The sequence below is a fragment of the Myodes glareolus genome, chromosome 9 (assembly GCF_982192425.1).
Source record: "Myodes glareolus chromosome 9, mMyoGla1.1, whole genome shotgun sequence".
Classification (NCBI taxonomy): domain Eukaryota; kingdom Metazoa; phylum Chordata; class Mammalia; order Rodentia; family Cricetidae; genus Myodes; species Myodes glareolus.
In genome coordinates, this window is record NC_142034.1 from 34,600,149 (window position 1) to 34,671,807 (window position 71,659).

Genomic DNA, 71,659 nt, shown 5'->3' on the forward strand with positions numbered 1-71,659 from the left:
ATCACTAAACAAATACTCCACTGCATAAAGGAATGTAACATGTAACACACCTTGAGCTAATATTCCACAATGCAGGGAATTAGGACTCCCTTCCTGAAGGATTCCGGCCTCGCATTGCCTTTTCAAACCCTGGGAGAGGAAGGGAAGGGAATGTTCACAGAGGAGTGGAGAGAGGCACACAAGGCTGTGTGTGCCTTTAACAGTCTCCTCTGCTGCTGCAGAGACGTGATTGCAGCCTTCCAGGTGGGGAAGTTCAGGCGCTACTGATTGCTCTGTGTGATTTGACAGGGCTGTGGAGGCAGGGCTAATGAAACCTGAGTCATCCAGGGCCTGGAGCGGGAGCAAGGGCCTCCAGGGTGCATCCCACCCACTTTGAGGCCTAGAGGTGTGGGTCAGTGGTAAAAGGCAGGGTTGGCATATTTGGGGTTCTGGTTCCATCTACACCAAACACCCACCTCTAGCTGTGCACGTGGGAATCTTTCATCATCTATTTTGTTGTCGTTTCGAGGCAAGGTTACACTGCGCATCCCTGGCTGGCCTGGAATTCAGAGACCCCATCTGCTTCCACCTCCTGAGTGCCCAGAACAAAGGCATTCACCACCATGCCCTGGAACAGGACCAGACCTGGTAGTACAGTTTCTGGTTCTGCCTCTGTGTAAATCCATCTTTGTTGACGGAATGTGGGCTCCCTTACTGCAACATATGTATATGTTCATCTGCTGCTAACCGAAACAACCTTCTAAAAATGTGATGGTCAATCTTGATTGGATTAAGAGACACATAGAAGATTAATAAAGCATGTCTTTGGTGTGCCCATGAGGCTATTTCTGGAGAACATTAAATGGTGGAGATTTTTGCCTAATGAATAGTTTGATCTGTTGATGGACTCACATTTCCAGTCTACTGGAAGGAGGTGGGAATTGCGGGAGGGAAGGGGCTTGCTGGAGCAAATGAATTAGAGGCATGCCTTGAGTCTCTGATGTGTCTCCCTTAGTCTTCCTGGCCCTTTCCATGACTCCTCTCTGCTTTTTTTTGTCCCTTGAGGTGACAAACCTCCCAGTGCCAAGGTGAACTTTGCCACAGGCCCAAAGTAATGGAACCAAACTGTAGGACCCAGCCACCCTGAGCTCAACAGAGGCCTGAGTCTCTATTACCCCAAGGCAATTCCTGGTTCTGAGAAAGACCACAAACTCAAGACTCCCCAGGCACCACTCAGGAACAGACCATCCAAAGGAAATTCCTAGCATTCCAACCATTGTAGATAGAATCGCTGGCCAGCACACAACCATCACTTTTCACCAGGACACCCCTAGACAAATGTCAGCCAACCAGGGGTCCTATACCCTAGAAATCCCTCACTCCCACCTTTGCTACCCCGAAAACCCAACCCCAACTGAGCTCGGGGCTCTCTGACCATTCTAATATGACACGGAGAGTCCAAGTTTGCAAACTTGTGTGAGGATAAAGGCTCTTTGCTTTTACATACAGGACTCGGTCTCCTCGTTGGTTTTGGGGGGACTCCATGATCTGGGCATAACACAAACCTTGGGTCCAAACCTCTGAAATCACGAACATAGTGAAGCTCTTGTTTCCCTTAGGTTATTTCTTTTGGTATCAGTCACACTGATGTCGAACAAGCTCACCTACATCCACTGTCTCCATCTATTCTCACAGCAATCTCTCTGGGACACAGAGAGGTATTTTTTTTGTTGGCGATGGCGTATTCGGTAAGTGTGCTAAAATAACCAGACCAGCTCAAGACAACTTAACAATTGAAAACGGGGAACTCACGCTACCAGAGAAAGTCCAAAGTCCAAACGCGCCAGGTGATCACCTTGGGTGCGGGGAGAGAGGGAGAGAGAGAGAGAGAGAGAGAGAGAGAGAGCCTGCAAACTCTCTACCCCCATTTATCTATCTACCTGGCTCGAGGTGGCCACACCCAAGCCAGATGTGATTGGCTGAGCTTCCCCATCATTTTTTTGTTTAATATCAGGGAACAACCAAGGCCCAGAGAGGCTGTGAGTCTTGTCACGTGGCAAGGTCAGTTATGGAGCCCCCCCCCCCAGTCATACTCTCGCTCCTTTACTCTTTTTTAAAGGCTTATTTATTTTTATGTGTGTTGGTGTCCCGCGCTACTGTCTCGCCAGCAAGAACAACGCAGGGCACGTAGGATCCTTCTGCAGAACAGCTTTTTAATGCATCTTGAGAGCGAGAGCATAAGCCGACATGGCAGAGACCCAGAGCGAGGCGAACCCAGCCCTTATATAGGAAACAGTCCCCGCCTCGGATGTGTCACTCTCAGATTGGTCAGCTGCCCATCATCCCAGATGACGCCTCGGGAGAGGCAGGGACTACAGCGTTGGAAATTTGCCAACACATGCGCGTTATCCTGTTTACCGGGCGGTGGAACCGGATGTCAGCGCCATCTTGGAATGGCGAATGTGGTTACGGTCCTCTACATCTCCCCCCCTTTTTTTTTTACTTCTTTGCAGAAAGGCAATTCCCTCAGAAGGCAAAGATAGAGGTCGCACTTCCCAAAGTGGAAACATTATAATGGGCTTGCACGGAATCTGCCCCTAGGTTCATGACACCTGGAACTTATCCGGCCTGCCCTCTGCCATTTTTCTGGGAAAGGGAATATACGGCAGGAAACCCTTATGCAGGGCGACATATCTCTCAGAGAGGGCCATTCTCTGTGCGATGCTCTTTAGCTCGACAACCTTCAGGGCTAGCTAAGCCAAGCACTCCACCCTGTGCAATGGACAGAGGTGTCCTAGGGGTGCAGGAGCTGGTTGGCATAAACCTTACTGCTTCAGCATAGATAACCACATCAGTAGAGGTTCCCTGTTCCAGGGCAGCCAGCGCTTGTGCAATAACCACACTTTGTCCCTATGACTTTGGGATTTGAGTCAGCAGACCATCCAGAGGAGAAACACTGATCCACAGCATAGGGCTGTTCCAAACATTCCCACCCCCACCCAATAAGCTTATAAATAGAAGGTAGGGGAGCCCCAGAGTCTTATTGGTTGTAAAATAAAAAAAAATACAAGGAAACACTGCCACTCTATGGCTGACTGTTGTCGGCTTCAGGAAGGCTGAGAGTATCCCCCATTGCTGCTCCTTCATAACCTGCTCCTTCGTAACCGTTGTCATCCATCCGCAAAATGGTAGGAGGAACAGAAGCCAAATCTTCAGGCGAGTCCACGTGTTGTGGGTCACCCCTCACCGTTCGGGTCAGTCTTTCTGGCACCCAGAATGGATTTTCCTGGTCCTGTGGGAACACACAAACAGCTCCCCTGGATCTCAATAGGATGGGATCCGGGCCTTTCCATTCATTAGAAAACACATCTTTCCATATAACCAAATCCTTGGGCCGCTGCGAATCCGAACTATGTCGTGTTGCAGCATTCTGGCCATTATCGTCCAGATTTAAAAAATTTATAGTGAACAGAGCCATGGCAATGGCTACTCTTGGTGTCGGGGGTAATTCCTTCAATATTCCCCCTTTTTGTTTAAGTAGATAAGATTTGAGTGTGCGATGTGCTCGCTCTACATTACCTTGCCCCTGGGGGTTATAAGGCAGGCCTGTAATGTGTGTGACTTGCATCTGTGCACAAAATTGTTTAAACTTTTGAGAAGTATAGGCAGGCCCATTATCCGTCTTTAAAGATGTGGGCTTGCCCCAAGCACTCCATGCCTCAAGACAATGTTGAATGACATAAGAGGTTTTTTTCTCCTGTAAGTGGTGTGGCATGAATAACGCCAGAGCATGTGTCAATTGACACATGCACATACTGAAGTTTTCCAAAGGCAGTGATATGAGTCACATCCATCTGCCATATTTGCAAAGGCGCAATCCCTCTGGGGTTTACGCCAGTGCGTCTGACAGGGAGAAACTGGCAACAATTGTGACATTGGGTTACAATATCACGAGCCTCCTTTCTGGTAAGAGAAAAACGTTTACGCAGGGTTTCAGCTGTAACATGAAAATTATCATGAAAGGTTTTAGCGGTCTGTAACGGGGAGGCAAGAGCTACCGCAGCAAGCTGCGTAGCACGATCAGCCAGATCATTACCTAAACTCATGGGGCCCGGGAGCCCCGAATGTGCTCTTATGTGTGTGATAAAAAATGGAGCTCTCCTATTTAGTAAACAGTCCTGTATCCTCTGGAAAAGAGCTGCCACTGTACTAGTAGGTTTTATAATTCCAGCGGTCTCTAATAATTTAACAGCATTAACCACATAGGCAGAATCAGAAACAATATTAAGAGGACAATGAAATTTTTGAAGAACCTCTAAAACCACCATACATTCCACCACCTGGGGTGAGGTGGCAGAAAAGTTCTTTGTATATATTTTAGAATCCACAACATAGGCTCCCACACCATTTTTGGAGCCATCTGTATACACCATCACCCCGTCTTTTAGTGGGGCAGAAGACGTAACTCGGGGAAACACAATGGGATGACATGCAGCAAACTGCAGCAGAGGGTGTTTGGGATAATGATTATGAATTTTTCCTGAAAAGGTGGTAACCAAAATTGCCCAATCGTCAGAGGTGGCGGCCAAAGTTTGTATCTGAAAGGAGGTATAGGGAACTATCATGACCGCTGGATGCTTACCAAAATGACTAACAGACATTTTAAGGCCTTTAAGGGCAATTTGAGCTATAGCAGCTGGATACCAATAAATACTTTTGTTAGGAGAAGCATGCGGATGGATCCACAGTAACGGTCCATCCTGCCATAACACAGCAGTGGGTAGCTTTCTTGTTTTAAACACACATAGAACAAATGGTTGAGTTTCATCAATACGGCACAGCTGTGCCTCCTTAATGGATTCCTCCACTAGTAATAAGGCTGCTTCTGCTGCCGGCGTCAAGGCCCGAGGGGAGGTAATATGAGTATCCCCTTCCAAGATATCAAACAATGGCTTCAAATCAGCAGAGGGGATTTTTAAAAACGGTCGCAGCCAATTAATATCTCCTAACAACTTTTGGAAATCATTTAATGTTCGCAAATCGTCCCTATAAATTTTTATTTTTTGTGGTAGAATCTTTTCAGGAAGAATAACAGAACCTAAGAATTGGCCAGTGTCTGTAATCTGGACCTTCTCAGCAGCTATTTGAAGACCCCATAGCTGTAAACTCTTAATGAGCAATGGGTAGGCTTCCCTTAGGACCTGTAAGTCCTCATGACACATGAGTACATCATACTCCACAGGTGCATACACTCGTCCATTTTCCCTTTCGTAAACGGGGAAGGCCAGGTGCAGCTTTCTCTTGACCTTGTCAGGGATAAATGAAAAAGTCTTTGGCCCAAGGTGTTCCTCATAAGGAGGCGCCGAAGGGGCAGTAGGGCGAGGGCGCAGCTCGTAAGGAGGCGGATGGGCCCTTTGGGATGACCTCATGGCCCTACCACTGGTTAATTCTGCCTCCTCCTCTATATCTAGTTCTTCTACCTCTTCTCCTGAGCCAGAACTTTCATGCTCACTTTCATGGTCACTTTCAATTTGCAGAGCTTCAAGCTCCTGCAGAGGATATAAACTACTGTCCTTTCCTTTTTTCTTATTGTTGGTTCCAGAAATCTTTCGACCTTGTAAATCAGTCTTCTCCCCCATTCTTATTTTCTTAAAACCATGGGGGGGGTCTTTTTTCCTTATTTGAGACTGTGCGCGCACCTAACCTCTCACTGTACTCAGTTTCTGAAATGCTATCCTGGACTTCCTCCGTTGCAGCAACCGCCTGGCAGGATTCGTCTTTTAAGCAGTCTTTGACGAAAAATAAGAGGACTACTAAAAGAGGTAGCAAGGCCCCTACGAAACCTTCCCAATGCGGAAACAAGTCAAGCCCAAAACCGAAAAATCCAGGAAAAGCCATATCTCTCTGAGTATACAGACCTGCAGTTCTGAATCCTCCTTGTGTCCAAGGGGTCTCCGGCGGTGCGAGCAGTTGTCAGGGTCCCTCAGCGTCCCGAGGGATTCGGCACCAGATGTCCCGCGCTACTGTCTCGCCAGCAAGAACAACGCAGGACACGTAGGATCCTTCTGCAGAACAGCTTTTTAATGCATCTTGAGAGCGAGAGCATAAGCCGACATGGCAGAGACCCAGAGCAAGGCGAACCCAGCCCTTATATAGGAAACAGTCCCCGCCTCGGACGTGTCACTCTCAGATTGGTCAGCTGCCCATCATCCCAGATGACGCCTCGGGAGAGGCAGGGACTACAGCGTTGGAAATTTGCCAACACATGCGCGTTATCCTGTTTACCGGGCGGTGGAACTGGATGTCAGCGCCATCTTGGAATGGCGAATGTGGTTACGGTCCTCTACATGTTGGTGTTTTGCTTGCATGTGTGTCTGTGTGAGATGCCAGGTCCACTGGAACTGGAGTTATAGACAGTTGTGAGCTGCCATGTGGGTGCTGGGAATTGAACCCAGGTCCTCTGGAAGAGCAGTCAGTGCTCTTAATCACTGAGCCATATCTCCAGCCCTGATTTTTTATTCTTAAGTCCCTACTCTCCTCTGGTTTGGGGTCTGGACCACCTGTCTCTCAAAGGCAAATCTCCAAATCAAGGCTCACACGGAGTTAGGAATAGGTCTTCATTCTCCATGTATTGAGCAAGCAGCAGTTCTAAGTCAGACTGTTCCTCATTTTCATCACCCTCAGTATAAGATGAAACGTGTCTCTAGAATCTTCCATGTAGCCACTTCTGAGAGCGTTGGGGTAAAGGCTAGGGGAAGCAGAAAGCTTTTCTGGAAGAACAGAGTTGTTGGTCCTTCCGGGGCAGTGTCAGGCTAGTGGTTACCTGGGATCTGGTCGATACAGAGTTGAAGACACACTGTCTTCCCTCTGCCTTTCCTCCCAGATTTGGTGGCCATCTCTCTGAGACTGAGAACTCTTGTTCTATCTTCTACCTGAAAATGTATCTGGCTTTGGGATATCAGTCCCCAATTTGTTCATTCATTTGGTAACAACTCCCGGAAGGTCAGTTATGAGTCAGTCTTTGCCAGAGGTGCTTTGCCAGAGGTGAAGACCACAGGCAGAATTGCGATCAGTCAAGGACTTGGATATCCTTCTGGGACAAAATGAGGTAGAGAGATGAGACTTGTAGATTTGTGTAGGAATTTCCCTTGTATAGAAACACTCCCTCCTGGAGAGAGGCTTGCAAGACGCTGACAGAACACACTAAGTTCTGGAATCTAAAGAAACTTAGAAGGCTCAGAAAGTTGCAAAATTCACAAGGCCTTTCCCCAAGGTTATATAAGCCGTGACTAACTGGTGAGAGGAGGTGCTTCAGAGTGCCCAGCTGCCTCCAAGCTGTGGAGAGCTCCAGGATGCAGCTTCCACGGGTCCTCATCTATGCTGGGGTGGGTACCTGCCTTTGAGTCATCTGTGCCCTGGAAATAGCCTTCCCTTGTACTCCTGTAAGTAATCCTGATACACTCATTGGTTCAAGCCACATTTGGGTGGGATTATTCCTTTTATTTTTATTTTTGGAGACAGAGTTTCTCTGTGTAGCCCTGGCTGTCCTGGGACTCGCTCTGTAGTTCAGGCTGTTCCCAAACTCGGAGATCAATCTGCCTCTGCCTCCTGAATGCTGGGTTTAAAGGTGTGCACCACCACTGCCTGACTGGTGTAATCATTTCTTCAGTCGGCCACCAGTGCCTTATCTGAGGTGAATAGGAAATGGTTCAAATCTCCCCAGGAAACCCACAGCTTGAGGGCATAGAAATAACGGAAGCTCAGAGAAGAAAGGCCCGTAGCTTCCTTGAGAAGAGACACACTGAAGTCAAGGCTGACAAACGGACAGAGCATTAAGCAGGCCAGGAGGGGAAAAAGTGTTCACACTATATGTGAAGGCCCCGGGACCAGAGATGCATGGAATTATGAAAGACTTGAAGGCAGCACACAGGGCTGGAGTATAGCGTGTAAGGTATACTGGGAGGAGAAGGAGGTGAGACATGAGGTGTGTAACATGTAAGGGATACTGGGAGGAGAAGGAGGCGAGACATGAGGTGTGTAGCTACTTTCTGTTGCTGTGATACCATGACCAAAAACAACTCACCGAAGAGTTTATTTTGGCTTTTTGTCCAAGAGGGTAAATAGTCTGTCTTGATAGAGAGACACAGTGGTAAGTTTAGGCAGACACCGTGGCTGGAGAAGAAAGCTGAGCAATCACATTTTTATCCACACAGGAAGCAAAAAGAGTGACCCAGAAGTGGGACTAGGCTATAAACTCTCTGGGCTCCAGGGGCATGCTTCCTTCAGCAAGGAACCACCTCCTCAAGGCTCCATTACCTCCCCAAGCAGTGCTTCCACACAGAGAAACCCTGTCTCAAACAAACAAACAAACAAGGAGAGAGAGAGAGAGAGAGAGAGAGAGAGAGAGAGAGAGAGAGAGAGAAAACGGACATGGTTCAGCTTTGTGTTTTAGAAAAGTACTTTTTGCTTTTATGTACAGTGGAGTTGTTTACTATAAATATGAGTACCACATTTGTAACTTAGAAGTCTGTTAGGAAAGGGGCTGGAGAGATGACTCATCAGCTAAGAGCACTGACTGTCCCTGTCCTTGTAGAGGACCTGAGTTTGAGTCCTAGCACTCACATGGCAGCCAAGAACCAGCCATAATTCCAGGTTCAGAGGCTTCTCACCTCCACAGGACCAGGCATGCACATAATAATCAGATATACATGTAGGCACAATATAGATACACATAAAACTAAAAGAATAAATCTGTCAGGAAAAAAATCTAATAGCTACATAAAATATACAAAGAAATAGTGAAATGAATTAAAATAACATTGGTACTGAAGAGATGGCTCATTGGTTAATAGCACCTGCTGCTCTCACAGAGGTCCTGGATTTGATTCCCAGGCCCCACATGGTGGCTCACCCTCTGTAACTCCAGTTCCAGCGTACCCAGTGCCCTCTTCTGGCCTCCATGGGCACCAGGCATGCATGTGGTGCACATACATATGCTCGGACAAAACATCCATTCACATAAAATAAATAAAATTTTATTAATCAACAACTAAGATATTCTTTTATTATTATTATTATTATTATTAATTTACTTAGTTTTTTGAGACAGGGTTTCTCTGTAGCTTTGGAGCCTATACTGGAACTAGCTCTTGTAGACCAGGCTGGCCTTGAACTCACAGAGATCCACCTGCCTCTGCCTCCTGAGTGCTGGAATTAAAGGTATGCTCCACCACCGCCTGACTGCTAAAATAATATTTTTAACATATAAACAATGTAATGTAAGATTTTTCATATTGATTTTTCAAAATCTGATATGTACGTTATGCCAACACACTTCTCTAAAATTACATTTATTTGTTGCATGCGTGTATTTGGGTTCTCATGCACCGCTACTCATGCATGGAGACCAAAAGACAAGAGGTGAGAGTTCTCTCCTATCACCTTGTGGGCCCTGGGGCTCAAACTCAGGTCATCAGACTTGGTGGCGAGTGCCCTTACCCACTAAGCAATCTCACAGTTCCAACAACACATTTCAGATTAGACTAGTTAACCTCTGAGCACTGACGAACCACGAGATGTACTGTTCCCATACTGGATAATGTGGATCTACAGAATTATATGAGAGGAGCAAGAAGAGACGGTGTCCCACGTGATTTTGAAGATGCTGGCAGCTTGAGGAGGGAGACAACGGGAAATATTTTAGAGACAGGGCTCTCAGGATTGTGCCTTAGGCAACCAGCTGGATATATTAAGATGGACAAAGTCAGGAAGAGGTTTGAGGTGAGTGGGTATGAAGAGGGTGGAAATGATGGGTTCTAGCTGAGATGCATGAATTCTTCCCCCAACAGTGTGTGTGTGTGCGTGCGCATGCGTGTGTGTGCATGTGGGTATGTGCACGTGTGGATGTGGGTGTACATGTATGTGGAGGCTAGTTGTGAGCCTTGGGTGTCATCCACCTTGTTTGTTGGGACATGGTCTCTCACTGGTACCTGGGACCTGACAATTAGGTCAGGCTAGCTAGCCTCTGAGCCTCAGGGATCTGTCTATCTCTACCTCCTCAGTGGTGGGATTACTACTGCATTCCACTAGGCCTGCTTGCCCCCATACCTTCTGGAGCTCGGACTCAGGCCCTGATGCTTGCATGGCAAGTACTTTACTGACTGTGCTCTCTCTCCAGCCCCTAGACAGATGGTTCTTATGGAGTATCTCTACTCATCCGTCTAATTGTGTGACTGGCCACACAGCCACTCAGAATAGGTAAAATATCAGTCAACCTACTTTATAGCCGTGTTGGCCTTCTTACTGAGTTATAGTTGGTGGAGTATAAGTACATGTGATATGACTTTGGAAAGTTGTCTCTAAGGCCAAAGCATTCTGGAGTCTGAGTAGCCATCTTGGATCAGGAGGTAAAGTTGAGAGTGCAGAGGTGGCAGAAAACCAGAAGGATCCTGAGACCAAGACTAGGGAGACATTGTACCAGACTCAGACTTAGTACCTTTGATCCCCTTTAATCTAAGATAGAAAAAAACTTCTAAGGGTCAGAGAGATGGCTCCCCTGTCAAGAATGGGTACTGCTTTGTTGAGAGCCCACGTTTGGTTCCCGACACTGAAATCAGGAAGCTCACAACTGTCTGTAACTCCAGTTCCAGGGAATCTAGTGTCCCCCTTTGGCCCCTTCAGGCATCTGCATGCATTCGTGCAGCATGTGTGTGTGTGTGTGTGTGTGTGTGTGTGTGTGTGTGTGTGCGCGCACACACACACACACACACACGAATACACCAATATACACATAATTTTAAAATGTACATAGATATTTTTCAAAAAGACACAAGGTTCACCAGGTGGTGGTGGTGCACACCTTTAATCCCAGTGTTCAGGAGGCAAAGGAAGGTGGATCTCTGAGTTTGAGGCCAGCCTGTTCAACAGAGTGAGTTCCAGGAAAGTTCCAGCGCTATCCAAGAAACTCTGTCTTGAAGCTCTCTCTCCCTCCTCCAAAAAGACACAAAGTTCTACTTTATTTAAACTGTTTGACATAGGATTTTCCTCTTCTCACAACTGGACAAAATTCTGGTAAATATAAAAACATCCAATGATCTGTTAAGGCTGATGAATCTAAAAGACAGGTTAGGGATGACAATCAGGAGACTTGAACTTACCAGCTGATGACTGGCCATGAAACCATGGCAACGTGAGCTCACTAAGGGAGAGAACAGGATCTAGAGAATTCTGAGGAGCACCACATTTGAAGGATGGGCAGAGGACAAGGAGGCTGCAGAGGAAGCTGGAGGGAGTACTAACCAGAGAGGTAGGGTAAAACCAGGGCAGCACCATGTCACAGAATCCCACAGAGGGGAGGCCCAGACGGGAACCTGACCAGCAGTGGAGAAGGCAGCCACTTTTGCTGACCTCAACCACTTCAGAGCCCCAGAAAACAAATTTAGGGTTCTATTGTCTCTTCTCCTACTGGGTTACTTCCTGAAACTGTGACAAAACCCTTGTCATCACCAACTTAAAAGAAGGAAAGGCTTGGGTTTTTGGCTCATGCTTTCAGAGATTTCTGTCCACAGCCACTTGATCCCGCTGCTTTGGGCCTGGGCCTGTGCTCTGCCAAGGCAGGAGCGTGTGGTACCTCATGCCGTCAGGAAGGGGAGAGAGATAGACAGACAGAAGTGATGAGCTAACCAGAATAACGATACTCTTTCCAAATATCCTCTCAAGAGTGCATTCCCTGTAGCATGAATAATAGAAACCCAGAGACAGATTTTGGGGTTCAAGTTGAATATCAGAAAAGCAAAATGGCCAGTCACTGGCTCTTACCTCTACCTCAGACCAAAATGGGCAATCCTGCCTCCACGAATCCTCAGATTGAGATTGTCTCAGGGTGAGACCTGTCTCCTCCCAGCTCATATCACTCTCTAGTTCTGTGATTTGTGTAAAGGTGTGCACCACAGCCACCCAGCCTCTATGGCTAACTAGTGTGGCTGCTGATTTAAAGGTTGTGTGCCACCTCTGCCTGGTCTGTGTGGCTGACCAGTGGCTGCTTTGCACTCTGATCTTCAGGCAAGCTTTAGTTATTAAAACACAAATAATATATACTACTACAATCCCCAATGACCTAACCTCTTTCTACTAGGTCCACCTCCTAGAGGCATCACGACCTCTTAACAGCCCCATGGGTTAGGCACCAAACCCTCCACGTGGTCCTTTGGAACAATGTTCAAGATCTATGGTGTGAGGAAGGTTCATCACACCATCTCCCTACTCAGAGCCCTGCAGTAGATTCCCTAGGGTTAGGGTCTAACTGCTTGTCTCATCCTTTGGACCCTGCTAAGGTCTGACTCTCGCCTCTCACCCACTGCGTTTCTCAGCACACGGTGTCCCTGATGTATCTGGCTTCCTACTATTTCCTGCCCAAGCCCATGTACTTCTATCCGAAGAACGCTCCTTTCCCCCTAAGTCCCACCCACTTTTTATATCAGTTATCAGCTCTTTCAACTCCCTGGTTCTTCAGGCAAATTGGTTGCCTCCAACTCTGTGTCTTCTGAGCACTTTACTTATTCCCGGTCATGAGTCTCCGTGGAGCCTGACCTGTATTAAAGTTGGTGGACTTGGAAAAATTAATATTGCCACGTTGACAGTACTTCCTAGATTCAATACAATCCCTATTAAAATATCAACTAGACTTTTTAATATAAATTAATAAATTATAAATTCAAAAAACCCAGAATGGATCAGTGGGGTGTGTGTGCGTGTGTGTGTGTGTGTGTGTGTGTGTGCGCACGCATGTGTTTGAAATAGTGTCTTTCCATGCAGCCCAACTCATCTAGAACTCTCTATGTAGCCAAAGCTGGCCTGCCTGGAAGTCACGAGCCTCCTGTCTCAGTCTCCCAAGTGCCAAGGTGTGCACAACTAAGCTTGCTCTGCTCCCTCCACCCAAACTCTGAGAAAGGCAAAGCTGTTAATTTGCTGTTTAGTAGCTGCAGGAATGGAAACAGTTCAGTGCTGGAAGAAGGGCCAAGAAGTAAATGAAGTCAAGCTGACAGTCCAGAAGTGAACGCTTACATTTACAGTAGGTTACAAGTCTTTTCAGCTAACAACACAGGATACCTGGATATCACATCCAAAACAAGGATGCAGACCCCACCTTCATGCATAAAGGACTTAGTCAGGCCATGTAGAGGGGCACACACTTTTAAACACAGCACTCAGGAGGCAGAGAGGTAGGCAGATCTCTGTGTGTTCTAGGCCAGTCATGACTACATACCCTGTCTACAAACAAACAAACAAATCAGATCACTGATTTAAAAATAGAAGCTCTTAAAGTTTTAGAATAAAATACAAGAGTAAATCTTCGTAATTTGGGTGTCACGTGACACTTTAGATATGATAGCAAAGCACAAGTGGAAAAAGAAAACAGAGACATGTAGTTGGGAGTTTATGTTTGCTTGGTTTTCTGGAGACAGGGTTTCTCTGTGTAACTTTGGAGCCTGTCCTGGCACTTGATCTGTAGACCAGGCTAGCCTTGAACTCTCAGAGATTTGCCTGCCTCTGCCGCCCAAGTGTGGGGTTAAAGGTGTGCACCAGCACCAGCACCAGCACCAGCACCAGCACCAGCACCAGCACCAGCACACGCAGCTTATTTTTGTTGTTGTTTAAGCTCTTTGACTCTTTGAGGTCCTGCCACCCAGCTCCCAAATAAACACATGGAGACTTATTCTTTCTTATGCTTTCTTATGAATGCCTGTCCTTAGCTTATTTCTTGTCAGCTTTTCTTAAATTATCCTGTCTACCTTTTTTTAAAAAATATTTATTTATTATGTACATAATAGTCAGTCTGTGCATATGCCTGAAGGCCAGAAGAGGGCACCAGACCTCATTACAGATGGTTGTGAGCCATCATGTGGTTGCTGGGAATTGAACTCAGGACTTTGGAAAAGCAGGCTCTTAAACCTCTGAGCCATCTCTCTAGCCCCTCCTGTCCACCTTTTGCCTTTGTGCTTTTACCTTCCTCTATTTCTGCACATCTTTTCTCTTCTTATTATTCCGTATCTGGCTGTGTGGTTTAGTGGCTGGTCCCTTCTTTTCTTAGTCCTCGAACCATCTTCTCAGATTTCTCTTCCTACTTATCCTCTCTGCCTGCCAGCCCTGCCTATCCTTTTTCCTGCCTTGCTATCAGCTGTTCAGCTCTTTATTAGACCAATCAGGTGTTTTAGGCAGGCAAAGTAACAGTTTCACAGAGTTAAACAAATGCAATATAAAGGAATGCAACACATCTTTGCATCATTAAACAAATGTTTCACAGCATAAACAAATATAACACACCTTATATTAATATTCCACAATATAGACAAATTGTATTTTGTCCAGATTTAATACTTTTGTGCTTCAAAGGACTTGTCAAGGAACTGAAAATAAAACCCACAGAAAAGGAGAAAATATTTATAAACCACACACAGAAGGTTTTGTTTTGGGGGTGATGAAAAGTTTTAAATTTTGACAGGGTGCTGGCTACAAAGATATGTGAACATAGATTTTTAAAAAACAACTAAGTTATGCACCTTAAAGATTTTTTTAAAGTTTGGGCTGACAAGATGGCTCAGTAGGTACCTGTTGCCAAGTCAGAGCCTGAATTTAATCTCTGGGCTCCATACAGTGAAAGGCGAGACTGACTCCAACAACTTGTTCATGTACTAGCTAGCTTTCTATAGCTGCGAAAAACACCATGCCCGAAAGCAACGTAGAGAGGAAAGGCTTATTTTATGTTTTTCCAGGCACCAATTCTGCACTGAAGGGGACACCAGGCAGGAACTAAAGTCAAGCAGGCCATAGAAGAACACTGCTTTCTGCCTTGCTCCAGGTGACTTCCTCAGGGCCACCTTCCAGGGGTGGCACTGCCAGCTTGGCCAGCCTGAATCAATCATTAATCAAGAAAATGACCCACAGGCATACCCACAGGCCAATCTGATGGAAGCAGTGCCTTAACTGAGCTTCCCAGGTAACTTAGTTTGTATCAGATTGACAAGAACTAGCTACCTACCTTCTGACCCCCACATGTAAGCACTGCAACATGTGCTCACCCATAATATGAATAAATGTGAAAAAAAGTAGGTTACTTTATGTTGAAATGTAAAACAGGCCTCCATTTTCCTAGTGAAAAGATTCTCCCCAAAGTTCTTTCTTAGCTTAACTACATTTTGGTATGCCTGACAAGTCAAAGTGCTTATTTTCTGGTTGGTTTATTTGGTTTTATATTTTTGAAAATTACTCTCAAAAGAAGGCTGGGGGTGTGGCTTAGTGATAGTTTTCTTGTTTGGCATGGGCAAGGCCTTGTGTTTGATGCCCAGAACAGAAAAAAAGTAATTTTTAAAAAGTATTAAAAATAAGGAGGCAGGGCAGGAGATACTGTTGAGTGGTAGTGAATTGTCTGGTATGTGTGAGGTCCTGGATTTAAGCTCCAGCACTGAAAGAGAGAGAGAGAGAGAGAGAGAGAGAGAGAGAGAGAGAGAGAGAGAGAGAGAGAGAAAGGGGGGGGGGGATTGTGCAGATCTTGTAGAAGCTCATCTCACTGTTCCTATCTCACCCGGATACTGAAGATAAGAAAGTGCGTACTTTTATGACAGGAAGAACAAGGTCTCCATAATATGATTCATATCCCCTTCCCCACCCTCACAGTCCTCTCCCTTTTTCCCTATCTCTCTCATTCTAAGACAGGTTTCATTTTGCTAGGAAAACTCTCCCCTGCTTCAGGGACTGTGTTAGGTCCTTCATTATCCACAGAAATCACATGTGACCCTATTAGCAAGAAACGACAGGCAAACCTAAGACTGATAGGTTTAATAGGAAGAGCTAGTGACCAGCCCTGGACATTATGGAGCCCGTGGCAGGTACACACCCTTTGTGAGATTTGGGGAAGGAAGGCATCCTAGATGTGAGAGAAAGCCTGGCAGGAAAGCGACTAGTCTCAAGGGGGAAAGAACCACTTGAGCAGAGGTATGGAATCTGCATGTGGGAAATGCAGGCAGCTGAGGTGTTAGAGGAGCAGCAGGCATGAGATGGGAAGTGTGGGGAAACCTGGCAAACAGAGAGGTGTGTGTAGAAGGGAGGGGAGCACGCTATGGAAAAGGGCAAAGTCCTTATTCTGAACAGGAGAGAAATGTCTGCATTGTTAATGGATTCTTACTGTAGAGCAGACCACTGGGGGTCGAACGACCCTTTCACAGGGGTGCAGATCAGATATCCTGCATATCAGATTCATTACGATTCATGCCAGTAGCAAAATTACAGTTTGGAAGTAGGAAAGAAATTATTTTATGGTTTTTTTTTGGGGGGGGTCACCACAACCTGAGGAACTGTATTAAAGGGGCCTAGCATTAGGAAGGTTGAGAGCCACTGGGCGAGAGTGGGCTGGATGTTCGGTACTGGCAAAAGAGCCAGGAGGTGAGCAGTGATGGATAGGTATGCTGTGGGTTTAAGAGGGAGATACAAGTCCAGGGAAGATCCCTGCTTTCTGGCTTATGCTGCGGGCTTTGAATGGAGATACTACAGTGTGTGTGTGTGTGTGTGTGTGTGTGTGTGTGTGTGCACGCAGTCTGAAGGGCCTGTGTGGAGAAATCTGGAGATGAACAGTGTGTCCAGGTTCCAGGCCATCATTAAAAACCAGGAATATGGGTGGAACTTGTAAGTTGAGGGGTGATCCTGAGGAGTCCTGAGATCAAAACGGACAGAGGGCAAGGGACCCACAAACAAGACAAAATCAAACCCTTCCGTTTTAAATCAGAAGAGATGACTGAAAGCAAAGAAAGAGGAAAACAGGCAATTTCAAATAGATCCGTCAAATAGACTTCCCCAAGTTAGGTGAATATGTTCACCTAATGCTGCCTAGTAATTATCTGAGGAGTGAGCATTTTGCATAAATAGCATTAATTAGTATAGGACAAGTTTCCTAAACTCTGTCCCTGGAGATATTCATGTTTGGATTAAAAAAAAAAAAAAAGAACTTTGGAGTCAGTCATGGTGATGTGGATCCTTAAACCCAGCACACAGGAGGCAGAGGGAGACAGGTCTTCATGAGTCTGAGGCCAGTCTGATCTACACAGTGAGCTCCAGGACAGTCAGAGCTATGTGTAGTGAGACCTGGTCTTTAAAACAAAAAAGACTTTGGAGGGGATCTGAGAGCTAAAAGAGCACTGGCTGCTCTTTCAGAGGACCTGGATTCAATTCCCAGTACCCACGTGGTATTTTATAACCATCTATAACTCCACTTCCAGGGATCTGAAACTCTCTTCTGACCTCCATAGGGATTAGGCACACATGTGGTACATAGACGAACATGCAGGCAAAAGACTCACACACATAATATCAGTAAAGAGACATCACAGGAAAAATGCTTTCGAAAAAGGATTTTGGAGTTAGATAAGTTTCACAAATGCTGGCAGGATTTAGGCAAAGAGCCAAGTCCCTCCTCACAATCTGAGTTCACTGTGAGATGGCACAGAAGACTACTGGCCAAGGTCGTAGGCACTTGGGGCAGGCTGGGATCGAAACTTGCAGAGGACAGACTACACTAACAGCCACTCACCTAAAGGGGGGCAGTAATAACTCACTTCAAAACCAGTCGAGTGCGGTAGCAGAGAATGCATTACCTTTGAAACACTTAGAACCTGACTGGCACAGAGCGGGGGTTCCATACAGGTTAGTTGTTATCTGTAAACTAGACTACTCTTTGGGGGGTCAGACTCATGCTGAGCAAGCACACAGTCTACCACTGGAGCTACATCCCAAACGTAAACCACACTGTTTTAACAAGTCTCACCCAACACACACATACACACACACACACACACACACACACGCACGCACACACACGTACTCATGCACGCACACACACGTACTCATGCACGCACACACACATGCACGCACGCATGCACACACACGCACACACCTACCCACACACCAATACCCAAATTTCTAAAGAGCCACAAATCTTAGAATGACTTTTGTTGAGTTTTAGCCTCTGTTTCCATTATAATCCACACTAGGAATAATTAATCTCTCTCCTCCCTTCTTCAGGCAAGAGGAGTAGGGAGAACACAGTAGGGCCATGAAAGTTCATAATTGCTTTTGTACACACTAGAAGAGGCCACTGGGTGGAATGCTGGCCGGCCTGTATCAAGACAAGGCAGGAAGTAAGTGTCAGGCAGGCTCCCACTGGGTGTCCTTGAGCAGCGAACACCCTGTACAACCACACCACACAGTTGTGACCTTCAGACCTCGGGGAAGGGCTGGGAGCTAATGGAGGATGGGGAGAGAGAAGCTCTCTTTTCCCCAGAAGTCCCTAAGAGTTACTCCACAAAAGCCCTAGGTGGAAGACTCATCCTCTGGCCCCTCCCCACATGTGCTCCACCCCTCATTCATTAACCCAGGCTGACATCAGAATGCCCCTGAATGTAGGGCTACCTCAGGCCTTTGCCTGGTTGAGTCCCCAACGACTGAACGTGGGAGAAGACAGAGCTGGGGAATGTCGAAGCCCGAGGGGACGATTTTCCAAGTTTTGTCTGACACATAATGAACACTCAATTATGATACTCTCAGGCAGGGCAGGCTAAGGCCAGAGCGACTGACTTCTCGCTCATCGTTTAGGTCAAGGGAGAGAAAAAGATGGGCACGGGAGCTGTGCCAGGCAATTTGCTGACATCCACTGAGTGGCCCGAGTGTCTGACCTCCCGCTGGAGACTCTATTATGCACACCCTTTCCATAGACCCTTTCGGAATCAGAGTTTGGGGGGGTGAAAGACATTTCTTGCAAGCCTGTCTTTTCGGGTTGGCATACCATGAACAAACCCCTTGAGAACATAGTCACACGTACACACATGCACACCCCACAGTGTCTGCTGCCTGAATTTTTCCAACTGTAGCCCAAGGGAACTGACCTTGCAAGGGGTCTGAATCTGTGTTCATTTTACATTTTTGTTATTGTTTCATTTTTCGTTTTCGAGACAGGCTTTTTTTCTGTGTAGTTCTGACGGTTCTGGAACTCTGTAGACCAGGCTGGCCTCGAACTTTCAGAGATCCATCTGCCTCTGTCTCCTGAGTGAGTGTTGGGATTAAAGGTTCACCACCACTGGATGAAGAGGTTTTTAAAGACACCTCAGCACTCATAAGTGTTCTGTTTGGTTCTCTCCGGTCCTGTTTAACTGGATAAGTGGGGGCGACTGGCAGGAAATAGTTCTCACCTCTACCCCAAAGCACCCAAGGGACATAAACTGCAGAAGTTGTACCTCCATTGTTTTTGAAGATAGCGGCTAGAGCCCCAACTACGGCCAGGGTGAATGGCCATGAGATTCGTGAACAAAGGCTGAGCTTCTTAGAAGCAGGAGACCTTTCCAGAATGTGAGGGCAGGGGCCCCTGAGGACTGTTTATGCCTTTTTACTTCACCATGGGGCTTGGCTGTTCCGCTCACAAGTGTTGCCAGTCGAGGGAAATAGTGTCCTGTATTTTCCCCCATCCTCGGTGATTATCATGCCCTCCCCGGTCTCTTTGCAAAGTTGGGACCTGGAGGCCTTCCTTCCTGAGTCTGAGATCTCCATCCCTCCATTCTTCTGTTCTCCCTGAGACTGGGGTCTCCACGCCTCTCTCTCTTTTCCTTTCTGGGCCTCATCTCTTTATGTCTTCCCCGGGCTGGCCTCTCCAGGCCTGAGCTGAGGGGGTCGGCATTCTCTTTTCTCCTCTCCCAAAGGCCACGGCTCCCTCCCCCCACCTTCTCCAGCTCCCCCTCTTCCCCACCCCCTCCTCCGCCCCGAGGCATTGTGGGAGGAAACAAGATGTGGAGCGAGAGCGGCGCGGGGAGAAGCCCGCAGTGCGGGGCCGGGCGGGCGCAGCCAATGGGGAGCGCGGACGGCGGCGCGCGCGGCAGGGGGGCGGGGGCGGGGCTCTATTTCAGGGCCGCGCGTCGGCCGCGCTCAGCGGCGGAGCAGAGCGGACAGCGAGACACCAGCGGGACCAGGCGGGCTGCCGGGTGGCGCGAGGCGGAGCGCAGGCGGCCGAGGGAGCTCGGAGGGCGGACGGACTGCGGCGCGAGCTCTTGGCCCGGGGCTGCAGGAGCAGGGGGACACCGCGGCCGCAGCGGCTGCTGCTGCAGGACGAGCCCAGGGGACACCGCCCCTGCCCGCGCTCTGCTTTAGCCCAGCGCTGCTCCCCAGGGGCCTGTGCGGACTCGCCTGCGTGACGGTGAGCGGGGGCCCGGGGGCGGCCCGAGCTCTGGAGACCCTCGGGCGGAGGCTGGTGTCCCCGCCGCCCCTTAAGAGAAGCCGCCTGCTCTGCAAGGAGGCCTCTGGGGTCCGAGGCGAGCGGGTGGAGAGGGCTCGGGCATGACGCGGCTCCTCCTGCCGCCACCGCCACCTTCCGGGCCGTCCTTCCTGCAGAGAGGTCGCCCGGTCACTCCGGCGCCGCTCCAGGCCTGGAGGGGGAGGGCGGAGGACTGACCGCGGCCTGCGGACCCGGCGGGGCGGCGGATGGCTTTCTCAATTCCCAGATGTTGCCCGTGGTCGCTGTCCTCTGGAAGATGGGGTGGGGTGTGTGTGTGTGGGGGTGCGGCCCCCTTGGAAATCCAAAGGGAGGCAATAACGCTTTTACATATTAAGGAATGGTGCAGGGTGCTCCGTGTCGTTTGGAGGTTTAGCCTTTTTATTTATTTATTTTTTTGTCGCAAGACCGGGGACAAATGATAACTGTCCTGGAGAGCTCCTTTTGCGTCTTAACAGGAGCTACTGGCTCGTGACTCAGGAAGCTGGCTTGGGGCCCTTTGGCCATCCTTTTATCTGGAGGCCCAGCTGCCCCCTCCCCCACGAAGGAAAGGCTAGCTGGGCACCTAGCTCCCCTATCTTTTTCTCTCTGGCACCTTGGATGGGGCTTGCTGGGGCTGGGCCTCACCTTTCTGCGACGCCTGAGGGGCCAGGGGTGAAGAATCGTGGCTTTGTAGTCACAAGACCAGCATTATGTAATCGCAGGCTCCCTCTCGGAGAGTAAGATAGCTTTTAATTACTGTGACAGAGTTGATCCTTGGGGCTTGAGGAATGAGGCAGTGAGGCAGGTGAGCTTTTTTGGCAAAATGGTGCCAATTTCATACTTCGTTGTCTGTAACCAGGCTCCACCCCCAACCTCTGGATTTGTAAACAGTGCCCCCTTCTGAGTGGTAACCTGGAACAGGCCACCAGGTGACATTGTTGTTTCTTCACTTCTAGAAAGGTCTCTGACGACACACCAGCCTTTTTCTTTGCTCAGACCTCCTGGAGGTCGCCCTGTTTCTCTCATTCCAGCCACTGTTTTTTAAATGTGATTGTTTGCCCAAGGTCATTGAATAGTCAGCCTCTGGACCGCAGCTCTTGACCTTTTCTTCACCACCGCAGACTCCTTGGATGCTCCAAATTTTCCGGGGTAAAGGGGGTGGGGGCTTCTGATCTAAACACTAGCTGGTGTCTGCTTAAGTGGAAGAAGTCTTGCTTCATTTGACAGTGTCAGGCCAAGGTGCCTTGGGTTCGGTCAAGGGCTTCCAGCCTGGCAGCCGTCGTCTGAGTTCTTTTTATCTTACCCAGTGGGTGATGTGGAGTGATGTGGAGTGATAGCAGGAATCTCTCCTTGAGCTGCCAGGCTCCTGTGTAGCCGCGTGTCAGACTTGCTCAGAGGGAAAAGCATCTTCTTTTCCCATTGGGCTGGACCACAACCAGTGAGTGGTGCTTTTGGAGTTGAGGTGAGGGGATCAGTGAGAATGGTCAAGGACAGGGGCAGGGTATTGTGGCTCGTTTCTTTTGTTATCAGCCTCGGAAGTCTGGTTGCTTGCTGGATGGTGCTGAGGCCGGGAAGCATGGCTACAAACAAGGCTATGACATGTTAGCAGCCCTGTTGTTAGACTTCGTGTGTCTTGTGTAATGCTCCTTGTCCATCTCCAGGTTTTTCTCGGGTCTCATGGTAGCTGAGGCATCGATCTTCTTGCTGCTGTCTCCCAAGTGTTAGGAGTTCAGGTCTGAACCACCGCACCTGGCCCTGTTTTTATCTAAGACAGTTCTTGGCTTTCCTGTCAGGATAATAAGATATTTCTCCAACTTTTTATTTCATTAATGCTTTTTGAGTGAATAAAACATAATTTTCATGTGAGGAAGCAAAAATTCAGAGAAATGACGAGTCACTGTTGGCTGTGACTAAATCCTAGAATTCAGAAATTGTGTTGCACTTTAAAGATTGAACATGGTAGTAAGGAGCAGGGAAGCAGAAGGATGGGCTGTAATGAAGTCATGTGACTGCTTCTCTGGTTGGAGGTGTCCCAGCCCCCAGGATTTATGAGGTCGTTGTTACATCTTTGCCTCCAGGCCTTGTGTACGAAGCTCCTTTTATTTGTACCAAAGTGGAGTTGGCTTTTTTTCTGTGAGGGATAGTGAATATATTTTAGACTTTATGAGCAGAATAGTCTTTAGAACTCATCTCTGCTGTTGTAGTAATGTGTTCCTATAGAACTTTGATTTATAAAAACAGGTGTTGGTTGTGTCTGGCTGATGGACAGCCAGCCAGCCCTCTTGCCTACGTAGACTTCTCCTAGTTTGCAGATGCTCTCTTATAACCTTAGTTAATTCTTAAACAACCTCCAATTGAGAACTGACCTCATTGCTAAAATGGAGGTAATCGATACAGAAAGGCCAGATGACTTGCCAGACCACAAATGTTCAGAGTCAGGACCAGAAATCAGGGACACTAATGTCTAGTAGGTGTTGTCTGCCTTGAGACCAGTAGTATGTAATAGTCAATAAATCAATCATGCGCTTAATCTTTTCAGGTGTTAGCTTCTGGCTTTATCCTTAGCCCCGTTTTACAACCAGCAACGTAACACAAAGGTAAATTAACTTGCTGAAAGATACAGTTAGGGGATTTATTGTACCACTGTGATTACTGCCGTTGTCTTGTAGTTCAGAGTGCATGAAATACGTAACTATTGGGAGTTAGAAAATTCGTTTTTTTATGTGTTTTTAAAACATGACATCTTACATCTGCATTTCTCTTTAACTTGCCCTGTGTTTCCAAAAAGTAAGAACCATATTTCTACTGAAAGCTTGTTAGTGTTTGGCTCTGCTGCCCTGGAACGCAGGGATCCAACTACCTCTGTCTCCTAGGTGCTGGGATTATGGTGTGCTCCACCTTGCCCAGCATAAGTTTCCCTTAATGGCTCTTGTCTGTATTTTATATAGCACCTTGTATAATGCCCTCTCTCTAGCCTTGAGGCTCCCACCGCATAGCTTAGCCTCGTGCCCACACTGAGAAGTCGTCAGCTGTACTTCTGTGCTCCTACTGCAGTGTCACGATGTCTGACCGGAAGGCAGTGATCAAGAACGCAGACATGTCTGAGGACATGCAACAGGATGCCGTTGACTGCGCCACACAGGCCATGGAGAAATACAACATAGAGAAGGACATTGCTGCCTATATCAAGAAGGTAAGCCGGTAGCGTGAGGATTGATAGTTGAGCTACATTGGAGATGGGGGCAGGGGTGGGGCAGCCAGTTTCTGAGAACGCAGGTGTAGCCCTTCAGACAAAACCTTGTAAATGTGTAAAACAGCTGAATTATGGGGTGATTCTGAATTGCCAAATGATTTTTGATAAGAACTCTGTTGAAGCTGCGTGTGCTTTACAAATAATTGTGCCACTGCAAGACACTGGGAAAGGAAATACTATGGAGAGAAGCTTCAGAACTAATATTACTGGCCCAGTTGAACTATCCAATATTCAAAATTAACATTTGAATGAATACTCTTTGATCCTGGGCAGATTTTCAGTGACCGTCTTCATTTACAGTGGTGTATCCTTTATAATTCTCATGATATAGAACATTTCCTTTCCCTACAAAAGAGCTTAGGGCCTGCATATTTTACAATGTTTACTACTCTTCTCTATATGTGTATGGGTATTTTACTTATGTGTATATCTCTGTACCACAGTGCATGCCTGGTACCTGTGGAGGCCAGAAGAGGCCATCAGACCCCCTGGGACTGGAGTTACAGATGGTTGTGAGCTGCTGTGTGGGTGCTGGGAGTTGAATCCAGGTCCCTGGGAGAGCAGCAGGTGTTCTTAACTGCTGAGCCAACTCCAATAACCCCCTCCCTACATTCTTAAAAGCATGAGCATGAAGCCTGGCCGTTGTGGGGCACACACGCCTTTAATCCGAGCACTCTGGAAGCCAAGGCTGGCGGATCCGAGTTTGAGGCCAGCCTGGCCTATATGTCAAGGTCCAGGATCTTGGATATTCAGACTCTTGATTTCTATAGGGACTTAGGAAATGATAGAGAAGAAAATCTGTACTGATTCAACATAGGTGTGTTTTTTCCTGAATGTTTTAAATATATGGTTGGTTGAATAAATGGCTGTAGAACCCACAGATGAGCTGACGGTGTAATTTTTATAAAAGTGGTTCAACAATAGAGTTTGGTTAGTGAAAAATTCCTAAATGGAACTGGTGAGATGGTGCAGTGGGTAAGGGTGGTTGCTGCCAAGCCTGATGCCCTGAGTTTGATTCCAGAAACTCACATGGTGGGAGGGGAGAATGGCCTCCTGCAAGTTGTCTTCTAACTTCTACACCTATGTTGTGGTGTATTCAACCACTCCCCAATAAACAAATAAATGTAAATATTTAAAAGAAAAATTCCTAAATGAATACCTGAGTGGAAATGGTTAACACTGAAGAGACAGCTGAACAGGAGTAAGCATGGGCTCCTGATTTCCAGTCAAGACCTATCTGTGTTGTTTGTTTATATCCTTATCATATGACTGTGTTGCTTTTCATGTATGTCTGTCACATGTGTACTTGGTCTCTGTGGAGGTCAGAAGAGGGCATTAGATTATTTGGAATAGGAGTTACAGGTGGCTGTGAGCCACTGTGTGGGTGCTGAGAACTAAGCCCAGGGCGTTTCCAAGAGTAGCCGGTGCTCTTCACTGCTCTCCATCTCTCCAGCCCCCAGGGCCCATGTCTTAACTAGAGGCCTGTCATTGGTCACCTGAGCGCTGGCATTTTAAAAAGGATGCGAAGCGTGTGAGGGCAGTCTGTGTAGTAGATGTTCCCAGTGGGGCTCCAGTTTCACAGAACTCTTGTTTTCCTGCCCTTGAAGGGTAGAATCAGACATGAGACGTCATGGGAGACCTTGCAGTGTGTGGAGCTGGGGCTACAGAGTCAGTCCTACGTGATTGATGACCTCACCAGTCCACTCAGAGAAAGTAGACTCTTAGTCTCTCAGCCTGAGAAAGTGATGATGACTCTCCTCCTTCAGACAGCCTAGAATGAGGATTGAAGTTAATCTGGCTTCCTTTGTTCTTAGTGCCTCCTGGAATTGTGTGGTGTTGGCGCTTTTAGGAACTTAGACAAGTATGTGGAGCATCCAGTGACAGGAGAGCCGTGGACGGCAGCCTTGATGGTGGGGGTGGTGGGGGTGGGGTAGGGGGCAACTGTCCTTTCACAGTTGCGGAAGGATCCATCTAGAACTGAGCTGTGGGCTGGGCCCTGCTGTGCTCATGGGGATTGCTTGGGTAGTTTGTAGAGTGAGGGAATTGGTGTGCTTATCACATGTGGTGCCATGTTGCTGCTCCCTGGAACTTCAGCAGTTAGTCCCCATTTGTTCCTGCGTGGAATGCTGACTTAGTAATGTGTGAGGCAGTGGGTGAGCAGGCCCCACTTTGCTGTATGCCATCCTGGTTTCTGATTATTACCTTACGAGTCATAGGGTGGGCAGGTCTGGGTGTGGGGTAGGTAACTAGAGGATGGGGAGATGATCAGGGTGTAGAGTGCTAGAGGCTTGGCCGCGAGGAATAATGGAGCCTTTGTGGTGTTGATTATTGATGAGGGTGGTAGTGTTGTTGCCAGCCTTAGAACCTGAGCCTCTCAGGCCCTGGGCTCGGGTGACAGGGTTGGCTTGGATACTCTACAAGGTGGGTGGGAACAACTGAATGTCCGTGCTGGAACTACTGGAGTGACTGCCCTTCTGAGTTTGTACCACTTTTCTCTCTCTTTTTGTAGGAATTTGACAAGAAATATAACCCTACCTGGCACTGTATCGTGGGCCGGAATTTCGGCAGCTATGTCACACACGAGACGAAGCACTTCATCTATTTTTACTTGGGTCAAGTTGCAATCCTCCTCTTCAAGTCAGGCTAGGTGGCCGCGGGGAAGGTGTCAGTGGCGGCGGCAGCAATGGCAAGCAGGCGGCGTTGCTGGGACTGTTTTGCACTGGGGCCAGCATCAGGAAGTCCTCTCCAATGGCTGTGCTACTGCATGGACTGTATACTCGATTTCATGTGTGTGTCGCAGTAAACAAAAACCAAACTTCTTTCTGTTTAGTTGCCTGGGGAAGAAGGCTGCTTTATGTTTATTTTTTTTAAGACTTTAAAGATATTTTTTTTTTTGGTTGTACTGCACTAGGAACTCTCTCCCACCTCTCATTTTCTCTTTCTCTCCCTGTATAAAATGCCCTCAGCAAAGCCCAAGAGACTAAGAGGCTGAGGACTCAGAATAGGTCTCTGGAGGTAGAGGGAAAACTGCAGCTGCCTCTTGTGGTGGATGCTGCTTTAGAGGGGCCGGAGACTATGAGGACGGCTTTAGGATTGGCAAGGAGAGGGATAGGAAGTTGGGTGGGGGGATTGATCTAGTACCAGGGAGAATATTCCACAGAACTGTGACTTTATGGCTTGGGGCAGGGGTGGTGGGGTGCAGTCTTTAAGAGGCCCTGAGATAGATGTGTTTATGGTATGGGAGTGGGGAGCAGACGTGTCTTGCTGTCCTTGTCAGGGTCTCTAAGTAAGGGCTGTGTCTTTGTGGATTACCTTCCTTTATTCTTCCAGCCAGAGGTCATGTGGGGAGGATGCTGGGAGTAGGGTTAGCTTGACTTTCCCCTTGACATTTCTTCTGTCTGCTCCCTGCTCAGCCCTTGTTTTTCTCATTCCTCAGTTCTCTTAGAGCAGCCCAGTTGTTGGCTGGCAAGGGAATTTCTGGTGACTGTAGTCCTTAGTTAGGTCTTAGCGATCCAACCAAATCAGTGTCCACTCGATTCTTCCTTGTGTGTTTGTGTTTGTCTGTGTGCGTGTGTGTGGGGTGGGTCTGGGGTAGAAGGGAGGGAAGGGGCAGGATACGTGGAATCTCTAGGGTGTATGGGGAGGTAGGGGGCACAGTTAGTTCTAAGTGGGCTTTTATGTTACCTTTTGGGGCAAGGACAGGTTGGTGTCCCCTCAGCCATCTAGCTTGGACACCCTGCTTTGCCCTATAGCTGCCTGTTCCTGGGAAAGTTTTTGGAAGGCCATCCAGGACAAGATGGCCATACTGCCATCCACCCTGGAGTTGGATCTGGGCGCAGGGGGCAACTTGTGTCCCAACCTGTAGTGGGAAGTGGGAATGAAAGAAATGAGGGCAGAGAGGAGGAACTCTTTGGAACAGGTCAGAAGTACAGTAATGAAGCTCTGGGAGTCAGGAGGTGAAGGACTGAGTGGCAGGACCTTCCAGAGAGGGTGCAAGGGAAACCTCGCTGTTGACATGATTGGGGTGGGTGGGGGTCGTCATTGCCAATTGAGCTGCTGGTTCTAATGAGTCACATTCAGAACATTGAGTGGGGTGACACTGTAAGGGTGGGGGAAGTCTAGCTCTCCCAGCCCATTCTTGGGGGTGGGGGGAGGCAGGAGAATGCCCCTTCCTCCTGATCCCTTAGTGTGTATTGAGCTGTTTTTTCTTCAATGCTGGCTGGGGAGGGTGGGAACTGGTAGTGACCGAGTTCCCTGTTCAAACCTTTCATTGGGTACAAGATTGAATGTTTGATTTTAGGTTTTATTTTTCTTACGAATGTCCAGATCTGTGTTTCTCCCTACCCTCCGAGACTGGCCAGTTGGAAGTGTCTAGTTTTTGTTCATCTCTCATTTTTGGTGCAGGGACTGAGACCCTGCCACATCTATGCTCTGCATCCACGCCTCTTTTGGACATTAAAGGTCGATTGATGCACTTCTGAGCTGTTGAGGTTTCTTTAGGGGTGAAGGTGTGGTTGGCCTGGTGCTGTTGGTGCCACACGGTGGGTAGAGTGGTGTTTCCTAGGATAAAGGAGAATGGGAGAGTGTTACCAATGGGTCATGGAGGTCGACAGGGCTTCAGATTTCTGATTTGCTGAATCTTGGGAAGACTGCCTCTGGGACAGTGAGGTAGGTACCAAGGGATTAAGAAGGGACTGAAGACCCCACCTTGTTGCTCAGCCTTTTCTAGTTAGTGATTGACAGAGCTGGAGCCTTGGGGTATGCCGAGACAAGGCCTCAGTTCACGTTTCAACTGTGATAATGGGACTGTAGTGCCCAAAGTCATCTACTTTTGCTCCAAATCTCATCTGGACAGCACACTACCTATACAGGTAAGTCTGGTCTAATTCTGCAGGGCTTGGTGACCAGTCCCATCTTGTGGGGCCCCGGAAGGGAATAAAAACAGGACCACATGAGAGGAAGTTGGGAACTGGAATTTGTGCAGAGGAAACAGCCGCTCAAAGCTGTGTCCAGGTGGGGTAGAGAAAAGGGGTGTCAGTATCTGCCCCTTTCTCCCAGTCATGGGGCCACCCTAGCCAGTTGGGAAGGATCTCAAGGGGGTCAGTCCCCTCCCTCTGGAGAACAAGAGCACTGTGAATAAGTGAAGGGTACCTGGTAGAGACAACACTTTACAGCGGGTAGGAGTTGCCCACTGTAGTGTGTTGCTATCAGTCTGTCCCTGAGTCCTAGTGACCTCAAGCCTAGGCCAGGATGTCATGCATAATGGTGTGCCCTTCTGCTACCATTTCCTGACCACTTATCATTCTGCATAGTATCTGCCAACCTGCCTCGCTTATTTCTCCACCCACATCCTCCACTGCTTTATCTTCAAGCACAGCTGTGCCCGTCAGTAGCAAGTGCTAGAAAAGCATTCCTGGCCAAATGGAAGCAGCGTTTGCCAGTCTAGGCAGTCCTCTTGATGTGGGTCACTTGTCCTTCTGGAAGACTCTTGGAGGAATAGCAAGCCTTAAACAATCTTGCCAGCTCTTAAAAAAATTTTCCATTCAATTATTTACACCAACTTCCCTCCTCCCAATCCCCTCCCCCTCCCCCACACCCCCTCCTCCCTCTCCCACCCTGCTTGAGAGAGGGCAGAGAACCCTGCCCTGTGGGAAGTCCAAGGCTCTCCCCCCTACATCGAGGTCTAGGGTGCTGTGCATCCAGATAGACTAGGGTCCCAAAAAGCCAGAACATGCCGTAAAAACAAGTGCCTTTATCAATGGCTTCTCAGCCCCCATTGTCAGCCACAATCAGTCCGGTTTGATGGTTTGATCACATGCTCATTCAGACCCAGTCCAGCTGGATTTGTGAGCTCCCATTAGAACAGGCACACTGCCTCAGTTGGTGGACCAACCCCTCGCAGTCCTGACTTCCTTGCTTGTCTTCTCCCTCCTGCCTTTCAACTAGACCTTGGTAGCTCAGTCCGTTGCTCTGATGAGGGTCTCTGCCTCTATCTCCATCCGTCGCCGGACGAAGATTCTATGATGATATTCGAGATAATCATCAGCGTGATAGTGGGGCAAGGACAGTTCAGGCACCCTCTCCTCTGCTGCCCAAGAACCTAGCTGGGGACATCCCCGTGGACACCTGGGATCCCCTCTAGAGCCAAGTCTCTTGCCAACCTTAAAATGGATCATTAATGTAGATATCTTCTTCCCTGCTCCTGTATCTGCCCTTCCACCATCTCCACCCTCCCACTCCCCCCAGCTGTTGCCAGTCCTTCCCTTCCCCCAACCTCACTCCTACCCCTGCTCCCACCCTCATGCTTTGCTGGAGAGGATGTGGAGTAAGGGGAACACTCCTCCATTGCTGGTGGGAATGCAAACTTGTGCAGCCACTTTGGAAATCAGTGTGGCGGTTTCTCAGGAAATTCGGAATCAACCTACCTCAGGATCCAGCAATACCACTCTTGGGAATATACCCAAGAGATGCCCAATCATACTACAAAAGCATTTGTTCAACTATGTTCATAGCAGCATTATTTGTAATAGCCAGAACGTGGAAACAACCTAGATGCCCCTCAATGGAAGAATGGATAAAGAAAAGTGTGGAATATATATGCATTAGAGTACTACTCAGTGGTAAAAAACAATGACATCTTGAATTTTGCATGCAAATGGATGGAAATAGAAAACACTATCCTGAGATAACCCAGACCCAAGAAGATGAATATGGTATGTACTCACTCATTTGTGGACTCTAGCCATAAGCCAAGGTCATTAAGCCTATAGTTCACAAGCCCAGAGAAGCCAAATAACAAGGTGAACCCAAAGAAAAACATAGATCCTCCTGGAAATTGGAAGCAAACAAGACTGCAGGGCAAAAGTTTGAGCCAGCTCTACAGATTAAGTGGGATGGCGGACTTCTCATTGATACTCCTTAAGGTTGAGCCTAGCCCTAATCATCCATGGGTGACTATTGTGCTAATAGAGGCCTGTGAAAGGTTAAAGAGGACCAGCAGAGTACCAGGTTCCTGCTGCCGCCTCCTGTTGTGATACGTGGGCTTTTTAGAGAGGGCCAGTATGCAAAAGCAGTGTTGTGGGGAAAATGTGAGGTTGTCTTGGCTCCAGCCCCAAACCACTCTGTATATGGATGAGTTGTTTGACCTTTCTGAACCATAATCAGTATATGAAGAAAATGCTGCTTCCCTAAAGTGTGGTTGGTTGTTAGAACTGAAATGAAGATACCCGTGTAAAGAAGTCAGGAGACACAGGATTCTGGGGGAAATCAAGATCATTTTCACACACATCACGCCAGCCTTTCCCCTTCCTACACATTTGCACATAAACCAGAAACACCTAAAGTAATGGATGCTAGGACAAGCGGGGTTGGAAACTCTGGCTACTGATTTACAGCCAGGTTTGATCTTGGTTTAAGGTAATAGAGGAGGGAAGGAGGGACTGGTTTGTCACTAGGTTCTGGGTTCCCTACTGAACTCTGCAGGTACATAGGTCAGTGGATTTTAGTATATCTTTATGCAAACAGCTCCAGAATGTTTGCATCCTTGAAAGAAACCCTGTAGCTATTTGAAGTCAATTCCCACTCCATTCAGCCTTTAGAAAACACTAATCCTCTATCCATCTGTCTGTCCATGTGTCCACGTGTGAAGCCCAGTGGTTGACATTGGGTGTCTCCATCACTTCCTTAATTTTTGAGACAGTCTCATTGAGCCTGAAGTTTGCTGGCTTGGTTAGACTGGGTGGCAGCAAGTCCCAGGCATCATCCTCTCTGCCTCCCCAGTGCTGGGATTACTGCTATGTGCCTCTGCATCTGTTTTTTTTTTTAATTTTAATTATAGGTGTTTTGCATGTGTACATGTCTGTACATGTGTATGTCTGGTACCTATAATATTGGAACTGGAGTTACAGACAGTTGTGAGCTGGGTCCTGGGAGTTGAACCCGGGTCCTCTGGAAGAGCAGCCAGTGCTCTTAACTGCTGAGTCATCTTTCTAGTTCCTACACCTGGTTTTTTAAACATTAATCCTGGGAAATCAAACTAAGGTCATCATGCTTGTGTGGCAAGCATTTTACTGAGCCGCCTCCCCAGCCCACTAATCTGCTTTGTGTCTCAGAATTTGCCTGTTCACATTTCACGCAAATGGAACCATGCAATATCCAAAAGCTGGCTACGTGGTGTTTTCACGATTTGTCAAATGCCTCATCTTTCTGGCCAAGTACTACGTTTGGTTCATCTGTTGAAGGATTTTGTTGTTGTTGTTGTTGCTATTGTAAATTGAGCATTTATGCCCACATTTTTGTGTGGGTCTGTTGCAGTTGTATGTACCTGCCACATCTACTACATTGCCACTGTAACCGAAAGCAGTGATAGTAAGTAGGTGAGCATTACTATTCTGGGAGCCTGTAACCGACAGTGGGACTGCACTTGACCACGCTTGGCCATCCCCTAATCTAGATTCCTTCATGGGACTCTGTACTCGGAAGGACAGAAGGGGAATTCTCCCTTCTCCCTCTGTTCTGCAGCCAGCGGTTCCCTGCCTGAGCCGCAGTTGGTGTTAGGATAGATGGTATTTCCAACCTTTGGAAGCAGTTGGTATGTGGGCATCATTTTTTTCTTTTTTTTGAGACAGGTTTCTCTGTAGCTTTTAGAGCCTGTCCTGAACTAGCTCTTGTAGACCAGGCTGGCCTTGAACTCACAGAGATCCTCCTGCCTCTGTCTCCCGAGTGCTGGGGTTAAAGGTGTGCGCCACCACCGCCCAGCTGGTAATGGGTATCATTAAAAGTGGCTCTGTAATACTCCTGTACAGTGCTGAGGGCTGAACACACTAAACACTATTTGAGGAGAGTGGCCCCGAGTCTCCGCTTGACTCCAACACAACCCTTCGATTCCCGGGACTGGTCAGGCCTGTTCAACGCCTACTCTTATTTTAGTGAAAACCAACTTGTCAGGGAAGCAAGGTTTTCTCTTGATTTGTATAAAAGTCACTTCTACTCTAGAAACAGCCAGCAGCAGTAGTTTGTCTTGTCTCTTAGTCACCTGTCTGTCAAAGTCCCAGGCGAAGCTGATGTCTTAGGGCAGGCTGTGAAGAAGGACAGTCTGGAAGCTCAGGCTGGCCTCGAATAGGTATCTCTGGATCCTATCTATCTGTATCCTCTGCTATCCAGGATAATCTCATTTGTTATTGTTAGCTGTAAGTCACATCTACCAAATGGCTTCCTCACAGCAACCTGCAGTTTTGAAATAACTGGTGAAGCTCAGCCAGCTCAACGTGATGGCCATCTCAGTGTGTCTTTCCTGCTTGGTCCCCACACAGCTCCTTAAACCCAGCTCTACAGCGGGAAACAGCTGCATTGCTGCCTGTCACAGCACAGTCGCCCTGTGTACAGCTGGGAATGAGTAAGAACCCCTGGGTGCTGTTCTTTCTTGCTCCATCTGCAAACTTCCGTGTGACGAAGTTAGGTGTTATGAGTACAGTTGTGATAGGTGACAAGGGAGGAACCAAAGAGGCGTGCAGCAAATGTGCAAACAAGAAAAGGTCCTGTTGGGTGGGGCTTCAGGGCTCGGCCTCTGGCACTGGCACTGTCTGCTACAAACAGTGGCAGCAGCCTGAGCCGCAGCCCAGACATGGCGCAGAGATGCCTGTCTTGGGATGGCCTCAAATACAGCAGCTGTGGGGACTCGGTGAGAGGGGCACTCGGTAGGCCACTCACAAATGGTGAATTAGTGTTGTTTATCCTTTTTGGCGATGCTGGATGGAACCCAGGACTTCGGTCATAATAGGCAAGCACTCTGCTGCACTGCACCCCAGGCCACAAGTGACAAAGATGTCGACTTCGAAGAGGCCCCTAGGTCCTCAAGGTTCTTTTTCAGCGACGTGAGGGGCCCAATCAACAACTTTTCCTTTGGAAGGGAAATCTTGACATAGCCCACCCAGAACCCCCAGAAAGTCCACGAAAGTCTGCTGCATTAGCATTTCCTGGATTTCCTGCGAAATGCAGATATCTTACTAGTAGGTTGTCCTCACTGGTTCTGTCAGTACCGTGTCACCCATGGAGTGGGCCGGTGTGACATTTGGTGGAAGGGAGAGACAAGGTTCCTGTGACCTAAATGATGACAGAGCCGGAGAGTTAGTCCCTACATGGAGGCCAGCGAGAGTGCTGGTGTTGACGGGTGCAAACGCTTCTGGTCTTCGCAAACAGGTACTGAGAAAGGCGTTTGCTACCTCAAACGCTGTATCAGACACTGGGAATGTATTGAGCAGGCCCCTTTCCAGGGCAGACATTAAGTCATCCCGTAGTTTTGTGCTGGGAATTGAAGTCCTGAACTCATGTTTTTCTTTCCCTGTTTTTTGTTTGTTTTTTTAAGACGGGGTTTCTCTGTGTAGCCCTGGCTGGCCTGGAACTCAGAGATCCGCCTGCCTCTGCCTAGACTGTGCAGCCACCACCGTCCAGCTCCTTTCCTGCTTTAACTGTACTAGTTACTTGTTGCTGTGATGAATACCAGAGCCCCTAAGGAAGGATTTACTCTAGCTTGTGGTCCAGGATCCCAGCCCTTGGGATAGTGTTGCCCTCAGTGAGGGTTGGTCTTCCCACCCCAGGGACCCTGTCGAGCCTTGTCTTCTAGGTTATTTTAGATCCAGTTGAGCTGGCAGTTTCTGTGATAAATCCCTGGACAAAAGCAGCTTCAAGAGAGAAAGGATTTGTTTGGTTATCACAATGAAGTCAAAGAAGGAACTGCAAGCAGCTAAATCACACCGAGTCAAGAGCAGAGGAAGAAGAAATGTGTACGTGTTTGTTTGTGCTCAGCCCCTCTTCTTGTCCAACAGAGGACCAAGACCTAGGACCATCCAGCACATACATCCCAGGGAGTGGTGCTTGCCATGCTGTAGTGAGGAGCCGACTTGTTGGGGTTTCTGTCCCACCCGGTACCCCACAGCTGGCATACCCCAAGGAAAAATCACACACAGGACTCCATAAGATTATAAAGCTGATTGGCCCATTAGGTCAGGCTACTTATTAGCTCTTATAACTTATGTTACCCCATTATCCTTATCTACATTAGCCACATGGCTCAGTACCTTTCTCAGCTGGGCAAGTTACATGCTGCCTCTTCGGTGGTCTGCGCAGGAATGGCAGAGGGAGCTTCCTGCTTTCCAGAATATTCCTGTTCTCATCGCCCCGCCTCTACGTCCTGTCTGGTTGACCCACCTATACTTTCTGCCTGGCCAATCAGCGTTTTGTTAAAATATGGTTGACAGAATACAGACAATTCTCCCGCATCACCATACTGAGGGTCTTCCCACCTCAAAGTAGTCAAGATAGTCCCCCACTCACATGCCCACAGGCCAATATCTAGACAACCCCGTGACAATCTACGTGACAGTTAAGTAGCCATCAAAAGGGTATGGTGAGCACCTTTGATCCCAGCACATGGGAGGTAAAGGCAGGCGGATCTCTGTTAGCTGAGGCCAGGCTGGTCTACAGAGCGAGTTCGAGGTCAGTCAGGGCTCCATAGTGAGACCCTGTCTAAAAAACAGTAACCATCGGACTGTGCCTCTTGTCAGCTTCACCGATGGATCACTTTAAGCCACAACCTTCCACCCCTTGTCATGCTTGTCTCATCATGTAAACTATAGTTGAACTTTAAAGTTCCCTTAGTGTCTTTGTTAGGGTTGCTTTGCTGTGGTAAGAGGCCATGACCAGAAGCAACTTGAGGAGGACATCTCAGTTTAATCTATTTCTAGTAATTTGTGTATAGCCACGAGACTGTGGCTTACTGGCTAAAGTTCCCAGTGTCTGTCTCTAGAGGCTCCATGGCTTCTCCCTAGCTCCGCCTTCCTCCTCCCATGCTATAGGCCAAGCCAGTTCTTTATTCATTAACCAATAACAGCAACACATAGAAGGACCTCCCACACCAAGCTGCTCTCCATGGCCCCTTTAATCTTGCATCTTTGCCTCTAAAACCAGTACCATGAGGATAATGGTTTTGACACCACCAACTTGCGCTGCCCTCTTGGGATGTAGTCTGACCCGTTTCCTGGAGTTGGCTCTGGAGAAACAGTTTCTAGGCAGTTACTTGAGGAGCAGAGAACCCCATCAGTCCAGGCATTCTTCCTTTGAACAGATTCAGACCCCCAGAAGGTGGAGCCTCTGATGGGCGGGGCCCTTGCCTTCGGGACATCTTTCCCAGGGTCCCAGTAGGGCACTTGAGGTCTCCCTGCAGCCGGTGCTGGGGGCAGCTGCGCTCTCAGTCAGAATGCTCTCCAGTTTTGCATTTCCCTCTGCCAAACAAAAGAGTCCATCTCTCAGTTCAGCGTCATTCAGAGTCTCAGGTCAGGCAGAATAAATCCAGATTCTTGCTTGGTCAGAGCAGTACGTAAATGGCCCTCGTCCCTGTCCCTGCTCAAGTTCTTGTCCCCGCTGGATTCGAGAGCTAGGGCTCCACGACCAGTGTCTTTCAAGTTCCTACTAGAGCCAAATTCTTCTCTCAGCATTCAACAGCTTTTCTAGCCCAACGAACCGAGTACTTCCATGGTCCTCACAAAGAAAGGTTCCAAAGCCTTAAAAGCCACATGGCAGGTTTATCATAGAAAAGACCGTAACCCCTGGCTACCAATTTCTATTCTGTTTCTTTCTGTGATAAACTACCTTGACAAAAAGCAAGCCGGGGGAGAAAGGGCTCATTTGTTGTCCAATTCTTGATGACAGCCTGTCATCGCAGGGAAGCCAAGGTCCAGGCTCAAAGCAGCCAGTAGCATCCATGGTCAGGAATAGATAGGGGACCCATGCATGTACACCCACTGTGCTCAGCCCTCACACAGCCAGGGACCCAAGCCTAGGGAATGGTGCCACCCACAATGTGTGGGGCATCAGACCTCAGTTAAGGCCATCAAGACAGTTTCTACCACATGGTGCCTTAAGGCCTTTTGATGCTTCCAGCACTTATGTATAAAAGCAGCACACGCTCAGTGGAAAACACACTTCAAAGCCTGAGTTTTGCTCTTTCTCAGTGATGCGTATTTGAATTCCTGGGGATGCTGACCTGTGGCAAACAGAGACAGTTTCCAGACAGCCATACATTTACCAGAGTGGACAACTGCTCCGGAGAGAGTGGGTGCGATGGCTTATTAGTGATTCTCGTGGTGGTTTTATACACATACACACGCACACACACGCACCCCCCCCCCACATACTCACTACTCCCTCATTCCTTGAGTGACACCTACCTTTCTTAGAGTGCCATCATGGTTATATAGATTCATAACTAATAACTATTTATGTAACTGGTTATGTAGACTGGATATGTCACGACTTCCTAGTGTCTGTGTACCCGGACGACCAGGCCTGTCTTGACTCTGCTCCTCTGCCCTTCGCTGCTGCCCACTCCTCGGAGGAACAAAGTGATTCATGTGTCTAACTTCAGTCACTGTGCATACGATCTTTTTCATTTGTGTGTGTGTGTGTGTGTGTGTGTGAAAGCACTTGTGTGAAGATCAGAGGGCGACTTTAGGAGCTGTCCGTTCTTCCCTCCCACCGCGTGGGTCCCAAGGATCACACTGAGACATGGCCAGAAATGCTTTCCTCCCCTGAGCCATCTCGCTGGCCCCACACAGTCTTTTAAATGGAAACAAATGAGCCAGGTATGGTGATGTTGCCTCTGATCCTAGCATTCATAAGGCTGAGGCAGGAGGATCATAAACAAGGCCAGCTTGAGCTAAGGAATGACTTGTCCTGGTGCTAAATTAGTTTTGTTAGACTATATTACTGGAGTTTAAACCAGGCGTTAATGTGTGCACAGAGCTCTTAGGTGGTGGCTGTGATGAGGGCTAATGCAAATCCACAGATGAAATACAACGAGAATTGCAAAATTAGTCAATTCAAATGAATGGCACTAATGACACTTTTCCTTCCTTTGTCTGGTTTCAAGTTCTAGCCACCCCTTCCCCCCCACGCGAAGAATCCGGGAGGACTATCAGCCACTGCGTATGACCTGGCTGGGCGTTGCATCTGCACAATTTAAAGTCTGGATCAATGCTGTTTAAAGTTTCTAAAGTGGGCTTCTGCGGGCAGCCTTGTGTTCCTCACCTGTAACGTGGGGGTGTCACCTATTGTGACAGAGAACGACATTGCCGTCAGAAGGGCTTCACTCATCAGTTTAGCAAGTGTCCGGAGAGGACCTGCCATGGGCCTGGCACTGTTCTATTGTCACATCTTTTAAGGCCACCTTTTCCAAGTAGCGTTTGAACAGTGCCCTCTCTGGTCCTGACATTCTGGGAAACTTTGAGGTTTCCATCTGTAGTTGTATGGTAGTTTGAATGAAAATGGCTTTGTTGGAGGAGGTGTGTCACTGGGGATGGGTTTGAGGTCTCAGAAGCTCAGGCTGGGCTTAGTGGCTCACAGTCTCTTCCTGCTGTTTTCGCGCCAAGATGTGCGACTGCTCGGTCGATATTTAGAATTTTTTAAAAAGAATTATTTTAGCCGGGCGGTGGTGGCACATGCCTTTAATCTTAGCACTCAGGAGGCAGAGGCAGGCAGATCTCTGTGAGTTCGAGGCCAGCCTGGTCTACAAGAGCTAGTTCCGGGACAGGCTCCAAAGCTACAGAGAAACCCTGTCTTGAAACCCCCCCCCCCCCCAAAAGAATTATTTTAAATTGTGTGTGTGCGCAAGCACGTGAGTTTGTGTACACACATAAGCGTGGTGCCTGCAGAGCTCAGAAGAGGACATTGGATCCTGTGGCGCTGGAATGGAGTTACAGGTGGTTGTGAGCTGCCTGATCTGAGTGCTGAGACCTAAACTCTCTTTCTCTGCAAGTCCTGATCACTGAGTCCCTCCGGCTCCTGAAAAAAATGACTTTTTGGTTTGTGGAAAGAAGCTTGGGCTTTCGGAATGAAAGGTTCTACGGCGGCAGCTAGCACAGCGCCTCACACTGTCCAATGTTTCTACTCAGAGAAATTCCAATTTTACATTTTGTTATGAGTACAATGTAAGGTTCTTGAAAATGAGGTCCATCTTGTAACCCGCATTGTACATTACCTGTGCCTGTGCCACCATTGTCTCAGACATAGACGTCTTCAAACCATTAAACTTCAAAAATGCACGTACTTGAATACCCGCGGAGAAGCAGCGCCATCTTCTGGCCTTAGTGAATAGTGCAGCACAGAGCCAGAGAGGCTCAAGCGTCTGGGTTGGTTTGATCTGCAGGGCATACCAGTGGTCCCAGGGCCTGGAAAATTATTCTCTCCCGTGGTATTTGGCTTTTAAAAATCCGTAGTCTTCAATGGACGTGCAACTAGGAAAAGTCATTTTGTTTGGGGCTTTACAAGGGTGGAAATGTCACTAACTGAATGTGCTATTTGCAAGGTTTGTATTTTAACTTTATGTGTGTTTTTATGGATGTGTATGCATGTGGAGGTCAGAGGTCAAGCTCTGGGTTTATCCTCAAGCACCATAATCCACCGTGGTTTTTGAGACAGGCTCTTTCACTGGCCTGGGGCTCTCCTATTTAGATCTGCCTGGGGCTGCACAGGGATCCACCTGTGTCTGCCTCCTTGGTGCTGGGATTACAGACCCAAATCACTGTGCCCATTTTTTAAATCATCGATTATTTATTTAATGTGAGTCCTGAGGATTGAACTCAGGTTCTGTGTGTTCACTTTACCAATTGAGTTATGTCTCCAGCCTCCAACTTTCTTAGACTTTATCATTTGTATGAGGGTGGTTATAATGGCATCTCTTTATTACAGGGCAATAAAAATGTCTTAAGATGTAAAGTGCTTGCCGATGGGTAAAGTTGTTGGAACACAGCAAGCGTCCCATGAATTTTAGTTAGTTCTATGGATGCAGTTGTCTGGTAACAGCCTGGTCCTCTCGGGCCTTGCTGTCATTAGGCAGGTTTGAAAGGGTCCCCGCCCTCGCTGTTCTTTCAGACTGCATGCAGGAAATGGCAGGTATCGCTCTCTCCCACCTTCCTCAAGCTTCAGGTGCCAGACAGTGTTCTGTCAAATGCTGGGGGACCCCCTGCACACCTCTGGGTCTTTTTCTCTCTACAGAGCAAGGACTTGGTTCTTCAGTTGGTCACTCTGGTCTCCTGGGTTCTGTTACATCTCCCGAGCTCAGGTAATCCTGGTTCCCTCTGGCTTCCCCTCATCTGCACCGTGGACTGGAGCCTTTTTCTCTAGGCAGAAAGGTGGGGTTCTCCTAGAATTCGTATTGTTTATTTTCTTGTCCCTCAGGAGAGGTGGTAATTTGTAGGCCCCTCCCCCCGCCCCCGTGCCCGGTTTCTTGCCGGGTATTTTGATTGTTAGGCGGAAGACAAATGCGGTTGCTCTTACTCATCTTGAGGAGAAGCCTAAGCCTGTCAGACGCCGGTTCTTGCAGCCTAACTTTCTCTCGGGCTTTCAACAGCAGCTGTTATTTCCCCAGTTCCCACGAGCCAAGGCAGGGCTGCTGGTGGTGTATAGGTCCCTTGTCACCTGCGTTTGCTGGCTGTTGATTGGGGCGGTCTAGGAAACTGGGTCACGTGTCTCTCCTCCGCTGGCAGGCCAGCCTGGGCTTGCCAGTGTGGCGCTAGCTTCCAAAAGCACACCCAAGGAGTCAGCTGTCGCTCTTCAGGGCTAGTCTAGAATCACTTTGCTGGCTCTTTGCCAAGGCAAGCCATCAACGCAAGGGCTCACGGAGAAAACAGAGTTCACCTGTGAGGGGAGGAGCCTCACACCGCGCGGCAAGGCTGCCGGAGGGGCAGGGGCGTGCAGCCAAGTGGGTTTTCTTTTGTAGCCATTAAAGCTGTTTTAGTCTGCACAGAAAATCAGGATATAGGACTTGTCATTGATGCTTTACAGGTGAGGAAACTGGGGTTCAGAGAGCTTGAGTTCTCAAGCGCTCATAGTGGGAGGAAGAACCCTGGTTTGAGCCAGGGTCCTCCCCTCTGCCCAGCCTCAAGCCACTGCATTATTTACTTGGTGTGCTGTGTGTGGAGATCTGACTAGGGCCAAGTGTAGTCAGTAATTCTCCATGCCCTACCCTGGTCCCTATTACAAGGTGCTTACCTAACACTCCCATGGCCTCTCCCAGAAAACACAAGGTCCTGTCCCTGGAGTCCCTTTCCTCAGGGCCTTTGGGGCTCAGAGACACCCTAAGGGAGATACTGTATATGGGGAACCAGGTGCTGATGACCTGTGTCCCAGCCAGCCTATGCCTCAGAAGGTTAGGTCTGTCGGTCCTTGCCTCTTTGAGGCTAGGTTGGGCCAGAGGCCTGATGGCTCCCTGGTCTCCCTGCCTCAATTCTTCACTTAGACATTGCTGTGTTTGACCTCACGACTCTCTTCTCAGGGCTCTGCAGGGATGCCTTCCCCCATCCTCCTCTTCCTTCTCCTCTTCCTCCTCCTCCTCCTCCTCCTCTTTCTCTTCCTTCTCTTCTTCTTTTGTGGGTTTTCAAGGCAAGGTTTCTCTCTGTAGCCCTGGCTGTCCTGGAAATCACTCTGTAGACCAGGCTGGCCTTGAACTCAGAACTCAGAGATTTGCCTCCCGAGTGCTGTAGTTAGAGAAGTGCATCATCACCGCCTGACTTCTCTCTCTCTCTTTCTGTATAAACACTGGGCCCATTTTCCTGGCACCCCAGCTCCCTATCATCCCACTTAACCCGCTCCCCATGTTATTTCTCACCACCCAGGTCCATTCCCTCCAGTTTAGCCAAGGACAGAATGGCTTTCTTCCTCTGAGTGTGGCTGACGGACAACGCTCTCTGATCCATCACGGCCCCTCCCACCTTGCCTCTAGGTGTGGGTATTGCCTGATCACTGTTTTATGGTTTCATTTGACCCAAAGCTTCTAGAGAGAGCAGACCTTGTCAGTGCCTGATGCCCATCTGGTGCCCGCCGAGGAACCCAGAGAAAGAAATGAGCAACACACCCACCCCATCCCAGCTCTCCTGCCAAGGTGAAGGCCAGGCTGGTCTACATGGTGAGTTCTAGACCAGCCAGGGCTGTATATCAGAACTTGGAGACAGTGGCACACTGAACATCCTCTCTGCGTCAAAATGCTTCATCTGCCAGGCCTCAGACCAAACCTTCTTCAGCCACTCACTAGCTTGGTCTTGAGTCAGTCTACTTCAGAGAAGATTCACTTTCTAGTCTGTAGTGCAGCCTGGAGTGCCTATCTCACGGGTCAGACTGCACGCAGGTCGGCCTTGTCTTGTCCTAGGTGCACAATAAGTGGCCTCTGGACTTTGCTCTTCCTGTTTAACTAGGTTCAGGGATGACAGTAGTGGCAGAGAGTGGGACACTGTCTCCTACATTCCCCCCTGAGGTGCAAGACCTCTCAGTTGCCTTGCTACTGATGTTGACCAAGAGAGTCACAGCACACAGACCGTCCTAAATGCTGCGTATCACCAAAGACCCCTGGGTCTCTGTGTGTATGTATGTGCATATACATATGCGTGTACGTGCACACACATTCATGTATGTGCATGTTCATACACACATGCGTGTACTTGTATGTGTAGATACACATGCATGTACATGGATACACACATGCATGTAGCTGAAGTCAGAGGAAGCACTGGCTTCAAAGTACAAAATTACTTCTGGAAAAAATTGTATTGGGTTGGGCACATTACAGATTAAAGGCGGTGGTGGCGCACATCTTTAATTCCAGCACTTGGGAGGCAGAGGCAGGTGGATCTCTGTGAGTTCGAGGCCAGCCTGGTTTACAGAGTGAGTTCCAGGACAGCCAGGACTACACAGAGAAACCCTATTTCAAAAAACAAAGAAACAAAAAACAACCAACCAACCAAGCCAAAAAAAAAAAAAAAAATCGCACTGGTTCATTGAGACCCCAAAGACAAAACAAGACACAGGCCATTTCAGAGATCAGTGCTGGCCTTAGCTGACACTAGTGATGGCCGTGATGTTGTTGATAGCGATGGTTTTGCTGGTGGGGATGATGATGGTGACAGTGAGGATACTGACAGGTGAGCCATCGGCCCAGCTCCCATGGCAGCATTATTGTCCTTATTTTGCTAGTGAAGAAAACAGACACAGAAAGTAAAAAATCTGAACCAAAATCACTACCTTATAAGCGTGAACTTGAACCCTGGTTGATCCTATAACACAGCATTGGCCTTATATGTAAGGGATGACAAGTTCTTCACTACAAAGGTGGAAAGCATCACTGTCCCCCAGCGGGGTTGCCTTAGGAAGCTGGAGAGCATCTTTGCAGTTATCCTGTCAGGGGCCATGCAAGAGATGCAGCAGGCAGCTTTGGAGCTCAGTGGTCAGCACAAACACACTGGGTGAGCCCTGGAGAGGCAGAAGCCCCAGAACTAGGTGCCCTGAGGATCTCCGGCTGCTATTGAGCCAAGCTGTGCTTATTGCCCTTGTGGGCACCATGTCCCTCAAAATGAGTTGTATGAAAACTCTCAGGGTCTCCAGCCCCTCACTGGGCAGTGGGACTGGTGCTTACAATAATAGTGACTTTTTTCCAAGCGTTGCTGCTGGAGCAGATTAATGATTCCGTCACCAGCCTTAGAAAGAATTCAGACATGTAGATTGTTAGTAAGGTTAGGCTAAGGTGTATTTGTTAATGGCTTTGATGTAGAAAATCTTAGGGGGCAATTTAACATTCAGAAAGGCACATTTTTGTTAGTTGAGCGGGGGACTCATTGAGGTCAGGGAACAAGAACAAAGCTGGCCCAGGTATTACTAACTGACCACATGCTTTTCTTGCCAACGATGGGTTGGTGACCAAAGATGATTAATTCCTTGTGCCCATTTCTGTCCTCAACTTCCTGATATGATTTAATAAAAATCTGTTGATGAGGATTGCACCTCGGTATGCACCCTGAGGATTTAAAGTAGAGATGACTGTTTTTCATATATAAAAGTTTAGATTTGTGATTCTTATAAGACTTTTTATAAGACTACCTTTTGGGATAAATAATAAAATGATTGATCCTTTCTTTGTAACGGTAAAATACAGCCTGCCAGTAACAGAACTAACTGAGCAAAATGCCTTGTGTGCGTACACTTTGTTAATCTATAACAAGTTGCTTAGACATGAATGTATGTGGGTCCTTGGGAATAATTTATTTTTCACCTGTAGTATAGAAAATGTTTAATCATGCAAGGGAAATGAGAAGCATGCTGGTTTTTTATTTGTATCCATTGTAATCATTCACTTGAAAAACAGAATGTATCCACATTGTGATTTCTATTCTGTCTGAAAGATTTCGCTGGGGTATATAAGCTGTAAGAGAAAAAAAATAAAGAGACTTGAAAGGGAAACAGCAGAAAAGATAAGGAAAAAATAGAGAGACCTTGACATATTGAAGATGTGTGTGTGTGTGTGTGTGTGTGTGTGTGTGTGTTTTCCCCTTTTTTGCCAGCCCCAGAAAGTTAAGTTTTGCTCCCTCAGATAAAAAGGTCACTTGTGTGTTTGGTCACTGACTTCACGCCTACTCTTCAGCTCCTGAGCTGTAGAGAGCAGGTTTTCTTCAGGAGCACCACCCCACGGCCCACCACCTCACGGCCCACCACCCCACGGCCCACCACCCCACGGCCCACCACCCCATGGCCCACCACCCCACGGCCCACCACCCCACGGCCCACCACCCCACGGTCCACCCCATGGTATAGTACCTCGTGGTACACTATCCCCACAGTGCACTACTCCACGGCCCACCACCTCACATACAGTACCTCACCGTACAGTACCTCACCATACAGTACGTACCTCCATGGTACACCACCCCCATGGTCCATCACCCCACGGTACACTACCCCGATGGTACACCACCCCCACAGTCCACTACCCCCATGGTCTACCACCCCACAGCATACTACCCCACAGAACACTGTGCAGGAAGGCTTTTTAAAAAAAATATTTATTTATTTATTTATTTATTTATTTTTATTTATTTATTATGTATACAATATTCTGTCTGTGTGTATGCCTGCACGCCAGAAGAGGAGACCCCATTACAGATGGTTGTGAGCCACCATGTGGTTGCTGGGAATTGAACTCAGGACCTTTGGAAGAGCAGGCAATGCTCTTAACCTCTGAGCTATGTCTCCAGTCCTAACAGGAAGGCTTTTGAGATAGATTAAAGGACACAGTATAGGGTGGTTCATTTACAATACCATCTCTACAGAGGAGGGGGTTAGTGCATCTAAGTGTAGACAGCACAGGAAGCCAATGGTATTGGGTACCACTCAGAAAGGGAACTAGGTGTCTGGGGAGACTAGATGAGACGAGATACTCCAATTAGCATGACTTCAAAGGTTTCTTTTCCCCATTCTCTCTATTTTCTTTTTCTTTTCTTTTCTTTTCTTTTTTTTTTTTAGTGTGTGTGAGGCCTTACTATTGTAATTCAGTATTTGAGCTGGTCTTGAACTTATGATTCCTTGGTCTTACCTTCTGGTAAGTTTGCATAACCACATCCAATACCACTTGCCCCATTCTGAGCCACCACAGCCACACTGGGTTCGTGTTGCTCTCAAATACTCCAGCATGGGACCTTTGCATGGCATCTTTTCCAGGAGATTCTCCCCTAAATCTTTGTCTTAGCCCTTCTCTCACCATGACTAGATGCCCCTTTTCAGAGAAACCTTTACAGACCACAGTATTAGAAATAACCATGTTTATTTATTTATTTCTAAACTGTTTAATTTAATTTTGTGTATGTGTGTGTGTGTGTGTTGTGGCGAGATATGTGCATGTGAATACATATGCCTGTAGAGGCCAGAGGAGTATGTTGGATTCCCCTGGAGTGGAAGTTACAGATGGTTGTGAGTCACCTGACTTGGGGCTGGGTACTGACCTTGGGTTCTCTGCAAGAGCAATACGTATCTCTCTAGCTTTAGCCTTCTTGCTACCTCTGTTTCTCATCTCCTTTTTCTTTCTTTTTCTTTTTTCTCTTCTTCTTCTTCTTCTTCTTCTTCTTCTTCTTCTTCTTCTGAAACAGGGTTTCTCTGTGTAGCCCTTAGTTGTCCTGGAACGCTCTCTGTAGACCAGGCTGACCTTGAACTCGCAGAGATCTGCCTGCCTCTGCCTCCTGAGTGTTGGGATTAAGGGCATCCACCATCACTTCTCAGCTTTACCTCCTTTTCTTTAGAGAGCTCCCTTTGATCTCAAATTTTACTCCTCTCCTGGTTTGCTTTCTGTTGCTATGATAAACACTGAGCAGGAGGGGAAAAGGAGTTTATTTGGTTTGCACTTCCGTTTTAAAGTCCATCCTTGAGAGGAGCCAGGGCAGGAACCTAGAGGCAGGACTTGAAGTAGAGACCATGGAAAAACGCTGCTTGTCGGCTTGTGTCCCTTGGCTTGCTCAGCCTGCTCAGTGTGTGCAGGTGTTTACAGCCCAAGACCACCTCTGCAGGGTGGCACCGCCCACAGTGGGTTGGGCCTTCTGCATCAATCATCAAACAGACACACCCACAGTCCAATTTGATAGAGGTTATTTCCTCAAATTAGGTTTTCTCTTACCAAGTGATTCTAGTTTGTGTCAAGTTGACAAAAAATAAAAAAGAAAAAGACTTACATTTCCTGTCTATTTACTTCCTTCTTGATTGTTTCTTCCATGTGAATGTATATTCTAGGAGGACAGAGAATTTTTATGAGTTGTATTCCTTTTCCTGTAATATGTTTGTGTATGTGTGTATCTATGCGTGTTCATGTGTAAGGGGGCACATTATAAGTGCAGGGGCACGTGTACGTGTGTATGTGGGTATGCCAAGGCCTGAGGATGACCTCAAGAGTCTTCCTTAATTGCTTTTCACCTAATTCATTGAAGGTCTCTCAATTAAACTCAGAGTTCATTGATATGTAGTAGCCTAGCTAGGCAGCTTGTTCTGGGGATCCCCTTCTTCATCGTACAGGGTGGAAATTATGGATGGGTTGGCCCACCCACTGGGACCTTATATGGATTCTGGGGATCTGAACTCTGGTCCTCATGCTTGGCAGCGAGTGCTACATTCCCTGAACCATCTCCCAGACATGAATTTTTCTTTTCTCCATATTCATGTGTGGGTGCGTGTGTGTATGTGTGTGTGTGCGCGCGCGCGCACGTGTGCGTGTGCATGTCTTCATGTGTGGATACATATGTGTAAGTGCATGCCTGCATGTGTGTGTGCATGCATGTCTGCTTGTGCATGCTTGTGTGTGTGTGAGCATGTGGAAGCCAGAGGTTGATGTTAGAAATCATTCCCAATCACTTTTCCATCTTGTTCCCCAAGATAGGGTCTCTCAGTCAAACACAGGGCTCCCTGCTAGGACTAATCTCACTAGTCAGCTTGCTCTGGGGACACTTTTTAGGTGCATTCTGTCATTCCATCCAGCATTTAAGTGGGTTTTGGGGGTCCAAACTCCAGTTCTCACACTTGCACTTTAACTTTTGAACCTTCTCTCTAACCCAACTTTATGAATTTTAAGCAATTCATTCAATATATATTTATCGAGTGCCTAATATATGACAAAAACAGCCAAGGTCTTTGTCCTCGTGCTGGGTGTGTTCTCATGATTCATGTTTTACTGAGACAGGACTGGAGTCAGTACCATGCTGGGTGCTTCCAGAAGAGATAAAGTAGAGTCTCCTGCTTCAAGACATTCATTTGCTAGATGTGGTGGTGCACGCACCAGAAGTGGGCTTGGCTACCTGGGAAGCTGAGACAGGAGGATCACTTTAGTCCAGGAGTTCGGGGCAAGTCTGGACAGTATGACAAGAGTCCATCTTCAGAAACAGTAATAACAAATTTCAGTTGTACGTGTTTAAAGAGTGGGTGGAAGCAATGAGGGAGGGGCAGGTGTTAGTCACTGGATAAAATCTGAAAGAGAGGCTGCAGAGATGGCCCAGTGATTAAGAGCACTTGTCACTGTCACAGAGGACCTACGTTTGCCTCCCAGCACCCACACAGCAGATCACAACTCCAGATCCAGAGGAATCTGACGCCCTCTTCTGGCCACTATAGACACTGGGCATGTATCTGATGCACAGACACACGTGCATAAAAATAACATTAATCTAAAAAATATATATCTGAAACATTAGAGGCCATAGTGCTAGCAATGGAGGCAGGGACATTTCTCTGGTGTCTTAGGGTGATGCAGGGAAAATGGTGGCAATCATTAAAGGGGAAATGTTGACAGAGAACAAGCTGACCAGATTGTAACAGGAAAAAATGACCAAAGCTTCATCTGCCTTTGCTTCCTACAAGTCACGAAGTGAGGTTTTCTACTGCCGTAAAAGTCAGCCACATAGAAGGCAACAAGGGCCTTGGTCACTGTGATGGCTAATTTTGGTCATCACCTTGGTCATCCCTGTAACTAATATCCAAGCATCTTGATTGGATCATTTGCGATGGAAAGATTCACCCTAAGTCTGGACCACACACCTTCTGGTGGCGGCTCATATCTCAGGACACCGAAGAGAGAAACTCTCCTTTTTTTTTTTTTTTTTTGGCCTGCTCGACCTTACTCCTGTTAGCAAGTCCATCTATCCTGCTGCTGAGGCCTTCCTTCAAAGGCATTAGAACAACCTAGACTGAAGACTTGCTGGGACGTCCAGTCTCCTAGACCAAATCTTATTCTTGGCCTTTCTGTCAGAAGACAGCGATTATTGGATTCACTGAATCATTGCCTTTAAGCCACTCTAATCAAATCAATTCTCTCTCTCTCTCTTCTCTCTCTCTCTCTCTCTCTCTCTCTCTCTCTCTCTCTCTCTCTCTCTCTCTCTCCTGTCTGCATGTATGCCTACAGGCCAGAAGAGGACACCAGATCTCATTACAGATGGTTGTGTGAGTCACCATGTGGTTGCTGGGAATTGAACTCAGGACCTCTGGAAGAGCAGTCAGTCCTCTTAACCTCTGAGCCATCTCTCCACCCCTATCGATTCTCCTTTAATTTATACAGATTCATTCTATCTGTTTTGCTCATCATCTAGAGCACTCTAAGACAGGCATAAAGATTGTCTGCATGACACATGATAGGTACTCAGACACATACTCATTGACTACCTTTAGCATGTAGTTGTAGCTCTTTGATGGAATAAACTTTTAATCTCCATTCATTTGCAAAGTGCTTTGAGTATCAATGTCATGATATCTTTCTGGGGGAGGGTTTTATAATTTGACTTTGTGTAGTGGCACTTGTATTTTAATAAATAAAATTCACTTGAGGATCAGAAAAGTAAAACAGCCACACTGGCCAGCCTTGTAGCAGCAATAACACACAGTAGACACCCTAACTTGCCACTGGACTCAGGCAGTAGTGGTGCCACCCCTTTAATCCCAGCCCTAGAGAGGATTATAAAATCAGAGGAGACAGCTCTCAGACAGAGTCTCATTCTGAGATTGAGGCAGGATTGCCATTTTGGACTGAGGTCAAGGTAAGAGCCAGTGGCTGGCTGCTTTGCTTTTTGAATCTTCAGGTTGGACCCCAATTTCTCTTTCTGAGTTTTTATTGATCATGCATCAACTTTGTGTCTGAGTTACTTTTCTGTTGCTGTGAAGAGACACTGTGACCAAGGCAACTCATAAAATAAAGCATTTAAATGGGAGTTTGCTTACAGCTTCAAAGGATTAGTCCATTATCATCATGGCAGAAAGCATGGCCCCAGGCAGGCAGGCATGGGGCTGCCAGTTTACTTACATCCTGACCCACAGGCAGGCAGAGAGAGACACTGGCCTGGCATGGGCTTTTGAAACATCAAAGCCCACTCGCAATGACACACCTCCTCCGACAAGGCCACACTTCCTAATATTTTCCAAACAGTTTCATCAACTGGGGACCAAGTATTCAAAAAAAAGAAAAAGATAATGAACCCACAGGGGCCACTCTCATACAAACCACCACACTTGGAGAAAGACCTTGGATTTTTTTTTTTTAGCTTGCAAGATGTTCACCGCCGGCATAACTAGAAAGCGGTGTGTCGCTGTCCGTGGTCCTGAATCGTTCTTTGGCACGGGTCTGTGCTTTCTATGGCAGGAGCCCAGGGCTCTTCAGTCAGAGATCCCGAAATAGGCCAGGAAGAAGAGAGTGGAGAAGAGTAGAAGAGATGGATGATTTGGTGGGACGAGGTAGAGAGAATAAATAGGAGGTGTTAGGAAGGCAAATCCTCAAGTTAGCACCAGAGCGGTTTTGAAATGTTCATTTTCATTATGAAAGAAACCACCAAAATCTAGGCCAATGCCTAAATATTGAAAACTGGAGGAAGGTGGAGAAGTATGTAGGGCTAAGGCAAGGTGGGCAAGTATGGATAAGGCTGAGAGAATGATGTCAAAATGGTCCATGGAAAGCCCCAGTTATGACACCAAAGAACCTGCTCTATGCAGAAAATGTTACACATCTATTATGTGATATCTATTGACATATAAAAATTAAGTCTTTTAGCTGGGCGGTGGTGGTGCATGCCTTTAATTCCGGCACCCTGAAGGCAGAGGCAGGAGGATCTCAGTGAGTTTAAGGCTAGCCTGATCCACAAAGCGAGTCCCAGGACAGCCAGGGCTACACAGAGAAAACCTGTCTTGAAAAACAAAAACAGAAAATTATGTCTTTAAAAAATTATGTCTTTTAGATGTCATATATATTAATAGTCTAAACATAATTACATAATATTAAATACACTCATTATAGAAGCTAACCATAAAGAAAAGTTTAAAGAAGAAAGCAACAAACTGTCTACCTCTGTTTCTCATAAATACCAAATTGGATCAATTCTAGGTTTGTATTGTAACCCAAATCATCAATCAATCAATCCTTCTTGTGCACTAAGTATGGAATCTAGGACATCTTACAAGTTAAGCAAGTGTCAATCAATTCTTCTTCCACACTAAGTATGGGACCTAGGACATCTTACAAGTTAAGCAGATGTCAACCAATCCTTCTTTCACACTGAGGATGGAACCTAGGACATCTTACAAGTTAAGCAGGTGTCAACCAATCCTTCTTTCGCACTGAGGACAGACTCAGGACGTCTTCTGTGTTCAGCAGGTGTACTGATACTGAGCACTCTCACACCCTAGAGAACTCTTCTGCATTTTAGTTTCTCTTCGTGTTGCTGGGATGAAATACCCCAAGAAAAACAAGAAGGGTTTATTTCAGCTCACAACTGTAGAAGAAAGTTTCTGTCCTGCCTGGTCCCACAGCTGTTCAGTCCCAAAGAAGCACACAGAGGTTTATATTAATTATAAACTATTTTGCTTATTGCTCAGGCTTATTACTAACTGGCTTTTCAACTTAATAATTTTTTATCTATGTTTAGCCATGTACCAAGGTAGCTTGGTACCTTCTCTCAGCAATGCATTCTCACCTTACTTCCTCTGTGTCTGGCTTGTGATTGTTTCTGCCTTTTCTCTTCCTAGAATTTTCCTAGCTTGGTCACCCCGCCTATACTTCCTGCCTGGCTACTGGCCAAATCAGCAAATCAGTCATATGAGTGACAAATCTTTACAGGGTACAAGAGCATTATCCCACAGCACACAGTTCATGGCCACAGTCCATGGTGGGGAGGGAGCTTGTCATGCTTCATTCATAGTCAAGAAACAGAGAGCACCAAACGCTTGGACTGTGTTAACTTTCTCTTGTTTGTACAGTCCAGGACCGTAGCCCAGGGAACGGTGCTGAATACAATAGATGAGTCTTCTCTGTCAATTAACTTAACTCCCACAGGTGTACCCAGAAGCCCATCTCCTAGGGGATTCTAGATCTCATCAATTTGGCAATTGGGATTAGTAACTTCTCTAAATACATTTTTTCTAGTATACTACTTATATACAGGCATAAAAATAAAGTTGGGTAGTATTGCTTGGAAACACCTTCACATTTAGAGTTTAATTCTTAGGACTGACTTTCTTTCAAAAAAAGGTATAATTCTGTAGCTCAGGTTGACTTGAACTCAGCATGTAACCCAGGCTGGCCTTGTACTCACTGGGATTCTCCCACCTCACTCTCCTACGTGCTGGAATTACACAGACAGGCACCATCATGCCTGCCCTGAATCACATTTATCCATCCATCTCTGTGTGTGCTGGTCTGTGTGTGTCTGTATGAACACAGTAGACTCTTTAGTGCAGAAAGACGTCTAGCAACACAGCATCTTTTGAGAGATATTCGATACTTGTCTCTGGATTTTCAATATACTCAGAGAGTTCTGATGCTGGCACTGTCATTGTTTTACCAGAAGGTGTCAGCAGTGACAGCTACTTCACGACTGCCACTGGCCCCATGGCTAACATGTTTACCACACTTCAGTTGCTCATATGTTAGGAAAAACTCACATTTTAGATCAGGCGAAAACAGTAGGTCTAGGTGACATGATTTCAAATATGTTTCTTTGCTTGTGTACAATGTGAAGAGGGTGCAGGAGTAAATATTAACAGGCAAGACTAGAAAAATGACTGCATACAGGTTAATATTGCTCCACATTTTGCTAAACATGGAAGCAAAACTTTATTTTACTCAAATTTAACAGAGGAAGAAGAAATCCAAGAGGCTGGAGCATCTACCTTACAAGCACAAGAACCAAGGTTTGAGCCCCAGAATGCAGGTAGAAAAGATAGATATGGTGGTGTATGCTTGTAATCTCATCTCTGAGGCAATAACAATTATACCTGGGCCTTGCTGGCCAATGAGAGACCCTGTTCCCAAAAAACAATGTTGACAGCTCTTGAGGAACACACCCAGTGCTCTGGCCTCCATGTACACACGTACACAAATGGATATCCCTGTGCATGCACACACACACATACACAAGGCACTTATACTACACCACACACACATACACACACACACACACACACTATACCACATTACACACAGACACACATGTACTACACACCACATAATACACATACAACACACAGAAAAACACATATACTATACTGCACAGGCATACAGACAGACAACAGACACATACTACATACCACACACACACACACACACACACACACACACACACACACACACACTGAAGTAAAACTGAATGAGATGACTACCTCTTCACTAACTGTTCTTTCTCAGGAGACATAAACTACCAAGAGCTCCACAAGTTTAAGCAAAAGCTTAAGTAAAAGAAAACCGTAATAAAGCTGAGAGGAAGTTGTAGGCATTGATTCTCAGCTCACGCTCTATCTCAGGCATCTCCTTCACTTTCAGGAATGGAAAGATTTATACGGTCTGAAGAGAAACCAGAGTACCAGAGTATAGTGTTTATTAAAAAAAACAGTTGTATTAGCATAAATTCATAGACAGTAAGATTTACTATTTCGAGTGCACAATTTTCTGACTTTTGACAAATGTCTCCAGCCATGTAACCACTCCCATGATCACACCTAACATTGCTCATCATCTCCAAATACCTGTTACTTGCGTTCCTAAGTCTTATTTTATTCTATTTATTTATTTGCTTGTTTGATTTTTGAGACAGGATCTAACGTAGCCCAGGTTGGCCGCAAACTTGCTATGTCGTTGAGGCTAGCCTTGAATTCTTAGCATTGCCTCCATTTCTCAAGTGCTGGGATTATAGGCATGTCCTACCACACACAACTTGAAGTTCTTTTTTCAATGTGAAGTTTTGGAACCATGTATACTTTATGGAGCAGACCAATTATCATAGAGATTACCTTAAATATTTACTACTTATTTTTGTTTAGAGCATCTAAATCTTTCCTTTTGGATACTTTGAAGTCTACGTCTGGGTCATCTATTGTCATCCAACATGACTCGGACATGACTGTTGCAATCATGTGTCAGAGCTCCTGTGACTGTCTCAGAGGACCTGCTTGGGATTCCATCTATACTGTTCCTCAGGGAGGGGGAGGCTCTCAGGACCCATGGCCTTTCCTAAGCCCTCACAATAGTCTCACGAGGTCTTGCCCTTCCCCAGGGTTCAATAAGAGGTCAGGAAAGACTAGAGTGAGACTCCCTGGTGGTGTAACTGTCTGTAAGGTGCCCAGGGGACTTCTCAGGAGTGTTTCTGCCTTTGAGTCACCTCTGCTCCCAGAGGTAACCCCAAATCACCCACCATCTCACCGAGCTGAACTGGGCTTTCTCTGTCTGGGTTAATTGTCTCCATCGAGAAGGACACACAACTCATCAACATAGTGTGTAGCAGAGCACCTTCCTATTGAACCTGTGGACCAACACCTCCCCTTTCCTTGTCTAAACATCCCTCGTACCTCTGGGAGCCACTAGCTATTGTTTCTATGAGTATGAATTTTTTTTAATGTTTTTTTGAGACAGGGTTTCTCCATGTAGCTCTGACTGTCCTGAAACTTGCTTTATAGACTAGTCTGGTCTCAAACTCACAGCGATCCACTTGGCTCTGCCTCCTGAGTGTTGGGATTAAAGGCGTGCACCACCATGCCTGACTGAGTTCGATTTTTTTTAAAGATTTTAAATGTAAGTGGAAAATTATACTGTATTTGTCTCTCTGTGTTAGACTTATTTAACAACACAATGTCATCCACGCTCATTTGTGTTTTTTTTTAAATGAGATAATGTCTCATTTTTCCCTTTTAGACTGCATAATATCCCACAGAGTATATAGAAAAAAAATCTATTCCTCTGTTGATAGGCATTTTGGTCATTCATTTTCATATCTTGTCTACTGCATCAAACATGGGAATGCGGATATGTCTTTGATATTTAGGTTTTATTTTCTTTGGATAGAGAGACCCAGGGATGAGGTTACTGGATCACATTCATGTTTCTGAAGAACTTGAAACAGTTTTCCAAACTAGTGGTCCTATTTTACATCACCACTAACAGTATATAAGGTTTGCTTTGCTACACATCCCACCCACATTTGTCTTCCATCTTGAATGGGGCTCAGTAGTGGGGCTCTTGTCTAGGTAGCAGCTTGATCTCAAGTCCTGACACAAAAAAACCCCAATCCAGGTGTTGTGGGATATTATTTTAACTATGTAAAGATGTGTTGCATTTGTTTAACGATGTAAGGATGTATGACATTTGTTTCACATTGCCTGCTTAAGGCACCGGATTGGTCTAATAAAAAGCTGAACATCAATAGCTAGGCAGGAGAAGCATAGGTGGGGCTTGTGGGCAGAGAGAATAAGTGGGAGGAGAAATCTAGAGAAAGGAGAGAAGAAGGAGGAGAGAACATGGGAGAAAGACAGTGATATGCTCAGGGTCAAAAGTCAGACATCCACCAGGTAGGCAGTCATGGAGACAGCAGGAAAGTAAAATATATATAAAGGTTAAGAAGCCCCAAGGCAAAACATAGCTGAAAAGTGATGGAGGAGGGTCATCTGTCTATATGTTATTTTCATTGGTTAATTAATAAAGAAACTGCTTGGCCTGATAGGTAGGCAGAGTAGACAGAACAGAATGCTGGGAGGAAGAAGGCAGTGAGGCAGACGCTATAGCTCTCCTCTCCAAGATGGACGCAGGTTAAAATCCTTCCTGGTAAGCCACCACCTCGTGGTGCCATACACATTAATAGAAATAGGTTAATCAAGATGTGAGAGTTAGCCAATAAGAGGTTGGAACTAATGGGCCAAGCAGTGTTTAAATGAATACAATTTGTGTGTTGTTATTTCGGGTGTAAAGCTAGCCGTGCGCGAGCCGGGCGGGAACGCAGCCCGCCATTCCTTTTATAGAAAAGAAACAGATTAAGTTGTAAGAGCTCATGGCACAAACATCAGGTAGACCCTAGCATTCATAACTAATAAGTTAGCTGGGCGGTGGTAGCACTCGGGAGGCAGAGGCAGACGGATCTCCGTAAGTTTGAGGCCAGCCTGGTCTACATGAGCTAGTTCCAGGACAGGCTCCAAAGAAGAAAGAAGCCTGCTACACCTAGTTTTACCCACCCCCTCTTTGAAGACAGATTCTTGCTACCCTAGTCTGGCCTGAAATTGCAATCCTCCTTCCTCAGGCTCTGGAGTTCTGGGATTCCAGGCATGCACCATGACTTGCTTTCCTAAGTAACAGTGAGTATAATACAGGTTAGGTGATAGCTTGTGGCTTTAATTTGCATTTCTTTCATGACAGTTGACTTTTTTTAATCCATTAATTGGCTGATCATATGTCTTATGTTGAAAAATATAGATTCAAGCCCCTTGTACATTTTAAAGATAGTCATTTGTATTCTTGTTTTTTTGTGTGTGTTCTTGGTTTTTGAGTAATTGAAGTTTCTGGGTATTTGGGAAAACAGCCCCTATCTTTTGTTTTTGTTATTGTTGTTCTGTTTTGTTTTTTGAGATAGGGTATTCCAGTAGCTATGAAGCCAGTCTTGGAACTTGCTTTGTAGAACAGGCTTCCGTTGAACTCACAGAGATTCTCCTGCCTCTGCCTCTGCTTCCTAAGTGCTGGGATTAAATTCATGTGCCACCACCACCTGGTAACAGCCCTATTGTAAAGTATGACTTGTAAATATTTTCATTCTTTGGTTATTGGTGTGGGAGAATTGTCTGTATTCTGTCAATCATGTATTTTAATAAAACGCTGATTGGCCAGGCAGGAAGTATAGGCGGGTCAACCAGACAGGAAGTAGAGGTGGGGCAATGAGAACAGGAGAAGGCTAGGGAGGAGGAAGCTCCCTCAGCCATTCCTGCCCAGACCACTGAAGAAGCAACATGTGAGCTGACAGCTGAAAAAGGTACCAAGCCATATAGCTAACATAGATCAGAATAATGGATTAAGATAAGTCATAAGAACTAATAAGTAGCCTGACCTATTGGGCCAATCAGCTTTATAACTTATAGAGATCTCTGTGTGATTGCTTTTCTCTGGGACTTGCCAGCTGTGGGGTACTGGGCGGGAACAGATACCCCAACAAGCCGGCCCTCATGTTACAGGTTGTTTTTCACTCAGTCACTTCTTTGCTGTTCAGAGGTGTCTTAATTTGGTGTAAGCTCACTAGTCTACTTAATTTTTATTTTATTATTTTCTGTGCATGAGTGTTTTGCTTGCATGTATATCTGTGCACCATGTGTGTGTAGTACCTACAGAGACCAGAAGAGGGCATTAGATCCCCTGGAACTGGAGTTACAGCTGGTTGTGAGCTTCCATGTGGATGTTAGGCAATAAATTCAGGGCTTCTGGAAGAGCAGTCAGAGCTCTTAACCCCTTAGTCACTTCTGCAGCCCATCATTTGTCTGTTTTTGCTTTCATTGCCTGTGTATTTGGGGTTGAGAAATCCACAGTTTCCAGTGAGCTGGCTAGGTCATTTGCTCTATGAAGATGGAAATCAAGAGTACTAAGGAATGGGTCCTCTATGAGTGGTCCTGGCCCTCGAGTGTCAATGCATTAAGGACTGACAGATGCAGGGACTCCAATGCACCAAGGACTGATAGGTAGACTCATGGTCCCAGGCTTTAGAAACCAGAGACCCACAGCTCCGGGAGCTCAAGTTGAAGGCTCACTGCTCTAGGTTCTGAATGCCTGTAGCTTGGCACTTGCCTCAGCTAGGGAAGGCAGCAGCCAGGAGTGTTGGGGCTCTAAGCCTTGGGTGTTGGAGTCCTTGCCTTTATAGAATCTAAAGTTTTGGAGCTCTCAATCCTTACCCCTGACAGTGGCTGGGGTGGCAGGTTTTGAGACTTAGATGTGGGTACCCTTGACTTCGAGACTTGGAAGTTCTCAGGATCTGTTCTAGTGATCAGGGGCCACAGTCTGTCACTCACTACCCCCAGCCTTCTGGAATCTTGACTCTGCCTCTTTTCTCCATTTTTTTTTTTTTTTTGAGACAGAGTTTCTCTGTGTAACAGCCCTAAATGTCCTGAAACTAGCTCTTGTAGACCAGGCTGGCTTCGAACTCACAGAGATCTACCTGCCTTTGCCTCCCGAATTCTGGTATTAAAGGTGTGCGCCACCACCGCCCGGCCCTTCTTCTCTCCATCTGACTGCCACCATCATCTGCCATCATCTCTGCTGCTTCTCTTCCACCATTGCTTCTGCTTCCGGTTGCTCTCTGGGATTCTCCTGCTGTCTCCCAAGGTTACTGCTACAGCTGCCGCTGCAGGGGTCACTGGTGCCAGCTCTGATGCCACTGTCCTCCTCAGGTTCCAATTCAGCCCTTCCTATTTATGGTAAAAATCACAAGTCACCAAAGGACAGGCTGTTTAAAATTCCCTAACGCTTTGGGCTCCTTCACTTCTTTCTTTTCTATGTACAGGTGTTTTGCCTGTGTGTGTCCACGCACCATTGTGTGCTTAGTGCTGGTGGAGGGTGTTGGATTCCCTGGACTGGCGTTACAGACAGTTGTGAGCTGCCATGTGGGTGCTGAGAATGGAACCTAGGTCCTCTGGAAGAGCAGTTAATGCTCTTAATTGCCGAACCATTTCCCCAGCACTCCCTAATTTTTCCTAAAGTTTCCCTCTCTGCCGTGTGGCAGGCTGCTGCCACGTGGCTGACCTCCATGACGGCTTGTCTTCTTCATTCTCCCCAGCTGTGAGATTTGCGGTTTGTTTGCCCTGGGGTTTTCTTTTCCGCTCTAAAATACTGTCCTCGAACTTCTGTTTGAATCTGTTATCGTGTTCACTAATGACACTAAGAACCCCAAGAGAGGACCCTGGCTTCCCCATTATGATATGGTGGCTTTGCCGGGGTTCCCCAAGATCTTCCACGACTCTTCCTGTTTTAATCTTTTAATTTATGGAGAAAACAAAACCACTTCTGATCACTAGAGGGCGCCCTTTATACAGACCCTCCCAGAGTGACACTGTGTCTTTGGGATCTTTAATAATGTGAGGAACTATACACTTTCCTCTTATAATTTCTTTTGCTTTTTTTAAATCTTAAATTCGGTTATGTTGTGTTTCAGTTTTTGTTTGTCCTGTGATATCTTTTTCTTTCCCTTCTCGTTTCTTTCCTAATCGTTGCTTAGGAACACGAAAGCGTTAGTTTTCTGCAATCCCTCATCCGAGAATCCTTGTGCGCTCACTCTCTCAAGGCCGTCGTCCTGCTATGGTAGTTCAGGCTGTAGACAACCGCCCCTGTCACACCCCTAACACACGCTATAGCCATTCGATTGCAACTTGTCCTCCAAACATTGTTGCTCCCCTTTCGTTCAACAGAGGCATGCAAGTAGACGGGGTGCCAGGACCGGCTTCTGCTTTAGTCCCTGTTCTAAAAGACATATTTGTTTTCAGAAGTGAACCAAACATCAGCACCAACTATCCAAAAGGAAACAGAAAACTGTCTTTCACTGAACTTTATCTATATAATAACGTCGACACATGAATAAATAAGCAGACACTGCAAGCTTAAGCGGGGGAAAGCAGCCCCCTTCCTCCTGTGCTGCTTCTTGAGAGGGTGTTTATGTTCAAGCGTGCATTTATTTAGTTTTCTTTTACTAAATGTAATTGTGGAGATACATTTCAACGTAGATTCATTTATTAAATATTAAAAATAGGTCTTTCTTATTGGATTCTACCAGATAATATTTTTTTTCTAATGTAGGCGCCTCACTTCTTTTTTTTTCTTATTGATTTTTAGAGTTCTACATTTTTCTCTGCTCCCCTCCCTGACTCTCCCCTCCCCTTTAACCTTCCCCCAAGGCCCCCATGCTCCCAATTTACTTACTTCCCATGTAGATTAGATCTATGTTTGTCTCTCTTAGGGTCCTCATTGTTGTCTAGGTTCTCTGGGATTGTGATTTGTGGGCTGGTTTTCTTTGCTTTAAAACCAGCCCACAAATCCCACTTCAAGATTTTTTTAAAAAATGGAATTTAGAATAAGTCTATACCAAGCTAGTCGCTGCTTTCATGACAGTGTCATAGATGGCTGAAAGTGTTTCCGGGGGTCCAGCGAACAGAAAAGTGACAAGTATTCTTATTCTATACCTGACAGAATTGGAAAGCAGAGGCCTGGTGAACTTTAGCAGGTTTCCTCATTGCTTAGTGCCAGACAAGGTGATGCTCCCTGATCACATACAGACTTGGGGACGATCGTTCTCACAGTCCTGTGCAAGCATGTCTCAGTGTTCCCCTTACATAGTGTTCCATGTCTGGATCTCAGTGTTCCCCCTTACATAGTGTTCCATGTCTGGATTCATGCTTTTCTCTCACTGATCCTGGAGTTTAGGGCAAAAGCTTTAGCTCTATCCAGGCATGGATGCACATGCCTTTAATTCCAGGACTTGGGAGGCAAAGGTAGAGGGATGTCTGTGAGATCAAACCAGCCTGGTCTACATAGTGAGTTCCAGGACAGCTAGGGCTACATATGAGACACTGCCTCGAAGAAGAAGAAGAAGAAGAAGAAGAAGAAGAAGAAGAAGAAGAAGAAGAAGAAGAAGAGGAGGAGGAGGAGGAGGAGGAGGAGGAGGAGGAGGAGGAGGAGGAGGAGGAGGAGGAGGAGGAGGAGAAAAGGTCAGTTTGGGGGGGGGTCCCAAAAAATTGGACTTAGTCTCCTTTCCTAACGTGTCAATTAAAGAGACAAGAATCTATGAAGGGCAGAGAAAGAAGGGAGATTTAGTCAACATGCCACAGGGTCAGTGACCCCCAAGTTTATTTTCAAAGGACTGGTACGAATTTTCAAATTTTATAGAAAAGGAAAGCAAACAAGGGGGCTACAGTGTGCATAGTTGGCAGAGCTGAGGATTCAGGCTGCTGTTTTGTCTGGCCATGATTTGCACTCAGTTCTGCAGGGACTCTGGAGACCTTGTCTCTGTGATGATATGAAAGAAGCAGGTTGGTGCCCAGGACATAACCACTACTGTCCCAGGGCCCTTAATGAGGGAGGAAACTCTGAGATCAAGGCAGACTTTTGTCGTTTGTTTATTTTTGTTTTTTGAGAAAGGGTTTCTCTGTGTAACAGCCCTGGCTATCATTGAACTCATTCTGTAGACCAGGCTGGCCTCAAACTCACTGAAATCCGCCTGCCTCTGCCTCCAGAGTGCTGGGATTAAAGGCATGAGCCACCACCACCTGACTTAAGCCAAATTTGTTAACAGGTGCCACCCAATAAAGTACACCCCCAATACAGAACAAAACAGTAACACCACCACTGAGCTGCTGCTGTCCCCCCCTGCACTCCCAGTTTTATCAGGCCAAGTATCTCCAGAGAAGACCACACCCATTGGGCCAAGATGCCCTATACAATTGATCATTGGACAGAATTCCCACAACATTTCCCCTTTTAGTCTAAAATAAAAGAAAGGTTCTAATCCTAACAATAATAAAACTATATACAATAAGAACAATTTTCAAGTAAGAAATACTTCTGAGATGTCCAGACCAAAGGTAATAGGCAATTTTTACAGAGATCATTCCAATAGCTGTCCTTCCCTGAAGAATCAAAGTTTTGTATCTATTTTGTCTTTGGTTAAGATTCGGGAGGGTTGTAGCTGTAACTATCTAGCCTTCCAGTCACAAATTGCCAGAGAAGACCACGCCCATTGGGTTCCATACGGTCGGCCATTGGACCGAATTCACACACCAGGCCTCACCAACGAGGGAAGTTGCCCTTATTAGGGAATGAACGGTCCTGTTAGAAAGATGTTTATCCAGGTCCTGTTGTTCCCAGAATTCAGTGTGACTGCAGAAGAGAGTGGCCAGGAGGAAAAGAAATCAAGAAGAGGCAGAATCCACCTGGGCGGGGGAGAAACTGGAGTGGGTTAGAGCAGTGACTGTCCTCCCTTCTTCTCAGTTACTGCCTTTGTCGTGACGTCATCTTCCAGTAACTTTTGGAGAAATGCTGTATGCACAGAGCACTTAAGGATTTATTTACTTTTACTGGTGTGTATGTGTGTGTGTGTGTGTAAGTTTATGTGCACCTCATGGGTGCAGGTGCCCTCTGAGGCCCGAGAGGGTTGGATGTCCTGGAGATGAATTGACAGGGGAAGCAGCTGTAGTAAGCTGCTGGAGGTGGATGCTGGGGACTGAACCCAGGTCCTCTGTAAGAGCAGTCTGCGCTCTTACTGCCGAACCCCAGAAAACGTTCATCTGCAAAAGCCTCTCACTTTACTCCTTTGAGGTTTTGCTGACCGGCAACCAAGTCAGTTCTTTATCACTGCAGGGTTGTCTTTGAGGGTCTCAGTCATGCATGTGCGTGCTTGTGTGTGTGTGTGTGTGGTTTGGGGGATTAGATAGGGTAGTAGAAGTGTTCTATTACTGGTCTACATCCTTAACCCTTAAAACTTGCTTCATTCTTGAAGCCTACTGTCTCAATCCATCTATCGGTCACAGGTTTTAACAGTCCACCGCTTCCTGGCCTCTAGAGGTACTCTGACGTCACTCCAGTTCAAACACAACAAACCACAGTTCAAAGCTGGGATCTGCGTATGAGAGAGAACACACAGGGTTTGTCTTTCTGGGCCTGAGTTGCTTCCCTCAGTGAAACAGCGGGCTCCTACAAAGTCAGCTAGGGTTATTGGGAGTGGGGGGTCCTCAAAGCCAAAGGAAAGACAGACGAAAAAAGCTGAGACAGAAGACAGGATAGAATCAGAAGGTCTGTGTGGCAGCTGATTGGTCAGATCAAGCAGCCAAACAGCCCAGAGTTTATTTCAGAACTTGCTTATATACAAAAGCAGAACAAAGCACCGCACAGATGGTCGGTCAGTATCTAACCACAAGACCATTCCTGCCCTTGAATGAGCAGCCTCCTCTCCAGCCTGCGCTCACTGCCAGGGAGCAGCCTCACTTTCTATCTTGATGTTCCTGGGATTTGTCCTCAGCAGCATTCTGACTACTACATAGAGTGTTCTTTTCTCACAGGCTAAATCAGAAGTCTTTCCCAGCCCTCAAGTTTATTGTAAAAAGCAGAGCAGGCAAGCTTGAAGTCAGAATGGACTCCAGATAGAAATTGAGTCACACGTGGGCTCCCACACCTCAGTTTTATCTGAGGTAACCAATAGGATGGATTGAGACATTATGCTTTGAGAATGAAGCAAGTTTTAAGGGTTAAGGATGTAGCCCAGTAATAGAACACTCTTCTACTGTATCTAATCCCCCCCAAATCTCTCTCTCTCTCTCTCTCTCTCTCGCTCTCTCTCTCTCTCTCACACACACACACACACACACACACACACACACACACATGCACGCAGCATGCATTTCAGAACCAAGCTTTATAATTTCTTATTTTCTTCAGTGATGAATAAAATCCCAGTGTGTGTGTATGTACCACATTTTCATTATCCATTCATCAGCTGACGGACATCGAGGCTGATTCCATTTCTTAGTTATTGTGAATAGGGAGGCCGTGAACAGGATGAACACAGATGTGCAGGCATCGCTATTGCAGGAATAGAGTACTGCGTGCGTATGACCAAGAGTGATATAGCTGGTGTTATAATTAAAAACGCCATGAATAGGAATGACGCCATGCAACAAGGCTCACATTGGAGGTTTATTGGAAGAGGGGAGAGAAGAGGCAGAGAACGGGGGAGAGACTGGTCCCTGGGGACAAGAGTGGAGGAAGAGAAAGAGAGAGAAGGAGGGAGAGAGAGAAAATGAGAGAGGAAGAACAAGAGAAGAGACTGAGAGAGGTAGGGAGGGAAGGAGGGAGGGAGAGAGAGAGGGCCCACTTTTAAAAAGGAAACATAGCAAATGAGCTCTTATTGGCTGCAGCTGAGGACATATCCTGTCAGGACCCCAAGGGCAGGCCAGTGCAGATGCCTAAATACTAACAGCCGGGTCATATGGTTTTATGATTTTTTTAAAAAAAATGCTGCAAGATCCCCGGCGACAGTAGACAGCAGAAATGCTGTAGGTCCCAAATGGTGGTAGCGGGCCTTGTGGCTGGTGGACAGTGGGCCCTGGGAGCAGTGAGTCCCAGGCGGAGATGGCTGCTGGTCCCAGAGCAGTGGCCTGAGTGGTGGTGGCAGGCCATGTGGTAGCAGGCAGCAGGCCCTGGGAGCAGCCAGTCCCAGGCAGAGATGGCTGCCGATCCCCCAGCAGTGGCTGATCCCAGGCAGGGAGACACATGGTGGGTGGACAGGAGACAGAGATATGGATAGACACAACATGCAGAGTGAGGTTGAATATTTATTCAGGGAGTTATGGATGGGGGAAGGGAGAAGGGGAAGGAGAGAGAGAGAGAGAGAGAGAGAGAGAGAGAGAGAGAGAGAGAGAGAGAAGAGAAGAGAAGAGAAAGAGAGACAGAGAAGAGGGGAAGCGGAGAAGTGGGGAGAGAGGCAGAAATGAAGCTGTCTCTCTGAGAGGAAGACAGAAAAGAGAGTGAGCTCAGGCTGGAAGCTGAAGATCAGCCTGCCTCAGTGGATGGGGGAGGGAGTGGGCGTGGCTTGTATCTTAAAGAGACAGAACAATCATTACATATGGTAGTTCTCATTTTAGGCTTTTGAAAATGCTCCAGATTGGGGTTGGAGAGATGGCTCAGAGGTTAAGAGCACTGACTGCTCTTCCAGAGGTCCTGAGTTCAATTCCCAGCAACCACATGGTGACTCACAACCATCTGTAATGAGATCTGGTACCTTCTTCTGGCCTGAAGGCATACATGCAGGAATAACCCTGTATATATAATTAATAAATAAGTCTTTAAAACAAAAAAGAAACCACTAAACTCAAAATATTTTTAAAAAAGAAAAAAAAAAGAAAAAAGAAAATGCTCCAGATTGATTTCCACAGTGGCTGCCCCAGTTGACACCCCCACAAACAGTCAATAAAGGTCCCACTTTCCCCAAGTCTTATCAGCATTTCTTTGATTTGTTTTCTTTTCAAATTTATTTAGCTGGGCAGTGGTGGTGCATGCCTTTAATCCCAGCACTGGGGAGGCAGAGGCAGGTGGATTTCTGTGAGTTCGAGGCCAGCCTGGCCTACAGAGTGAATTCCAGGACAGCCAGGATGGTTACACGTCACTTCCAGCTTATGATTTGTTTCTTTGTTCATAGCTTTTCTGACTATTGATGGAATAATGAGATGGAATCTCAAAATAGTTTTAATTTGTATTTCTGTGGTGGTTAATGATGTTGAACATTTTTGGCTCGTGTGTGTGTGTGTGTGTGTGTGTGTGTGCGCATGTTCTCTGAGTGAGTGTGTGTGTGTACATTTCGACACTTAGAGACCTCAGGCTGGAGTCAGTAGTTTTCCTTAACTGGTCTCTCCTTAGTCATTGAGTCAGTGTCTCTCAATCATACTCATGGATACTGCCAGTCTAGCTACCTGGCTTGCCCTGGGGGTCTCCTGTCTTCATCTGGCACATGCTGGCATTATAAACAAAATGCCATGTCCTCTCGTGGTTATATGGGTGCTGGGAATCCAAACTCAAGCCCACAGAGATCTGCCCGCCTCGTGAGTGTTAGGATTAAAGGTGTTTTAATAGCCAAGTTGTTTGTTTGTTTTTTAAAATCAGATTGCTTAATTTGTTTGTTTGTTTGTTTTTTAGAAAGTAAGCCAGGCTGCCCTGGAACTTGATCTCACTGAAGCTGAGGTTACCTGCATGAATCAGGCACTTGACCTGAATGGGGGAGGGGTTATGAGGCCGTACCCCTATACCCCTCCCCAAGCAGATATGGGCAGTTAATGGTTAACGATTAATGGCAAATGGTCCCAGAGAAGGCAATGCATAAGCCAAAGCCACAATGGAGATCTCAGGGAGTTAAGAATGTCAGGAACATGGGACATTCACCAGAGAAAGTTCCAGACAGTGGGCAAAACCAGCCTGAAAGAGGCCTGTGGATTGCAACCATAGACTTTCCAAGTCTGGTGCGGGAGAATTATCTGTATTCTGTTAATCATATTTTAATAAAACGCTGATTGGCCAGGCAGGCAGTATAGGCGGGAAAGCCAGACAGGAAGTAGGGGTGGAGCAAAGAGACTGGGAGTATTCTGGAAGCAGAAGCTCTCTCAGCCATTCCTGCGCAGACCACCAAAGAGGCAACATGTAAGCTGTCACACTGAGAAAGGTATTGAGCCCATGTGGCTAACATAGATAAGGATAATGGGGTAATATATGTTATAAGAGTTAACAAGAAGCCTGACCTAATGGACCAATCAGTTTATAACCTTATGGAGTCCTGTGTGTGATTTTCTTTGTTGCTTGCCGGCTGTTGGGGTACTGGGCTGGACAGAAACCCCAACAAGTCAGCCCTCTTACTACATATGGCGCCAACGTGGATAACTGAATCCACAGAAAGCTTGAGAGAGCTTGGGAACAAATAGAGTAAAGCATGTTTTGTTGGTAGCAGCAATTTCTCAGGTCTGCTCTGTTTGCTAGAAGCAAGCAAATGCTCTCGTCTAAAGGAGGCTTCCTGACTCAGCTTTAGCTGCAAAACTTTGTAGCTCATTAAGAGGTCCTGCCACGAAACACTTAAACGGTGTTGGTGAAAAACTGAATGCATGCTTTTCGGTTTTCAGCCGTAGCAGGAAAAAAAAAAAAAGCTGCGCTGTTCTAAAATGCCGTCTTTCTGGGCTGTCCTGCCAGAGCAAACTCTGACTCTTTCAGGCAGGCAGTCCGACTGAGTGTGGTCTGTGAGCAGAATGCTGCAGCTTGCTTGCTGGCAAGGACCTTGAAACGCCATAGAGTTGTGGCAATGAACACAGCTCTGGCTGGTATCTCAGCCATGAGACTGGAGAGCTGGGGAGTGGGTTGGATCTAGCCGTCAAAGCCACTGCTCTCCATATTGCTTAGTAAATTAAAGGCTCATGTGGTCAGAAAAAGAGAGATATACAGTAAAGAGAGATTCAAAGAGGAAGAAAACCTCTAAATATTTTACAGTGTGTTAAAAATATATGCAGGCTAAAAGTTAAAGTTCTTAATGTAAAAAAAAAGGAAGAAAGAGAGTAGTTGGGTGTGGTGGTACACACCTTAAATCCCAATGCCTGGGAGGCAGAGGCATATTGACCTCTGTGACTTCAAGGGACAGAGGTAGAGATTGACCTCTGTGACTTCAAGGTGTGGTAGTGCACACCTTTAATCCCAATGCCTGGGAGGCAGGGACAGACAGATCTCTGTGAGTTCAAGGTGTGGTAGCATACACCTTTAATCCCAGCACTGGGGAGGCAGAGACAGGAGGATCTCTGAGTTCAAGGACAGCCTGGTCTACAGAGTTATTCCAGGACAAAGATATACAGAGAGCCTGTCTCAAAAAGTAAAAGTAAAAATAAAAGAAATAGAAGTAAAATAAAGCCGCATAAAGATGGAAAATACACAGAGAATCTTGATATTGTGTGTTATTATGCTCTCTTTTAATTGTTTGAATGCTGAGGATGGAGCAACAGTCACCAAAAGACATTTGTTTATAAATGCTGCTGAACTAACCCAAGATAGACATTTTGAAAATACCTTGGCTTCAAAACTGAAGTCAAAAGGTATGTTACTTTGGAGAAGAGATTCTGCTTTTGTTTCCACAGAAAATGAGAGGCTATGGATTTATTCAGAGTTAAGAAAAATCATCTTTGACCAAGGGAGGCCACCTGAGAAATCGACAGGAACAGATGGCCCAGATGACAGAGTTCTACATCCAGAACTGATTCAAGACTGCAGCCGGAGATGATCAAGACTCCCAGGATACTTCAGTCAGGACTTGATTATAACTCTAAATTTTCTTTAGGTCCCCATAAGATCATCAGCGCCCCCAACCAGCAGGAAGTAGCCTGAAATACTACGCCCACGTTCCCAACAAATGGATTATGGGTATTTTCCTTTGTTTAAAAAAAAAAAAGAGGGAAATGGTGCGGGAGAATTATCTGTATTCTGTTAATCATATTTTAATAAAACGCTGATTGGCCAGGCAGGCAGTATAGGCGGGAAAGCCAGACAGGAAGTAGGGGTGGAGCAAAGAGACTGGGAGTATTCTGGAAGCAGAAGCTCTCTCAGCCATTCCTGCGCAGACCACCAAAGAGGCAACATGTAAGCTGTCACACTGAGAAAGGTATTGAGCCCATGTGGCTAACATAGATAAGGATAATGGGGTAATATATGTTATAAGAGTTAACAAGAAGCCTGACCTAATGGACCAATCAGTTTATAACCTTATGGAGTCCTGTGTGTGATTTTCTTTGTTGCTTGCCGGCTGTTGGGGTACTGGGCTGGACAGAAACCCCAACAAGTCAGCCCTCTTACTACACAAGTCCCTTGGGCTCACAGGGTGTCACCAGACATTTTCAGTCAGATAGTTCCTTTCTAGTTTTGCCTTCAAGTGGGAATAAATGCTACTGCATTTTGGAAGAAAGAAACTTTGTTTTGAATTTACAGGAACTCACAGCTAAGAGTTTGCCTTGAGTCTCACAGGAGACTTTGAACTTGGGCATTTGAATAATAGTAAAACTGTTAAGGGACTGGAGAAATGGCTTAGTGGTTAAGACCTGTGTACTGTTCTTGAAGAGGACCAGAGTTCAGTTCCCAGTACCCATGTGTGGCTTACAACTATCAGTAAATCTAGCTCCAAAGTGATCCAGTGCCCTCTTCTGGCCTCTGGCCTCCAAGGACATGCACATCACACAGACACACACAGACACACACACACAGACACACACACACAGATAAAGATAAAGATAAAAATAAAAATAAATTTTTGAACCTTATACAAAAGAAAGTGGGAAGGACACTTGAACACATTGGCACAGGGAACCACTTCCTAAATAGAACCCCAGCAGCACAGACACTGAGAGAAACAGTAATAAATGGGACCTCCTGAAACTGAAAAGCTTCTGTAAAGCAAAGGACATGGTCAACAAGACAAAACGACAGCCTACAATGGGAAAAGATCTTCACTAACCCACATCAGACAGAGGTCTGATCTCCAAAATATACAAAAAACTCAAGAAATAGGACACCAGAAGATCACATTATCCAACAAAAAAAATGGAGTACAGACCTAAACAGAGAACTCTCAACAGAGGAATCTAAAATGGCTAAAAGACAATTAAGGAAATATTCAACATCCTTAGTCATCAAAGAAATGCAAATCAAAGCAACTCTGAGATTCCATCTTACACCTGTAAGAATGGCCAAGATCAAAAACACTGATGACAACTTATGCTGGAGAGGTTGTGGGGAAAACGGAACACTTCTACATTGCTGGTGGGAATGCAAGCTGGTACAACCCCTTTGGATGTCAGTGTGGTGATTTCTCAGAAAATTAGGAAACAACCTTCCTCAAGACCCAGTAATACCACTTTTGGGTATATATCCAAAGGATACTCCTACATCTTGATTTTTGCAGGAAAATGGATGGAGCTAGAAAGACAATTATCACATGTACTCACTCATAGGTGGTTTTTAAACATAAAACAAAGAAAGCCAGCCTCCAATTCACAATCCCAGAGAACTTAGACAACAATGAGGACACTAAGAGAGACTTACATAGATGTAATCTACATGGGAAGTATAAAGTAGAAAAAAACAAAATCTGTGTAAATTGTGAGCATGGGGACCTTGGGGGAGGATTGAAGGGGGAGGGGAGAGGAGGGGGGGAGCAGAGAAAAATGTAGAGCTCAATAAATATCAATAAAAAATGTGTAAAAAAATAAATCTTTGAAAGAACTGACCAGCATCCAGGCATGGTGTTACATGTTTTTAATTGAAGCACTTGGAAGGCAGAGGCAGGTAGATCTCTGAGTTCAAGACCAGCCTGGTTACAGAGCACATTCCAGGACAGCCAGGGCTACACAAAGGAACCCTTTCTCAAAGAAGAAGAAGAAAAAGAGGAGGAGGAGGAGGAGGAAAAGGAGGAGGAGGAGGAGAAGGAGGAGGAGGAGGAGGAGGAGGAGGAGGAAAAAAAGGAAGAGGAAGAAGAAGAAGAAGAAGAAGAAGAAGAAGAAGAAGAAGAAGAAGAAGAAGAAGAAGAAGAAGAAGAAGAAGAAGAAGAAGAAAAGAAAGAAAAGCACACACACCTTTACAGGCTTCAAGCATGATTGGCCAGGCGGTAGTGGCATGCACACGCCTTGAAAGGCAGAGGCAGGTGGATCCCTGTGAGTTTGACGTCAGCCTGGTCTACAGACTGAGTTCCAGGACAGCCAGGGCTACTCAGAGAAACCCTGTCTCAAAAAAAAAAAAAAAAAGAAAAAAGAAAAAGAAAAAAGAGAAAAGAAAGAAAAGAAAAAACAACAACGAAACACTGAGCAGCATTGGGCACAGAGGTGTAGCTTAGACATGCCTCACTTCTCTCCTACCCTTCAAGAAATTTTATTTTAAACTATTACTTCTAGCTTTAACAAAGATTTTCTGAATCCCCATGATAGGCCTGGCAAGGGACGCTAGATCCGTTAACGACGCAATCACCGGTCTGTGAAATAGGGAAAGGGAGACCGATCTATACCCCACATCCCTTAACACATCTACTGTCAGATCTGGCATTCGCTGCCAGTTGTTTAGTGGCACAACTTTTAAAGTGGTTCCAGGGAGGCTGATTAGCAACAGCAGCCTTGGCTCGCGTTCAATGCTCCCATTAAAAGTTTGCAAGCCCCGGGAGAGGTGGACGGGTGAACTCAGATTTCCTGTGAGCTGTGACCTTCCACAGGGACACAGCAGAGCAGCCTCCTTTCCAGTGGGGTTGCCAAGGAAGTTTATGAGCTCTTGTTTGAATGATATTTTCTATTTTCAGCTTTCTTCACCGTTAACACATTTGATCTTCTCTGTAAGCCTTGCAGTGCTCTTGCGCGGTGTGGAAACAGAGGCTCTGGGTGTGTGGCCATGGAGAGAGCATCTGAGCGTCTGTGGGAAACCCTGTACATATCAGTCAGTCATGCCATTAACCAAACGCATGGCTTGAAGCAGATTATATCTCCCTTCTAATTGTCCCTGCTCACAAAGTTGCATCCGAGGGTGGCTGAAGCCACTCAGAGCTTCCAAATTCTCTGCTTTTGACCTGCTCAAGGTTCCAAAGGTTATCTGTGGTAGAACCGTGGCAACAATCCAGGCTGCTGGAGCTGTCATTGTCTCATGTGGTATAGCTGTTTTCTTTGCATTCCCTCTTGGAGAGCGAGGAGGGAAACTCATACCACTCAGGAAGTAAATGAAACATGAAAGATCCAGGAAGTAAGTGAAGCTTACAGGGCTCAGGAAGCTAACGGAACTACAGGAGTCTCAGGTCCCTCTTCAAGGTAACAGTTGCCGCGGAGAAGAGGGCATGGTGAGTGGAACCTCATGCAAGATGTGTAGGGAGCTGCACGGAGATAGCTTTTGCGGGCTATTGCCCATGCTGGGGCGGTCTTTTGGTGATGTAGCTGCCCCAGAGGCATCTGTGCTCCTGTAAGGAACCCTCAACCTCACTCCTTAAGAAACCACAATATCCAGGCATGGCAGCGCACACCCTTAATCCCAGCACTCAGGAGGCAGAGGCAGGTGGATCTCTGTGAGTTTGAGGTCAGACTGGTCTACAGAGTGAGCTCCAGGACAGCCAGGCTGTTGTTACACAGAGGCTTCTCCCCCCATAGTAAACTCACGGATGTACTAAGACAGACATGGGTGGAACTGTTTCTAAAATTTTTCCTTTTACTTATTATTATTGTGTGTATATGCACAGGCATGATGTATGCAAGAATGAGCACATGAACACCATAGCACATACATGGAAGTCAGAGGGCAACTTCTGGGAGTCAGTTCTCTTCCCATTGTGAGATCTGAAGGTTCAGCTCAGCTCCTCAGGCTTAGATGAGTGAACAGAGCAAGTGCTTTTACCCACCGAGCAACGTCACCAGTTAGGATTGTTCCTTTAGCCATGGCATTAGGGCCTGTCTAGGGTAAAGAGATGTTCATTTATGTCTCTCCAGAAAGTCACATAGCATCTCATCACATTCTAATTACTTGTGAACCCTTCCATGATAATTCTTTCTTCTAGAACAGCGGTTCTCAACCTGTGAGTTGCCACCCCTTGGGTGGTTATGGGGTCAAAAGATCCTTTTGCAGGGGTTGCATATCAGATATCCTGCATATCAGATACTTACATTATGATTCATAACAGTAGCAAAATTACGGTTGTGAAGTAGCAATAAAATACTTTTATGATTGGGGGTCACCACAACATGAGGGGCTGTACTAAAGGGTCACAGCATTAGGAAGGCTGGGAACGACTGCTCTAGAACGTGTGGAAATAGTGACTTCTCTTTCTCCCACCACTGTTTGGATGGAAAGTCTTGGGTAGAGAGAGAGTATACTGGGGGCCAAGTGGGATTAGAGAGTGTTTGAAGACAAGCAAACTAACAAAAATCACACCCACGATGAAACATTTATGCTTAAATATAGACCATACAGTCTGACCAGCATACAGAATGAACTAGGATATAAACCATGGAAATCT

General features: G+C 46.6%; 1 protein-coding gene across 3 annotated transcripts; it reads left to right on the forward strand.

Annotated features, from left to right (window-relative positions):
• The first annotated feature begins 11,218 nt into the window (after window positions 1–11,218).
• Window positions 11,219–27,997, forward strand: Dynll2 (dynein light chain LC8-type 2). Of its 3 annotated transcripts, none has more exons than XM_048446847.3 (3): window positions 11,219–11,284; window positions 23,318–23,456; window positions 26,026–27,997. In XM_048446847.3, exons 2-3 carry the CDS (start codon window positions 23,325–23,327, stop codon window positions 26,161–26,163), a joined length of 270 nt encoding a protein of 89 aa, XP_048302804.1. In that variant the 5' UTR covers window positions 11,219–11,284; window positions 23,318–23,324; the 3' UTR covers window positions 26,164–27,997. The 3 variants fall into 3 exon arrangements, with proteins under 3 accessions (XP_048302804.1, XP_048302803.1, XP_085551761.1); XM_048446846.3 differs by lacking the exon at window positions 11,219–11,284 and adding an exon at window positions 19,943–20,206; XM_085695635.2 differs by lacking the exon at window positions 11,219–11,284 and adding an exon at window positions 22,821–22,860.
• Window positions 27,998–71,659: the final 43,662 nt, after the last annotated feature.

What these genes read in the sequence shown, in the direction of transcription:
- Dynll2 (XM_048446847.3), top strand. Translation starts at nt 23,325, where the DNA reads ATGTCTGACCGGAAGGCAGTGATCAAGAACGCAGACATGTCTGAGGAC. An exon ending in TTGCTGCCTATATCAAGAAG is followed by an intron (nt 23,457 to 26,025) that starts GTAAGCCGGTAG and finishes CTCTTTTTGTAG; the next exon opens with GAATTTGACAAGAAATATAA.